The sequence below is a fragment of the Rhipicephalus sanguineus genome, chromosome 10 (genome assembly GCF_013339695.2).
Source record: "Rhipicephalus sanguineus isolate Rsan-2018 chromosome 10, BIME_Rsan_1.4, whole genome shotgun sequence".
Classification (NCBI taxonomy): Eukaryota; Metazoa; Arthropoda; class Arachnida; order Ixodida; family Ixodidae; genus Rhipicephalus; species Rhipicephalus sanguineus.
This window is the reverse complement of record NC_051185.1, coordinates 118,509,707-118,581,795: the sequence shown is the minus strand read 5'-3', so window position 1 is coordinate 118,581,795 and position 72,089 is coordinate 118,509,707. Positions and strand designations below refer to the sequence as shown.

Genomic DNA, 72,089 nt, shown 5'->3' with positions numbered 1-72,089 from the left:
TAATGTTTCCAAGTAATATTTCACGGGTACTTCGATGCACAGTTCTCATGTTCACGCATACCGCAGCGATCAGAAGCCTCAAGCATTGTAGGCAAATTAATTCGAGATTACTTATATTAAAACACTTTAAAACAAGGTGATATCTTTATCATGCTCTGGTGGAGAAGAACATCCTGATTAGAAATGTTCTCGAAGAATTCTTCCTTGATCTTGTACACATGCCTTGACGAGAAGGGTAGGAAATATATGAAACTCAATGAAAGTTTTTTTTTAAGCTCGTCATTTCTGACAGTGCATTTTATGGCCTTCGTAACGTACTAACCTCAGGAGTGTGTTGGCACAGTATAAAAATTTTGTGACGTAAATGGAATAGGTTGAAAAAGCACTTGCTATTTCAAAAGCCAAAGATAAAAAAGGGCACTAAGCCACTTCTGTTTATGCAGCACGTTTCAGTGCTGTCGCAAATGCGCTTCCATTTCATTGGTTCTTCATTCTTTGATTACTAACCTAACGTGCAGCGCCCTGCCCAGTTTTTGTCACTTTGTTAGAGTCAGGCCCGTAGCCAGGAATTTTTTTCGTGGGGGGGGGGGGGGTACTTGCTGAAAGCCTTGATTATTAGAGAAAAACGCCTATTTTCATGATTTATTTTCGATAAAACACCGTGTGTCATCAAACTTTCCGTGGGAGGGGGGGGCGGGCCTCCTGCCCCCCCCCCCCCCCCTCCCCCCTGACTACGCGCAGATTAGAGTAGTAGCAGTTCCTTCTAGAAGTAGTGCTTCTTCATTTTTTAAAGACGATAGTCTTTCTTGGGGAACTTAAACGCAGAAATTTTGGTCTGTCTTTCTGTCTGTCTGTCTTTCTGTTTGTCGGCACGTCCCTCTATTCAGCCACTCGGCCAAAGTTGAACCACTTGCCCAAGGGCCAGCCGTCTTGAACTGGTACGGCTGTTCATACTTGTGAACGTTGTCGATCAAAAAGTAAATATCATGCATATCTGAGGTGCAACATCACTAGGTAAGTATTAGGTGGCGTGTTCCTTTAATAGAAATTGCATACATACGTAATTTTAAGGACCCCAGTTTCTTAAGCTGCGCTGAAAATGCATCAGAATGGAAGCTTGAGCGAGTTGGTATGCGTTCATCTTTGTTGAAACAGCGCTCACTAGACGACGACGAAGTAAAAGAAGGCACAGGACAGGCAGCGCGCTGCCTGTCCTGTGCCTTCTTTTACTTCGTCGTCGTCTAGTGAGCGCTGTTTCAACAAAGCTGAAAATGCGACTGCGCTGTAATTTGCCTTCCTTCGTGCCCTTCGCACGAGCTCATGGTTGTGTTTCGGTTCTGTATTGCACTGTACGAATGCCATGGGTTGGTGTTGAAAAACTTTAGTTTTGAGAAGGCCAAGAAGGTGAAAAAAATGTTTAAAAAATGAAAAAGCAGCGTTGTGGGCGGCCTTCAGGCTGCCGGTTGTGGGCGCCGCTCTGGCGTTCCTGTTTTACCCAGGCGACGTGTAAATAAAAGAGTGTGTGGAGAGTACTCGTTGAGTGCGGACGTTTCTCTGCTTCAGCGCTTCGCGCCAAACCGCGTTTTCGGGCTGGCTGGCGTCCCCGCCGGTTGCGTTGGTCACCGCCGGTCTTCGCCTGCTGCTGCGCCGGGACTACCAGCACGCAACACAGCACTCATGTTTCCCGACGTATTGCCAGATGGCGTCCATATCTCACACAGCGCCTCTTTTATCGTCTTTACACGACATTTGCAGCGAAGCACGCAGATACGCGGCCAATTTTTTCGAGACAAGACTTCTTTTTTGCTTCGCATCAACACTCCAAGGTACGTATACAACGCGTTCCTTCTGTTATTTCAGTTCTATTTGCGTTTAAAGAACAAGTACTTTGATCCCTCATTATTCACGGACCAAACTACTCTCTTACCGACTCATAATCTAGCGCGCGATCTATCTGCGCTGGCGTGGCCGCAGCTGCAGAGGTCCACAAACGTGTCTAGCACGCTGGAACGGCACGCTCCGGCGCCGTGTATAGACGTCAGACCCTGCCCAGGCGGCGCTGCGAAAAACACCTCCACCAGCGCCCTCGTCGTAGCCCTGGCACTAACTGGGTAGTGCAACGAGAGCCGCCCGCAAGCGAATGTGCATAGGCCGCAATATAATCTTCCTCTTTCGTTGGTGTCGAGGCGCGGTTTCCTGAAAATCGAGGACCTGGAAAGCTTCTTCCGCCAATCCACGCTTCAGAAACAAAGGAAGCTGATCAAAGCGAACTGCGAGTACAATGCAAAATAAGTTTTAGTTATTCCCGCGCGCTACAACTCGCAAGTACAAGCGAGCATCACACGACACCGAGTTCGAGGCAAGCCCCCCGACATCCGTTCTCTAGAGCCTAAATGCGTTAAAATCGGGTATATACGTATGCCACAGCGATAAAGTACCTACATACACGATCAATTTACTTAGCTATGCATCTTACGATCAGTGGTACAAAACTCGGTTCATCAGGGGCGAATGGCTCCGGCGATTTTCGCCTTTTCAGTTGCATTCTCCCTTAATTCATCTCTCGCTTCCTGTGCATTGGAGTGTTTTATAACGCATCCTCAAATGGTCTCTTGATGGTCGTCTTCCGTTTGTATGTACTGCAAATGGGGATACGTGCGTGTCCACTTTCGCGGGGTACAACCAAAGGCAAAACCGTGGCCTCCGAGATAGCTACGGCAACCGCGGAGGACACGGGCGAAACAAAGCTGAAGGGGGTCACGACCAACATTCTGCGACTTACTTGTATGACGCACGTGGTGTCAGCTAGTTAGAACCAGAACTCTGAGCCTTCAAAACGTACATACGTCCGCGATGCTGTGTTGTGACGACCAACTCGTCGCGGTGTGCGTATCACGCGTCTTCAGTCTGCCTCTAGCTGCTCACTTCGTGATACACAACAAGCACCGCGGTAAGAGCCTCTGCTGAGCTTCATAGTCAAGGTTACCACGGTTTTGCATCAGGGCTACGCAAAACAACAGCAGAGCCACACATTCATGCCACCGGCTGTGGAGAACGCGGGTACTTCGCTTACCCAACACACTCGCAACGGCCCGTATCCAGCGCTCTCGCCTTTCTCCTTCGTACGACAACTATGGAAATCGGTAAAACTGAACGTTGTTATTCAGTCTTTTACGTCCGTGGCAATTCACAACGCAACAGTGCGTCTTTTGCGGAGTTTCTTCGTAGCGTGCGGAGGCCTCTCGTCTGCTGCTGTTTTCGCCGTCGTTCAAGCGAGTGATCCAGCAAGCACTTCACGACGGCTCGGTGGCGCGTCCGACTAGCGGAGAGCAATTCACAGCTCTCGTTCTGAGTGCTAAATGCGCAAACACGCGCGATATTAAGCTCAATCGTTGTTTCGCACTCGCTGGTTGCACCTGATCCCATAGCAAACTGTGCGAGAGAGCCGGTCTATGCACTACTCAATACTTCTCCGACAGGTGGCGCCACACATCTTGGAAACTCCAGAGTCTGACGTCTATAGCCCATACTTGAGCATTCATACTAAGCGATCATCCATGTTGTCATTCGGGCTCATTAAAACTAGGTGTGATCGGCAAACGTCTTCACTGAAGTCCGGAGCGCACCATCCAGTGTTCTAGAGAGTGTCTTGACCATTGCACGCTTGTCGCTCTCGCCAGCACATGCATAACTGGTCGCTTGCTATCCGCCTCGTGCATCGCTATGTTGGCGCCACCGCTCGGCTCAGGCGGTTGCACCCTCTCCCAACCCCCATAGGATCCCATGCATTTTGAATGACGTTTGCGATTTCGTTGCGCAAAAACAAACTAGCGCCATCTCTCGACAATACGCCACACCGACGACGCAACACTTCCTTTTGCTTCCACGGATATGCCATGCTCCAAGGTCACCCCTCTCTCCACTCCCTTTTATGTCTTTTGGTGGTCGTGAGAGCGCGCGCTCTGCACTGTGCAGTAGCGCACCCGACAAGACCGGCTGGGCTCGTCGCTTTCGTCGCGTCTTCCTTGAACGCTGCAACGTTAATATTGTGTTCAGGCGGTGGCCACACGTCGGACGATGAGCCCTGATTTTGTTCAGCTGCCATCTCATCAACGGCAATGTTTCAGACGCCTCAGTTGTGGACTTTTGTCCGTTGGTTGCGGGACAAGATGGCCTCCTGCAGGACCATGTTTTTCCAAGTCAGCTGTGTGTGTAGTTCTCGGCGTCGTAGCAGTTTGATGACGCGAGGACGCCAACTGGTGCTACATCGTGGGAACCGCTGAAGTGACTGCAAGCTTGACGACATTGTACCAGAATATTCTAGCGTACTGTACGAGCACCATTCTGCTATAATTAAAATACCGCGCTTGGCCTCGCGCGTCCACCTGGTACGCCTGTGTGCAACAAGTGCGTTGTTATCGTTGTTGCGTCGGTTAATATTGAATTGCAATTGGAATACCGTTTTTGCACAGGTAAGTGAAGCTGTAAGTAGTTGCCCTTCTATGTGCTCGCTACTCCACGAACATTACTTCTAGAATCGCATTTTACGTTGAGCTGCACGTACCAAAGGAGAATCTAGCATACGAGATACAATACACGCGTGCGCATTTCCTATATAAATCTGAGCAATGCCACGCGTGCGCATTTCCTATTCGCAATGCCCACGAACTATAGGTGGCGCACCGTGCTTTTCAAGATGGCGCCAGGAGGAGGGTCAAACCGTTTGTTAGCATAGGAACAGAGAGTACGTGCGGACGTACGGCCCGTGCCGCTTTTACCGGATGAAGTCATGAGCTGTGCTGAATTGGATATGAGACTAAACTACTTTCCCAAACCATGGAAAGTGCTAAGTACTCGCCACCTAATTATTTGCTCTGGTGTGAAATGTTATATTTCAGCTCCGTTACCGTGCATAACGATGCCTTGCGAAATCGTGTGCGTGCTACATAAAACTGCATGAACTAAAATAGACGTACGAGCAGAACGGCACTCCGAGGTAGTACGTACCGAGCCAACGTTTATAGATACGTTGTACCAAGCCTGCCTTACGGATTTGCCGCAGTAGTAGGCCGCTAGCGAGTAGCGCCATCGCTGCTGCACGGGACCGCACGTTTAACGTGGTGATGGTGTGCAAACATAATACGCCGTCGTCATTACTTATGCAGTCGGGAACGCGGAGTTTCGTCTTCAACGGAACACAAGCATTTAACTTCCCATTCAGTAGCGCTTGTGCCACAGCCGTGCTGAAACTCCAGCCGTGTGCAATTCACTTCACTCGCATGTTGCAGGCTCGATCAGCACGATCGAAACACGAATATCGAAAAGAATGCACACGTATCCTTTTCGCAACGTCGAAGAAGTTAGCCGAGAGGCGTGGATTGTGGCTGTGACTGCACGTTCCAGCGCTCTAACCATTTCGCTTCGCTGGTCGAGCTCGAGCGTGTTGCCGGCATGCGGCGCTCCATAATACCCACAATAATTGATACATGCAATGCACAAGAGGAACTATGCTTTTATTTTGATCTCGCTCAAGGATATTATACATTAAATACAATCAAAGTGACTTACAAGCGTGAAAGAACAATAACGCACGAGGGGACGTGAAGTGCAACTCGTTCCTCGTGGGTTAGCAGCTGATCGTTCACCGTCGCTGTCACTCTCGGTGCCTTCACAGTCTTCTATGTCCAGTGGAAAATCCTCGTCGTCAGGATGGTTTATTTCAACATCACTGCTGAAAGCAATCTGAAAAATTTCCCAGAATTTCCTCCGCCGAACAACCTCGACCACTCCGCGTCACCACGTTTACGTCTGGGCTTGGGCGCGGAGAACAGTTCGCTCTCAGATCGGTCAACGAGCAAATCGCTTGCAGTGTGCTGCCACCTATCAACGAACGTACAAAAACAAGCGGCGCAGCGCTGGCTATGAAACCAACACACCAACACACTGGCGAAGGACGGCGTGGAAAGCGTTCGCTCCACGAAAGGCGTGGATATGGTGGCTGCAGACGTCGCTCGCCCGATTAGTAACAGAAGGGTCGGTTTCTTCGTATACCTCCCATAGGACGCGAAATTCAAACGCTCCGCCGACGCAAGCGCCGACAGCGCCGAGAGCGCTATTGAGTTACGCCCCTTGCAGAAGGCCGCCAAGCTCAAAGGGCGATGACGTAGTGATTACGTTGCTTACGTCGTCAGGGCAACAGTAACAACAGCCGCTCGCCTCCACCCCCTCTTCCTCCCTCTCCGCGCGCCGTTTTCTTTCTATTTTTTTTTGTGCGCTTGCTTTTCCTCCTCTCCCATGCCGCGCACCGTTTTTTATTTTGTACGCTTGCTTTTTCTCCTCTCCTATGCCCCGCGCCGGGACTTTTTTTTTTGTTCGCGTGCGCTCGCGCGCGTGCTGTGCTTGGCCGCGCATTCGCTTGCCCGCAGCCAGCATGTGCTAGAGCATAAAGGATGAATCCACCTACAACATTTCTGTTACCTCTTTTTATTGTTCTGTTTCCGAAACTCAAGATTTGCATGTAATGGGGCACGATGCAAGTTCAGGAGAAGAACAGAACGGAAGAATTCACAGTGTGTGCATGACTAAACACAAAAGTTCATTGTAAAATTTAGAAATTAAAAACTCGAACACATTGGAAAGTGTAGGCCCTTTGACGTACACACATATAAGAAACACGATTTTCATTTGGTGCAATACCGAGCAAAGTGCAGAGGAGCCTCTGAGGAGAGGTAATCATGTAGTTTAAAGAAATGTCAGTGCATGACAAAACATAACGAAGCGCAAGATATGTAAATATGAAATAATAATGCAATGATTTACTTATTAACCGTTGAAATGATACGAAACACAAAACAACCACTTACATATTTGCTCAGATTTTGCACAAATATACATGAAATGCTGGACACCTTCACCAGATAAACAAAATGAAAAAGATAAGATTTAGCACAGTAAGTAGTACATTGCGCTAAAAAGAGCAAGACACAATATATGGTACTTGAACACTACTTGAAAGTTACTTGGTGGCAACGGGATGCAGGCCATGGTCAGTTTATGCAGCAGCACATGACATTCGAAGAAAAGCGTATTACTCAACGACCAGGTGAAATAAGCCTATACGCAGCTGTTCTTTCACCGCGAATACAATGCCTAGCTGAATATAACGCCACTGAAGGGAGGACGTCATGTTGGGTACACTGAGCACTTCATTGTGATAAACACAAACAGTAAAATTCTGCATATAGGACATGTCTCATGCCTACACATGAATCCTTAGAGCGGTTTTTCCATAGGCAATAACAGAGACAATATATAAACACACAAACTACTTCTTCAGCCGTAAGTACATAGCATATTCACGCACCGAGAAGAAGCACTGGGGGCAGGGTAGAAAGCTGGTCCACTTGAGTTGCGGATCGAGACTTCGCAGAGCGCTGCATGATTCTACAGCTGTTAACCCCCCCTTGAGCAAACGCATCAGTTCTTGCCTTCTCGAATACTCCGAAAACGTTTCCGTCCTGAAATAAAGCAATTGAAAACTATTAATTCCAACGATACAAATTACGCAGTCGCATGAGGCAAACGTAGTTTCGTCGTCTCGGCTCAGTGCAAGCTGCGGTACATTAGGCAGTTTTAGAATAGCGTATGCTATTTTAGCGTTTGCGGCTCGCTATTTCCGTCACTACGGGAGCCCGCAAGCGGTTAGCGTACGACGCATGACAGTTGCGCGAAAAGCCAACGCAAAGCTTTTCGTACGCTATTCTAAAACTGCCTATTGAGTCTCAGGAACGCGTATTTAAACGATGGCGAGTGATAAACAGGCAAAAAAAGCAAAACGCACTTCCATCACGCAGTTCTGTCATAGACGCAAAAGTTAAACTATGAGTCTCAAGTTCTTTAATTTCATTCCTTCTAGGAACAGCGATATTAACTGCAACATCGTGCTTTTCACGATTCAGCCGTAATTAAAAAAACAATAACTGTGTTGTCCAACTGCAATTCGTAAATGTGTGGCTGCGAACGCAAGCCGCATGCTCACCTTTAGTTTTTCGGAACCTCGAAGAATCTTGCGGAACTCGGCCGGTCTTGAAGTATCCGTGCACCGTTCCATGATGCACGAATGGTGCGTGCCGTTAACCACCACGGCGGCAAGAGCGCACAACACGCAAACACCACGAAAACTCCACACGCCGGCCAAAGCTCGCTTCATGTAACGGAACATCACGAAACTTCATGTCAAGGCCGGCGACTAGGACGGGCTCCTGTATGGCGGCGACGGAGCACGGCTGACATAACGACCACTCCGATAAGTCTCAAGAGCGAACAATGACCCGCTAACCACAACGGAAGACTTGCAGGTGTCCGCCAAGCATAGCCTCCCTGCACGACCAGCCTGGTGCCCACTCTCAGCACTCGCTCCATGCTACAACGGAACTTTCGAGGAATTCAAAACTAGCGTCGCGGCGCGCGCGCGGCCTCCGCGGCCGGCGCGGGGTGCACGGCTTTGCCGGCACGGCGGCAGGCTGCCATTGGCTGCTTTAATTTTGAATCTCCATGAACACTAGCGCCAATTTAACCTTCAGTTACGGCCCCTTTTAAAAGGCCGCCGAACTAGCAAATTATTCAAGATGGTGTCCGTGACGTCATCATGACGTATTTCTTTGGGACGCCGGAGCGGCAGTGTTTCCGGGTATGTAACAGCGCTTTGCTCACGAAGGATAGAGGCATATTTTAATGTATCGACAACTTGAGATCGCTCAGTGTTACAAGAGCACATCGCCAGCCGGAGCGACCTCCCGCGTACAGTGTTATGGGATTCATGCACTACAAGAAACACTGACCAATGCTATATACAAGCAAAAGAGGGTGAGCTTCAACTGAATATGTCAGACGATAACATTTAACTAACCTACGTGGCTACAGAAAACCTCGCGAAGCTGATAGTATGCGTACGCTGCGGGCTAGCATTGAAAGCGCGAGTCGCCACGTATTTTCACGAAAGCTTCGCGCCTCGCAAGAACGAATCAGATTTCTCGTGTCACGGAGGGCCCGGTTTGTTCACTGATGCAGGGAACATGCCAAGTCGTAGTGTTCCTTCCTTGCCAACGCGTTAACACTGAGGTTAGCACAGCCGAACAAGGGAGCGACTGCGTAGTGCTGCCATTTTGTCGTCTACCAACCCTCCTCGAGAGGACGCTCCTGAATTCCGCTTGGCGGCGCGACAGTCTATGGTCATTGCGAATATACGTCTGAGTAATGCCATGCTCAATTTAAAGCGCATGTGTTAGAGGATTGTGGCTTCAATGGTGAAAGTGATAAGATATTCCGAAATATGTGATTGCAATGCAGTAGAACTTTCTCAAATGTTAACACGGTCTGTGAACAAAAAAAAAACGCTGTGTGAATGTTTGTTGGTCATTTGCTAAAGTACTTTCACGCATTATTATGCAGCTGTGTGACGGCTGTTAAAACGTTCAGCAAGTTAGATTTCGGTTTTTTGGCCTAGTTGAGTGCTACGAGTGTTGGGCGAAGATAAAATCGTGTGTCTTTTGTGCGTTTCTTAAGCAGGCATACAGCCGTAATAGTCATTGTTATCGTACTGTTTGAGGTGTTCAATGAAACAAGAATGCTGTTTTGTACTGCAACAGTTTTTATTTCATCTGTGTTAACAGATCACGCAAACAACTTGGACACATGCACGTAAGAAACGTACGCATTGCATCGCGCGCACGCATAAAAAGACGGGCCTGTCATTTTAAAACAAATAATATAGAACAATCGACGTAACAGACGGCATGGTTGTCTAGTAAGCCGCGTCGGCAGTACAAATATCAAACCAGAATGAAAAATGAATAGAAAAACGACGAGTAACGGGCGCTTTGCCCACGGCTTCTATGAGCCGCGCGCATCCACCTTTCGCCACCGTTCGCCGTTGGTGGCGCCACCAGTACAACTCAAAGCAGCAGCGCACGAGGCAGATAAGCATTCATTCATATATACTTGCTGGTAATGCTTCGTGATTGTTTTTACACGTGGTATCGCTTATATTTAGGCCTCCGTGTTTTCGGAGTTTATATTTCTTGAAATTCGGAGTGCGTTATCCGCAGTTTATTCTTTTGGAGGAAATTCGGCGTTTTTCGGAGTTTATTTCTCGCAAATCCCCGATTCTCCGAAATTCAGAGTTTAATTTTGCATTATAAGTTACAGCAATGTGTTCTTATTAATCTTATTTCTCATGAAAATGCGTTCCATTGTTGCTGATAATCCTGTTTCTCTATCCTTCCATTTTATTTTCACTTGCTGTTTATTTACCAGGTTCATAAGGCTGTTGATGTTCACTGCTGTAAGCTCGCCAAAGCGTACCTTTGGAGGGCAGGAGCTAGTCAAGCTGCTTGACAGCTTTTAAAGACGATAGTCTTTCTTGGGGAACTTAAACGCAGAAATTTTGGTCTGTCTGTCTTTCTGTCTGTCTTTCTGTTTGTCGGCACGTCCCTCGATTCAGCCACTCGGCCAAAGTTGAACCACTTGCCCAAGGGCCAGCCGTCTTGAACTGGTACGGCTGTTCATACTTGTGAACGTTGTCGATCAAAAAGTAAATATCATGCATATCTGAGGTGCAACATCACTAGGTAAGTATTAGGTGGCGTGTTCCTTTAATAGGAAATGCATACATACGTAATTTTAAGGACCCTAGTTTCTTAAGCTGCGCTGAAAATGCATAAGAATGGAAGCTTGAGCGAGTTGGTAAGCGTTCATCTTTGTTGAAACAGCGCTCACTAGACGACGACGAAGTAAAAGAAGGCACAGGACTAGGGTGCCTTGATGCGCGTTTTGTTGCGCGTTTTAGGGGGGCGCACACATCGAGGCACACTAGCACAGGACAGGCAGCGCCTGTCCTGTGCCTTCTTTTACTTCGTCGTCATCTAGTGAGCGCTGTTTCAACAAAGCTGAAAATGCGACTGCGCTGAAATTTGCCTTCCTCCGTGCCCTTCGCACGAGCTCATTGTTGTGTTTCGGTTTCGGTTCTGTTGCACTGTACGAATGCCATGGGTTGGTGTTGAAAAACTTTAGTTTTGAGAAGGCCAAGAAGGTGAAAAAAAATATTTAAAAAATGAAAAAGCAGCGTTGTGGGCGGCCTTCAGGCTGCCGGTTGTGGGCGCCGCTCTGGCGTTCCTGTTTTACCCAGGCGACGTGTAAATAAAAGAGTGTGTGGAGAGTACTCGTTGAGAGCGGACGTTTCTCTGCTTCAGCGCTTCGCGCCAAACCGCGTTTTCGGGCTGGCTGGCGTCCCCGCCGGTCGCGTTGGTCACCGCCGGTCTTCGCCTGCTGCTGCGCCGGGACTACCAGCACGCAACACAGCACTCATGTTTCCCGACGTATTGCCAGATGGCGTCCATATCTCACACAGCGCCTCTTCTATCGTCTTTACACGACATTTGCAGCGAAGCACGCAGATACGCGGCCAATTTTTTCTCTCAGCCACGCTCATCTTCTTGATGAAAAATAAAGGACCTACTATATTTTAATATTCTCAGTACTCCGAGATTTCTACATCCAATTTTTGGTGCCCTAGAACCAAACCGTTCAAGGCCTAAACATTTCCTCTTAAATCACTGGCCACTGCAACCTAAAGCGATGCTTAAAGACCGACAACTGATTTTTCTCGACCCAGCTTTTTAAGGCGCGACAGGAAGCTTACCCCTTCCTAGCGTTTGTAGCTGCAGTGGCTTATCCTAAAAGCACGTAGTTATTTTATAAGCAGTATTTTTCGATTAGAAAGGCTCCAAACACGCATGAAGGCTTGCTCGAGCAACGCTGAGAATTGATAGCAATGCCGCTAGCCCTTGTGAAAGCTGTCGTTGTTCTGCTTTCGCAGGAGTTACTGTAGCTATGCTTAACCACCTTTATTTTGAGCTTTCCAGCCATTTTTAAAAATAGCAAGCTGTTACAGTGAGATGATATGGCTTTATACACCTTCTCGGTATTTGTACAGCGTTGTGCGCGCCTGCGACCAAGGTTGCCTGCGCCTGTGTCATGGATGGCTTTTCGCGGCATGGGATCATTACGCCAAGCGAAAGCAGCGCCACTTTGTTGCATACAACTAAAGCAGGCCTATATGTACATTTTTATGGAGTAATATCTTTTAATATAAAGAAATGAACAATATTTCAGTACTAACAGAGAAGTCACCGAACGGATACACCAATCAATGGTCACGTGACCGGCTTCATCGGACCGTGTATGATTTTGCCGCCAGAGACGCCGAAGGTCATTTTTCGCGACTTTCAATGAAGAATTAAAAAATATAAATCCGCTTCTCACGAGATAAATAGGGTTGGTTTGAGCCAATGCGACGGACAATCTTTCCATCAGTGCAGTCATCTCATTTCATGTTCTTGGCAGTTGTCGGTCCCTTTAAGAGAAGGGAGCATCGATGGCGGGGTGCGGGCCTAAGGAGTTTCGCTCCTAAAAAACAAAACTGACGTGTCGGCCCCACTACGGGGGCTTTGTTCACCTGAGCAAGGACCCCGTAGTGGGGTCGAAACGTAAATTTTTGTCTTTGTTTTAACGATTGGTCGGCGCTTGCTACTTCCCGCCATGAATTTTGCCGACCAGACGTGTTTCCGTAGAACCCTGGATTTCAAGCTTGTTGTAAAAGACGCAAGCATAGTTTACGAAGTTGCTGCCGCTGATGGAGGTGCGCTCCGTGCGATTGATGATTCTCACCCTTGAAGATGCCCTTTGAACGCCGAAAATGCCCATTTGAAATCGAGGTTTGTCGGATACATCCGAATTGTCAAAGATGTTACCGGTGAGTGTTCATCGGATTTTTTTTCAATTTGTCCGAAAACACAGAGCCCTACTTATGATGTGTCGTGTTGGGGGGGGGGGGACCAAAATGTATAGCAAGGAGTATAGCAACGATGCTTTACCGTTTCAGTATTTATGTTGCATGTAGATTATGCTGCACAGGCATGCAATCAACGTGGTAGGCTTTGAAATCCCGGTGCGCTCAGTCTGTACAACAGGCACTGGATGTTCTATGTCCAGTACTTGCAAGCCATCAGTAGGCACCATGATCGGACTAACACTGTCATTAGTAACGAGGCAAGACATACGACAATCGTGCGTCCAGTATCATCAATTATGTTGTTAAGATACGAACAAACCAATCTTTTTTCGACCGGCATGGAACGTAGTAGTGCTGTTGAACCTCGAGCGGATTTTTTTTGGCAAACTTCTATCTTTTGCTGCCTTAATTTCCTTTCCCCATGGTTCTTGGATGTGGGCGCGAAAAGACAAGGACGAAGGGAAGACACACACACTGGCGCTTCCCTTCGTCCTTGTCTTTTCGCGCCCACATCCAAGAACCATGACAGACCAACAAGCCCGCATCGCTACCCTCGTCAATTTCCTTTCCCAGCGTAGAATAGCAAACTGAACGCGCCTCTGGTTGGCCTTCCTGCCTTTCCTTCCTCAAAAAAGTTTTAAACTGCGCGACGAAGACGCGACGACAGCAGGAACACACACAAACACCCGTGTGCGTTACACGTCTGTGTTTGTATGTGTTCCTGCTGTCGTCCCGTCTTCATCGCGCAGTTTAAATTTTTTTTTTGAAACAATGAACCGACTAGCCCAACAACATGCCTTGCTTTGCTTCCTTTTCCTCCTCCGAGCTGTCAGCATCTGCTCAAACGTATGGTATGAAATAGCAGCTGCCTACTCTACTTTCAAAGAGACAGCACATTAAACTTATGAGCTTGGCGATGAACACGCGAAAAATTTTGTTGTAGGAACGTTGACGCGAAGTGGGTCTAACAATGGTTGAAGCTCTGTGATGTCTTGTTTAGACAGCTGCCTAGTCGGAGGTTCAGAGTTAAATGTTGCCGATGTGTACTGTGAATATGCATGTATCTGCGACTTCGGCAACGAAAGCCAGACTGCGTCAGTTGTGCCCATGCCTGCTTTGGTGTTCTGGTTTGCACCGGCCGCCGCCGATCCGTGTATAGTTGTGGCTTCGGCAATGCAGGCCAAGGGAAAGCCACAGCAACCGTGCTTTTGAATGCATTCTGCTTCGTGCCGGCCGCCAAGGGTCTGGTTGACGAGGGAGGTGGGGAAGCAGGGCGTTCAAGGGGTTTTGCTGATTGAGAGGCATTGGCTTTCTTTGATGAACCTCGGTGCCGATAGCACCGTTTGCTCAAGGTCTCGGCATCCTCGCGATGCATTGAATCGTCTCTGGCCATTTGTTTGAAATACAGCTATTTTCCTTTTATTTTCTTGGACACTTTCTTGAGGAATCTTAGTGGCAGCCCTCCAGTACGGCGTCCCTTGTAATCATATCGTGGGTTTGGTCGGAAAGCCCCAACTATTATTAATAATATTATCCGCGGTTTAATGTCTCAAAAACAAGACGTGATTATGAGAGACGCCGTAGTGGAGGGCTCCGGAAATTTCGACCACCTGGGGTTCTATAAAGGGGCCCTGCAACACCTTTCTTAGTTATATTGGAATAGTCTCATTATTGACGTATAACTCTTCACGAATCATATGCCGCAAAAATTTTTCAAATCCGTCAAGTCTAAGTGGTGTTACCAAATTATAGAGATCACGTTACACAGCTTTCTCCCTCAACTCAACGCCGCGAGCGCGCGGAAAGCCGCGCGGGGCGTGAAGGGAGGGAGGGCGGAGGTGCGAGGAGGCGCCGAAGAGTTACGTCAGCGCCGGCGGCATTTTTTTTCTTCATTTTTTTCTCTCTGGCGTCTCGGCGCAACCACGTGGTCTGTGGCGCCACTTCCGGTCGGCTTGCGCGCTCGTCGTCGAGTGGAGGCCATCGCACCGTGTATCGCGCGTGCATGAAAACTGCGAGTCGGTTTGGTAATCTTGGGTGTGCACCTCGAACTGCCGTAGTGTTTTCATCGCTCTGCCAACCATGGACGCAAACCTGCGTGCGCGTTTGTAATGAATGACAGCTGAGATGGGTTTCGACCCACTCTCCGATACACCGCCTCGTCGCATTGCTCGCGCTTGAATCGTATTCAACACGGCAAAGCTGCGTGCACCCTTCTCCCAGTGGCGGTACTTCGATGCTATTTGCTCTTCGAATGCGGGCGCACAGCGAGTGCGGGCTGACAACAAGGAACTAAAGACTAGAAGAAAGGATCGTGGGGCATCGGGCCGGCGCGGACCCATCCCCCGGCTGTCTGCAGCTACCGTGAAAATGCGAGTCTGCTTGGTTGCTGTGTCGCGGTTTCTCGGGAACCTGAGACTACGGGGAGGATACGCCGAGGTACGGCTCGATGACATACTGAACAGACAGCGAACGGGACTCTCGCCATACAGGGAACACAGGTATCATAAGCTAGCCGGCGCCAGCATTGTTATCGGAGAAATGCTGCACCGCTGCCTCGGTCGGTCGTGAGAACATGCCGACGATGCAGTTTCCAGCTGACGATGCAACACTCGAACGGCTGCCACTCTCAACGGCAACCGGCGATGGTCAAAAGCACAGAAATATTCACGATTTTGGCATTGCGCATGAAGAAAACGCAACCACGCAACTACGAGCAGACGAGCTGTCGGTGAGACCGGAAGTGCTAATATTAATGTTTGTTCGGTGTTTTAACGGCAGACCACAATATAAACATACATATTATCTACTTATTGAACTCAAAATTAACAACGAAGGTAATAATGAGGGTGTTATCGTGATTATAACATCAGCCAATGCTGGAACTGCCGACAATCGCGTCATATTTTGCGGACTAACACATCATTTGTCGAGAGAAGAGGAAGCGATTTTCAGCTGACTTTGAGACTTTATTGTAAATTCCAGGCCGCTCGCTTCGCTATTATATTTGGCTCGCGTCTTCTCGGGAGCCTCGACTACCGATTGGCAGCGCTTTTTGACCCTGCTCAAAAAGTGTTGCAGGGCCCCTTTAACGTGCACCTAAATCTAATTATTATTATTATTATTATTATTATTATTATTATTATTATTATTATTATTATTATTATTATTATTATTTGCAATAAAGCTAACAATTAATATCGATACTTCATTATATACCCTATATACATGTCATCCATAACAGACTTCCATTTCCAGCAGAATAAAACTTGGTGCCGTTGCTATTTTCCTAAGGGATACGGAAAAATTTACGAATATTCCGACTACCGTCTCTACGTTAACCACAAACAAGGCAATAACAATATTATTGCGCTCAATTTACCAACGCACTCTAATTTGCCTACGCACCGCCCCTACAACAATGGCTCCTCTCCTTTGTCTTTTCCGTGTCACTATGCAGCGATACGTGAAATAAACTAATAGAGGTTGACATATGTGGCCTGAACTGTTTGTTTACTTTATTTATTTATTTATTTATTTATTTATTTATTTATTTATTTATTTATTTATTTATTTATTTCCTCACCATCGACTGGCAATGCAGACAGATGAAAGAGTAACTTATTAGCGTGAAGGCTTGGACTATTTGGTACGCCATTGCACAAGATATCGACAGCGCGGAACACGAACGAAGGACAAGAGAGGGCACACAGACAAGCGCTTGTCTATATTTCCTCGCTTCTCCTTCGCTCATTTTTTCGCGCTGTAAATAACTTGTGAGATGGGAATAGTGCCAAAAAAAGGTAATATTTTCAAGACATACCACAATGTTTCTACCTATGCTATAATACTTATGAATAGGCAGAATACAGCAAGATGTTACGAGAAAAATATACATATCACTATGAATACAAACCGTCAGTGAACGGTGCACATCTCTGTCCTCAATTATTCATCTACGCTTTCGCTACAACTGTGTAACGGAAAAACGAAAACACGGGGCATAAAAACACGTCTAGAAAAAAGATTCGCTTTCCGGTTGACTTGTTTGATGGGCTGCATTGAATATGTAGTTCAAATGATGGCATTATCTCCACCAGCTGTACCGGAACACGTAAACAATCCAGGCAAGCTGCTGAGCAACAATGTCGCAATGAAATGCCTCGCTGCACCATTGGGAGCACATGTTTTGCCGAGAACGTAAAACCAGTTCTGCGTGACATTCGCGCTGGCTGAACTGGGGAGCTGCTGTGTTAATCAAACAGAGTAAGGCCTAATTTCTCGTGTTTATAATGTGCAACTTAATGTACTGCCTTCCTTAACCATGTATTTAAAAAAAATAAACTAAAGCACATGTAAGAAGCTAACTTACATTTTTGCATATCCAAATGTGCCATATGCGACAGAAAGAGTGATAATTAAACAACGTGGTGCGCAATGCGCAATAGAAACGTGGACAAGAAGAAAACGAGGTGCTGCGCCCGTCCTCGTTCTGTTCTTGTCCACGGTTCTATTGCGGAGCCCCTTGTTTAATTATGCAAGACCGACTCGCCCAGCAACATGTAATATTAGAAGACTGATAACTATCGTTCCGCTAAGGATCCAGTGAATTCATTTCAGCTGCGTCTAAAGATGTTCCTTACTTTGATCGTTAATATCACCAATAAGATCAAAACCACTAAAATAATTGTAGATAATTGATGACAACCAGCAGTGAAGCCCATATTTGTCGATGTGCCCCACAGATGGCTACTATAGTGAAGAGCCCATTTGATGATTGTGAACTTGATTTTCGCAAGAACTTCGGCGGCTACATCCTGGAGCACCTGCGCCTTAACCCTAATTCTAAATTGGTGAGTAATATTCTTTATATAAGCTACACCGAGTTACTAAAGCAAAAGGTAAATTTTAGATATTTCCAGCTTCTAGCTGTGTGCAATAGCAAGTACTGTCGCCCAAGGCCGCACTCGGGAATTTTTTTCGGGGGGGTGTTTGTGTGTAGAACGGCTAACTTTGCCAACTACTGGTCGCTGTGAAGGCGTGAAAGGATTTTAGTGCCACCCGAAAAGTTGAAGCATGAAAAAATTTTGGGGGTGTCAGAACCCCTTCCAGTAGTTACGGTCCTCCTGACACCACACCAAGTCGCTGCTTCGTCTCTAGAAACGATAAAATACACATACGAGAAAAAGAGCTGAAACCACCGACTTTAATGGTCAACACGGAATAGCTGGCCACTCTCAGAAAGCCATTGGCTTTATAACAGGTCGATGCGCTTGAAGGTGTATATTTGTTGCATTGAGGACATAGAAGTGTTCTTTGCTGTCGCAGCGAGGGAACCCTTTCTTATCAGTTCACCATAGCATATAAACCTCCATACGCTAATCACCAACCAACTAAGCGGTTTAAAAAACAATGAAAGTAACCTATTTGCTTTAATAAGTGTGATGCAAGGAGCTATTTTAACGCCACAAAAATGGCGAATGTTGCACAAAGTCGCGCAAGGCTTGAAAAAGCGAGGCTGGACGATTGGGAAGTCTATAGTCTGATTGCTTACTTAAAGCTTACGCAAATTCATGCCTTTGTTCTAGCTTCACAAAACGATACAGCGACCCGCCATGTTAGCTTAGCGGCTAATGTGTCGCGCTAGCAAGCTTGAGGACGCGGGTTCTGTTTTCGGCCACAGCGGCCGAATTTCTACGAGAGCGAAATGCCAGAATCCCAGTATAGTTAGCTTCAGGTGCACGTAAAAGAGCCCCCGGATGGTGGAAACTAACGCGAAGCCCCCCAATATGGCGTATCTAGTAACCATATAGTGGTTTTTGCCCGTAAAACTGCGGAATTTCTTTTTCCTAGGCTTCACCTAGGGGACGGTAAACTGTTTCTAATAATAATATCTCGGGTTTAACGTCCCAAAACCACGATATGATTATGAGGGACGCCGAAGGGGAGGGCTCCGGAAATTTCGACCATCTGGGGTTCATTAACATGCATCTAAATCTAAGTACACGGGCCTCAAACATTTTCGCCTCCATTGAAAATGCAGCCGCCGCGGCCGGGATTCGATCCCGCGACCTTCCGCACAGCACTCGAGCGCCATACCACTATAGACCACCGTGGCGGGGCTAGATTGTTGCTAGGTTGCTTCTAGCTTGTTGATAGGCTTTAGCTATGTGATGCTAGGTTGCTTCCAGGTTGCTTCTAAGCTCAGAGAGGTTCGACTTAAACCACAGGCAGCCACAGACACGCCACGTATGTCCAAACTCGAAAGACAGAAACTTGAGCGGAAACCGAGCATTCGCATCTCTCATAGATCTACGGGCATGTCGTCTTTGGTTCTCGTAGCCGCTGTTGCCTTTCCCGTTCCCCAGTATTCTCTCGTTGTACGTACTCGGGGTCTTGGGCTCGCCGCCATCGCTTCGCAGCCACTTGTTGGGCTAATTGTTGCCTTCTTCATTTTTAGTAGACCAGTGGTGAGTAGTGGGATTTACCTAATTTCTGTGGCACATACCCGTTTATGATGAACGTTTTCTCGAAGTCCGAACAATACGCATTAAGATGATGATAGTTTTCTGTCACAAGGGACGATTTGCTAAACAACTTCGCTGTTACAAAATATAGCTACCAGTGTTGTTACTGCTCAGCACATGTCGGGTGATTCGGTATTGCGAAAACGGTAATACGCTTACGGACAAGGTAACACTACGCAGCGGTATTTACGCAATCGCTGGAGTCTTCTTATTTGACGTTCTTGTCCGTAGATGGCAACCCGCTAGCTGGTCGGCAAGTAGATCAGCGACGCCCATCAATTACAATAGTCTCAAGCAAAAAACACTGATCGCGCAGCGTATAAAAATCTGTCATGGTAAGCAGCCAAACAAATCCCAATATGTTGTTTCGGAATTAAAGTAATATAGCTTGAGCAAGAAAGACACACATCATGGGGTACAGATATTGCGTTAAAATTAAACAAATTTGGTCGCAGTTAACAAATTTTCGAGTAAACATTTTTGTACATAAGCGTTTGCTGCTTCATTATATCGATCTACAGCAGCAAATTTGCAAATGTATCCAAGCATGCTAAGATACAGCTGGGAAGTATCGTATCGGATACAATTATTCCGGAAGTATCTTGCATCTGTATGTCTAATCCTTCTTGTCCGAGTATCTTCTATCATATCGCGATAAAATTTCAAAGCATGTTTCCCAGCCCTGCTCACAGCATAGGACAGCCCGGGTGCCTAACGTGCTCTGCACTTAAAATCTTTGAACATATGAAGGGGGGGGGGGGTGTCGTCTCTGGAGGCAACGTTGCGGCAGGTGGACTGTATTTGTTTGCCCCCTTACTCACCCCATCTGACTGGCCAACCTATCTCCATATGTCCCCCTATTGTCCTTTCTTTCCCTCTTCCCACTTTTCACTTTTTCTCTTCTCCTCCTTCACTTCGTGTTTGGCGGAAAGCGAGTTAAGCGTACAGGTGCACGCCGCCAAAGAAGGCATTTGCTGCCTTCACGAAGACAAGTCCACTTGTCGCAACGTTGGCTCCAGTGGCACCCACTGTTCAAGTATTTTTAACAGCGAAGTTGTTCAAGCTCGTCGTTCTGCCGTTTCGCCTAAACAAATACTATCACCATCATGAACGGTCTAGCTGCGCCTAGCGCGTGCGACGCAATAAATCGGCCGGCGTGCGCTTTCTTCGTCCTCTTCTTCATGTTAGGATTGTCTGTAAGTAAAGACAGTTTTGCTCTTCGCGACGTACGTTCGAGAAATGGGGATAGTTGTAGCACATTTTTTTTTTGTAGCGCCTAGTAATTCGGCGGATATTAAGGCCTATGGCCAACACACCCATTGAGGTTGGCAAGATGGATGTGGAATGTAGGCGTTGTACAATGCGTGTGCCTTCTGAAGAAAACAAAACAGAACCACGGAATAAGGGAAAGAGAAATAAACGATAGAGAGAGAAGGAGATGGGAAGAAAGCAGAAAAATAGGATACTTAAGAAACAGTGACAAGAAATCGATAGGAAAAACAGAGAAAAAGCGAAAAGTAAAAAAAGAAAACAAGCAAGGCTGTCCAGTTCTACTGTTCCTTTAGGCTTGGCACTAGTAGTGTGTAGCTCCCTCAAATTTTTAAAATTTTGTTCGTTAATTATGAGTTTCACGTGCCAAAAGCACGACGCGATATAGAGGCACTGCCGTACGTAGTTGGCGACTGCGGAATAATTTTGAACAACTGTGATGTAACCTGTACCTAAATATAAGTACATGGATGCTCTTTCGTATCGCCCTTAACTAAATGCGGGCGCCGTGGCCGGAAGTTGAAACCGCCTCCTTGAGTTTAGCAACACGACACCTTATGTAAAACTGATGCTTGGGCGAGTTGGCAAATAGCTAAGATGATAAACAGCGCACGAAGGAGACAACACGAGGCTGTATCCACTGCGCTGTATCTGTGCGTTTTCATTCTTATGGTTCCCTTTCTTTCGTTCATTCATAGCGAGGGTCTCGTTCTCGCAGACTTGATGCCTTGTGTTAGTGTGCGAGGGATTATTGGTGAGCTGTTAGATTGTACAATGATCACGTGCTACGTATCGCCCGCAGGCAAAGAAGCGTCTTCCACACTCGCCGCCGTGGCTACGAGCGGCGCTGACTAACACACCCATTCTAAAAAGACAGGGCGTGCAAACACGGACATAGGTCAGGACACCACAAACGCCGACTAGCAACTGAAGAGACCCACAACGGCGGGAAAGAACGAAGGCACCAAAACTTATCTGCGCATACCCATGCAACAGGCGAACCTATCAATCCGGCACGCGTGGCGGTCTACGTGGAAGATAACTGTTAAGGCATTTGATTTTATCTTTATGCAAGTTAATCGACGGTTGGCTCACGCATGCGCTACCAAACACCTGGGAAGTCGCTGTACCTAGTTATTTGCAGATCTGGTTAACTTCTGAGTTTTTCAGACCCTTTTCGTATGCGTAATTCTCAGGCACTAGTTCAGTTCCTCTCAGAGGAGAACTCCAGCTGTTGTAAAGCTTTTAGTATGGATATTGAAGGCCTTTATTACTATTTGCCTCATGAGGACTTGTTAAAACGTGTTAATGAATGTATTTACGAACAAGGGCACGAAACGGTTTTCACCGATAAATATGGTGTTTCTACCGGGGCTTTTCTAGAAATTCTTTCCATGTATTTAAAGTCGGCGCTGGTAGGTTGGAAGGAAGGCGTTTATGTGCAGAAATCAGGGATATGTATTGGTTCTAAGGTTGCTCCTGTTCTTAGTGATTTATACCTTAGAAAGATTGACAAACTTTTGGAAGGCGCCTTAAAGGGACTGACAACCAATTTTTAGGGCACCTATTTTCTTTAACGCAACGGAAAGCTAACTGGTCAGAGCCTCTAGTCACGGAATGGTAACGTGCAAAACACCGTGAAACATTTTTAATCAGAATTTTTCTATCTGCGGCGAATATGAAGTCTTATACACACTTGACAACACATGCCGCAAACAGTGATCGCGAAAGCGGTTCGTGCGCATGCGTGCACTCCGCGCGCATGCACCGTGGCTCGACATGGGCCACTAGCGGCCGCTAAGGCAGCGCCGCTTCTCAACGTGCAGCTCCTTTTACCTCGTAGGCAGCACAGAACAGAGCGGGGATAGATAATAATATACATACCCTAACTTTAAGGACCAATTATTACGCGCATGACAGCATCAGACTGGGTGACTATGTACAGAAAAGTGACCGACTTCATAATCCAGCTTCAAGGCACTTCCTCTAGGCTACGCGACATACCGGTTTTTGTTACATTTAGGCACGATTTAAAAATATAAATCCTACTCGCAACGCGAGAAGGATGTTGGAATCTGTCGCTATATTTCACGTTCTTTTCATTTCTACCATGATCTAACCACACGTTCTGCGCAGTTGTTGGTCCCTTTAAGTAATTTGGTTATCAAGGTTTTTCGTTATGTGGACGATTACTTGATTTTTTGTGGTGGTGAGAAATTTGAAAAGGTGTTAACCTCAGTGAGTGAAATTTTCGAATTAAATGGAGAAGGGCTGAGGTTTACCAAAGAATAATGAAATGCAATTTCTAGACATTTCCTTAACGTTTCAGAAGAACCACGTGTGCTGGCAGTATCCTCCTAGATCTTCGAAACCGATGTTAAATTTTTCGTCGAAGCACTCGAAGGTTGTAAAACACGGCATCGCCATGTCTTGCCTTACGTCAGCCCTAACTAAGTCGTGTGAGCACAAAATGAGTGATAGTTTTAACGCACAGGTTACGCGTCTTTTAGATGTAGGGTATCCTGGTGAATAGGAAGTACATACGCCGTTAATGTTGTTTCCACGGCTGCCAATAAGCTAGGTAAGATTTGTGCCGCTGTGCAGCGGAAGAATGAGCGAGTAAAAGACAATACGCGGACCGATATTTGTTTCGTAAAACACACCAATATATTCACTGATTGCGTACAAGTGTGGTGTTTAAGGTCCCTTTCAGCTGCGGCCGTTTCTACGTAGGACAGACGGGCCGATGCATTAACCAGATATTGTTGGAACATAAGAGATCGCTAACAGGAACAGGAGACTCACCTTCTAATCTACCTTTACGTTGTCGAGATTGTAAGTGCACGCCAAAATTCGATGGATGCGCAGTTTTGTACCGGCATTGAAATGAAGAAACGCGCCTGATGATTGAAGCATGGCATATCGAGAATAGTGGTAGCCATGCGTGAGCCAACCGTCGATTAACTTGCATAAAGATGAAATCAAATGTCTCAACGGTTATCTTTCGCATAGGCCCCCACGCGTGTCGGATTGATAGGTTCGCCTGTTGCATGGGCATGCGCAGATAAGTTTTCGTGCCTTCGTTCTTTTCCGCCGTTGTGCGTCTCTTCAGTTGTTAGTCGGCGTTTGTGGTATCCTGACTTCTTTCTTGTGCACGCCCTGTCTTTTTAGAATGACTACTTGCCAACTAGCTCAGCTCTCTGTTATTCTAACACACCCAGTTTAAATGCATAGATATACCCGATAAAGTGTACGGGAGGACGACCGCCGTCGTAGCTCAATTGGTAGAGCATCGGATGCGCTATTCGAAGTTTGCAGGTTTGGTCCCTGCCGGCTGTAAGTTGACTTTTCTTCCACTTTAATTTTTTCACATTTATATCTTAATTACTACAAATAACGCCCCGTATACTTTCCTTGGCTTGATTATCTGTTGGCTCTCACTGACGTTGTGTCTAACAAAGAAAACCAGTGTTGTAGGCGTTACTGAAAAAAAGTAACAAAATGCGTTACTCGTTGCACTATAAAAAAAGGAACGCGTTACCGCCCTACGCTACCTACAAAAAAAAATGTAACGCGTTACCGTTACCGAAAAAAAAGTAACGGACGTTACCTCTGCCGTTACTCCGCAATCATAAATTTTAATCGATGCGTGTTTGCTGCAGGAACCCAAAATAAGAATAATTTAGATCTGAAATTTATGTTTCACATAAAACTTCTAACCAAATAACGAATATACCCAAAATGCTGATTTAACGAGTATAACTTGCACAAATGTACCGGACGTTAGCAATGGTATAGTGGCTTAAGGTTGCCTTTAGAGTTACGTGTGATGGCTTCTGACTCTGACACATGGTGAAGCCATTTTTCTCAATGTGACATTATACAGAATATGTGATTCAATCATCAACGCTATTCGCAAAGAAAGCATCAATGAAAGCTCAAGAAATTTACAATAATTCTGATGGTGTGCTTCTGCTAGCAAAATAGATGCGCGAATTTTGTAGAAATGCTTAAATGGGCTAGTCACGTAAAAAAATCTGTGCATAAACATTGTTTTGTTCACTTTAACCTTTATGTACGGCAAAAATTGCGAGCGTTTATGTGAGGGTGTTCAAGATCAGCCCCACTCGCTCAGGAGTTCAATAACCAGAAACTTCACTGCAGTTGCAGATAGAAAAAGCAAAGTTTATTTTTAAAACAAAGTTGATAAGCCTTATGAACTTTGTAGCTACTATAAAATGTCGCATATTTAGACATCTTTCAAAAACAGTTTCTTAGCTCTACACGTTTCAACGTTTTACTCTTTGTTGGGCATACATTTTCTACACAAAATATCTTCTTCGTAACGATAATATTTGTGTTTTACAACGTCGTGAACTTTCGAGAACGACAGGTAATGAAATTGGTCCCTCCAGATTGAATATGTTTGATATTTTTTCCCTTGTAAATTATGCAATTAATAAGAAAATTAAGTTCCTTATCGGGCTACTGGCATAAGACATGCATAAAATATAAAATACTCAGTCAAATCTAAAATATTTATTTTCGGATCCGTGTCGATCTCTCGTGGAATCACCCATTTGCAATAATCACGATTAGTACACTAACTGTGGTAATGTCTGCCGTGTAGCTACCTGTAACCGTGGTTAGCCAAAACCGTAGTTAGCTTAACCGCGGTTAAGGTTGTTCGTGTGACAGCGGTATTAAGGTAGTGAGTAAAAAAAAAAAGATTTTTTTTTTTTGCGTTACAAGAAAAAATTCTACGTTTCGGGTCCCGCTCGCATTCTTTTTCAGGGTTTTCTTCCAGCCGGGTGTCAAGCCTATTTTCCACAATAAGGCAGACTCTCGATCGGCAGCGCACCTGTAGACCGGTTGACGTTACCGGCTGTCGCCTGGATGGGCCAGAATTCCACAGAAAGCCGCTTAAGTCGACGACGCGGGAGTAGTCGAATTCCATGCGCTGGTCGTTTACCACGCTATGCTCAGCGAGTGTACTCCTTTGTCACGTGAACTTGCGAACATCGTTTTTATGTTGTCGCAGCCTCTCAGGGGAGTTCTTCGTTTCCCCCACGTAAAAAATTTCACGATGAGTACGTGGTATGGAAAAAACCAGCCTTTGTGCTTTCTGTTCGGACGGCCTGTCTTTTGGGTACGAAAAGGCGCAGGTGCCAACAATCCATCTGCTACATCCACTTCCACGAGAAGCATGTCCGTATAGTTCCTCATGGCGAATTATGCGGCTTACATGAAGCTTTGTGTGGCGATGGCCCAAACCTCCACACAAGGAGTCGGTGCGTCTTAAGAAATTGGTCCCCACAGTTTCCACAAAAAGAAAGCGATTCCGCCGCGCTTTCGTGCCCAATGCCTGGCAGGCCGACGGCAGTCCGACGCTGCGACAAAAGAATTGGTCAGAGTGAGCTCTGTGAAAACGGCACCTTCAGGATAAAAAAGTAACGAGTAACGTGACACCACACGTTACCGAAAAATGTTAACGTAAGTACGTTACCCGTTACAGTTTCTAAATTGTAACGAGTACGTTAATAAGTTATCGAAGAAAGTAACGCGTTACCGGTAACGCCGTTACTTGTAACGCGTTACCGCCTACACTGAAGAAAACTAGCCATTAGATTCTCTTTCTTTCGTGCTTTCTCGTGGTGTGTCCTTTGTGCGCTGTTTATCGTTTTTAGCATTGACACCTAATCTGCTGAGCTACCACGGCGATTGCTGGCTGGCATTTTTAGGATTACACATTCATAAATAGCCAACGAACAGTGTACACGGGAACTACCGTCGCAGTAGAACAAAAGGGTAGTGCATCGCACGCGTAATGCGAGCTTGTGGGTGCAAACCGGACGTTCTCTGGTTAATCCCTGCCTTTCTTCTTCCTGCTCTTTCTCTCTGTGGGTTCGTCCCCACCAAAGCTGAGTTATTTTTTCGTGTAATCTAATTCAGTGTCCCTTTGCCTCATAACTACGCATCAGTTAAAGACTGCAAATAACGTCACTTTTGCGTTCATTGGTTTCGTTATATGTTGGCTTCATGTGACTGCGTGTCTAATTACGAGGGACGGTCACATGGCCCCTATCGCGTTACCTGCCTCCCAGATAAATGCCACATCGTATGACGAGCGAACATACGGCGACATAGCCAATCAGGCAGAAGCTGTCCATGGTGCCTTGGAGAGCCTGGGTGTCTGCGCCGGTGACACACTGTGCCTCATGGTCGACAATCGCCTCGAGCTGCTGCCCATGCTCGTGGGAGCAGCTTGTGCGAATGTGGGTGTCGTCTACGAGATCCCGGGCTACGCTGTCGGTACGGCTCACTCTCCGATCAGCAGTTCACCAAATCCGGAAATGAGTATTAGGTACCTTGCTTTCTAAGGCGAAAGCTTTAGATGCCTCATCAAACGCGAAAACTGAACGGCGCGCCGCTTCGGCGTCTCACGTCGGCGTCGTCAACACCAGTGATGCAAAAAATCGTCATCAAGGTATGACGTCACCGTATGGCGGCATCGTGACGTCACTGTGACGTCGCATGACGACATTAGCGCATGACCTCATTGCTTTATCAAAGGTCGGCCGACCGCCCGATCCCCGAGGCAGTACCAAACAAGCTGATGTGCAGAAAGTTTACAACGCCACTGATCCTGGAGGTATTGTGAAACCACGTTAGTAGGAGAAAGCTTTCAGAGGGGGGCCCGGGAGGTTCAATACATCGACTTAAAAGAAAATAAAGGAGTAGAATAGTTTGGTCTTCGAGTCCACTGAGGTGGATGCATAAGAGACCCTGTGAGTTTTATCTCGAGGTTCCAATATAAAATACTTAAGCTATGATTATGCTGCAGGTTGCCTGATCACCAAGTGGGACGAAAAGACGATAGCCACAATACCAACACGAATAATTACATACAGAACAGCAAAACGGCTATTGAAAAACTCAGAGTCCGTTATGCATTCGCCGAAGATGACAAAAGCCATCTTCTTCTTCTTTTTCCTCAGTCGAAGTACTGATCTTACCACGGCCCCCTCCGAAAGCTTTTTGCACCTAAGGTGGTTTTGCACTGCCTCCATGTTCGGAGGCTTTGAAAGCTTTGTGCACCTCACCTGGTTTTGCACTGCCTCCGTGATCGGCCAACCCATCACAGAGGCAACGCAAAGCGACGATGCCATGTGAAGACGTCATCACGTGACGTCATGGCGACGTCACGTTTTGGCAATCTGAGGTATGTGGTGATGTCATCGCGTACCCATGACTTTTTTCATCACTCGTGCTGACACCGCCGGCACCGCCGGTCAATTTTTGCGTTCGATGAGGGATCTAAGGCTTTTGCCTTAATATATGTGGTCCTTCCGGAACACCAGATTCGAAAGCCTTTTGAAAACTTCATGTGTTCATCGAGCACAGTTGTATATTTATTACGTCGAGGTATATCGATGTGTCTTGAGCGCCACAATTATCCTCGTGTAATCACCTAACTCGTTTTGGAAATTTTATACAGTGCATACTTCCGGCTAATGGGTAATATATGATTGCATGTTTCTAAAGTATAGAGAAAAACAAGTGACATTTTTGTTAACCTACGAGGCGTGTGGGTTTATCAAGTGATGATTCTTGCACTTATATCTTGGTGTCCACAGAGGTCCTCATTGAATGGATGAAAAACATTGATTTCACTGCCATCTGCTGTGAACTAAGCAATGTTGACTCAGCACTTGAACTGAAGGCAAGACTGCCAACTATAAAAGTGAGTGACAGCCCCTGCTTTCGTAGCTCTGATATTTTGTTCTCATCAGCTTACCATTTTACAAAGCCCGGTATGGTGTGTGAGGACTAAAGCTCGGGCGAGTTGGTCAAGATCCTCTTAGAAAATGTTCAGAGCGCATACGTGTTTAGTAGGCTTGTGTGAATATTCGATCACTTTAAATATTCTAATGAATATTGCAGTATTGGAATTCACTTCGAAACGAATTTAAATTATTGTAAATTTTGAAGTATCCGAAATCAAAGAACAGACATATATAAACCGCATTAACCCTTTGTGAAGTTGGTTTCACTGCAGCACAGGGCACCACGCCGTGAACGCACTTATCCAAAGAAAATACGCCCTGCCGCGAAGCCACACTTCAAGGTTAAATGAACATATTACCCTCTGCAGTGTTTGGCGCAGATTTATCAAGACGGGACAAGACGAAGGTATAACACGTACACACGCGCTAACTTTCAACAAATGATTTATTTGAATCCGGATCACACATATTTCTTTAATTGATTTGTCGAAAGTTAGCGCGTGTGTACGTGTTATCCCTTCGTCTTGTCCCGTCTTGATAAATGTGCCCTAAACACTTCAGATATGTCGTACAACAAAGCCAGAAGTCAGCCCTTGCTAAAGATATTACCCTCACATCCATTCATAATATTTTTTAAGTTTAAAAGCTTGTTATACTGGCTTATATGCTCTAATTATGCTAAATTTTAAAACGTAACGTAATTTACAGGTGATCACTTGCATTCTACCGAAAGTCATATCCTGCTACTGCTCAAAGTTGCTTCCACTTCCCTTTGAACCAAAAATAGTGATATTTGCACATGCCTTGCTTCAACTTAAAAAAAAAAAACATTGTGCAGTTTAGCTGTTCTGCTAAAGTACAGTTTAGTTGGGTCATGACAAATATGCTCATTTTTCTTTGTAATATGTGATATATACCACTCGAACTCGCTTCGAAATTATTAAACCGAATCGATATTCGCTTCGAACCTAAGATTTACTATTCGCACAAACATAGTGCTTAGGCATAGGGCAATCCGAGACGCACGCGCTGTTTGTTTCTGCCTGTTCCTTTTCCACGCCATTGTGTGTTCTTTAAACAACTAATCTCGATAGGTACTATCGATACAAGCGTGAACAAGTGACAATGAAAATACTCCTTTATTACAGCACGTCATTGTATTAGGCGAAGGTAAGAACCTACCAAGTGGCACAGAAGCCGCCGTGATTTTGTGGAGCCAGCTGATCAAGATGGGCACCAAGGCGCGTCGTCTTTCAGCGCTCGCCGTCGAGTACCAAGCGAACCGAATCTGCTACGTAGCCCCGACAAGCGGCACCGTGGGGAAGCCCAGGATGGTCGTGCACTGCCACGATTCCCTTGTTGCCAGTGTGCAGTCTATCAGGTGACCGGCTAATGTCGTGGGCCGCTCTTGCTCTGTTTTATCGGGCGCACTTCGCTTCCTCGGTGGTATACTATAGCTCACACTCCTTTGATGATAGCACCGCCACGGTGGTCTATAGTGGTTATGGCGCTCGACTGCTGATTCGAAGGTCGCGGGATCGAATCCTGGCCGCAGCGGCTGCATTTTCGATGGAGGCGAAAATGTTTGAGGCCCGTGAACTTACATTTAGGTGCGCCTTAAAGAACCCCAGGTGGCCGGAATATCCGGAGCCCTCCACTAACTATATCGTGGTTTTGGGACGTTAAACCCCAGATATTATTATTATCCTTTGATGATACGTATCTCTGAGCTTTATATTATCATTGCCAGATTTTCAGCGTTCCGCTCGGGAAAAGCTGAATCGTAGCTGGCTGACGGACTAAAATTCACACTACTGCGGTGAGACCTAGCTGGCATTTGCGTTATCATTGGCGGAATGAGGGTGAGATGCGATGAAGACGCATTCGTCGTTTCCGCAGCCACCAGCAGCATATGGGTCTGACGGTGGAAGACGTGCTTCTGTGCACCAGCCCACTTGGTCATGTGTACGCTTTGTTCGCCTGCGTGTGCAAAGCCATCGTCCACGGAGCCACGTGCGCCTTCCTGAAGAAGGCAGAGACAGATGCACTTCTGGAAGCAATTCAAAGGCTCAAGGCAAGCCCTTACTTACGTATTAAGGACGACATGTGGCCTCCCTAGACACACGTAGACAGTGCTCTACGAAACACATACTCTAGAAGAAAAATAGCTGGAAAGCACAGCTTGTTGTACTGCCATTAGGGTTTATAAAGTCTTTCTTTCAGATTGTCAGTCGAATGCAGAGCCGTTTTGTTATACCACGTTTTCTGCAATGTTTTCCATGTGCGACCTGAGCTTCCTGTACTGCTTAAATTGACTGCGAGCATTGATTGTAGATGTATCATGCAAAGGGTGACGTTATCAGTAATGTACTCATTGTGTGGGCTAAGCAGGTTAGGTCAATAACGTCGCAAATCGGGCTGCCTTAACATAACAGCATGTTTGCTACTGCTGAATCATCATAGGTTTCAAAAACCGATCAACAAAATGTATGATCATACATTTTATGAACAGGTATCCACGCTAAACACGGTGCCATATCTAGCCCGCTGCCTTCTAGAACACCCGCAGCGCAGCCACTACGATCTCAGCCATTTACGGTACTTGGCAACTGCAACAACCTACATCAGCGAAGATGTCGCAAGGACACTTTTCCGCGAGCTAAATCTCAAGAGCTACGTTCAGAGTGAGTTTCTCTGGCATGTCCTTACTGTGGAGGTGCAATCGGCTCTGCGATGTTTCCGGATTGATTGATTGATTGATCGATCGATCGATCGATCGAATAATTGATTGATTGATTGATTGATTGATTGATTGATTGATTGGCCGAATATCTGTTGAGAGAATGGCTGACCGCGCTCTTGTAAACCAGCATGAACAGCATCCTTACACGTATGACGGCTGCTTGAGTGGTTTGCCTTATTTTCGCACACTCACTAACATAACAAGAGATGCAAGCGAATGTAATAAATAGTGCTCTAGCGAAGGTGCATCGGCCAAAATCTTGGTCGCCGTCAACACGAGACTAGCATTTGCCAGTCGTTTATAGAGTGACGAAGCAATTGGTACTGCTTAACGGTTACGCTCTCCAGCCGCTCCTAGTGGGTCGTCCTTGTCTAAACGCCGCTCGCGCTCGGAGCCCGTGCTTTTGCCTTGACTGTCGCCATAGTGCATTGTCGCCGAGTGCCGTCCAATAAACAGCTTAACAAATTGGTGGAGGTGCTGTGCTCCCATTCAATGCCCCTGGAGCTTCGTTCCCGTACTCTGCGATCTACCATGCCTCAAGACGCCGTTCAGCAAACGCCGCCTCCCACACCGACCACATGTCCCGGTGTCCCACGCATCCGCGATCCACCTATCTTCACTGGCGCCGATGGCACGGACGTGGAGGACTGGCTCGCAATTTACGAGCGCGTGAGCGTACCCAACAAATGGGACGAAGCAGGCAAGTTGAGCAACTTGGTCTTCTACCTCGCGGGAGTAGCAAGTTTGTGGTACAACAACCACGCGTCCGATTTTGCTACTTGGTCGGATTTCAAGACCGCCGTCATCAACGTTTTTGGCCGCCCTGCAGTTCGTAAGCTGCAAGCAGAACAGCGCTTACGCGAACGGGCTCAGCAGGCCGGTGAATCTTTCACCAGTTATATCGAAGACGTCCTGGACTTGTGTAAGAAAGCCAACGGCACCATGTCCGAGTCTGACAAGATCCGGAACATTATGAAGGGCATTGACGACGATGCCTTCACCATGTTGCTCGCTAAAAACGCTTCCACCGTGGCCGAGGTCATAACACTGTGCCAGAGCTACGAGGAGCTCCGCCGGTAACGTTCGATGATCCGTCGCTCTCCATCACGCGACGACGAGCTTGCTGGCTTGGCGGCCATACCTGACCAGGCCACGCTGCTGGCAGAAATGAAGGCATTCGTGCGCGAGGAAATCGCACGCCAGTTCTCTCTCCTGGCCTTCGCCCACCCGCCGCACGTTCAACAGTCGTCGACGACCCTACTTCCTCCCATCCGCCGAGCGATTGAGCAGGAAATCGCGGAGGTGATGCCTGAGTACCACCAGCAACCTCCTGCTGCTGCGCCAGAGAGTTACGCTCAGGTTGTCGCCAGGACGCACCAGGCAATCCCTGCGGCTGCACCGTTGAGTTACGCCGAAGCCGCCGCTAGACCTCCGTCCTTCGAAGCGGGCGTGCCGGCTACGTATGCTGCCGTCATCCCTAGGCCCCGACTGCAACCCACCTTGCAGTCATTTCAGCAGCCGCCCCGTCAATCGCATCCTGCGACGTGGGCGGGACCTGCCCCGGCGAACCGATGGCGCACACCCGACAATCGGCCCATCTGCTTTGCATGCGGTTATGCCGGTCACGTGGCCCGTTACTGCCATCGCGTGCAGCCGCCTCGAGTCGCGTCAACCACCACCAGCCAGTCCAACCGTGCATTCTACGACCCGCCTATGTCGCCGACGTCACGCCCAGCTCCATCCACTCGCCGCTCACCGTCTCCACGCCGTCGCTCACTGTCACCAATGCGGCCACGTTCTGTCGCACGAGAGCAGGAAAACTAGTCGTCGCAGTCCACGAGGCAAGTGCTGCGACGCTATCGAACTGTAAAAGCCCTCAGCGAAGTCCATCGAATGTCATAGACGTTTTTGTGGACGGTGTTCGCGCATCTGCCCTTGTCGACACTGGAGCCGCCGTATCCGTTATGGACGCAAAACTTAGCCGCTTACTTCGAAAAGTGACGACGCCACTTTCTGGGATGTCCCTCCGTACCGCCAGCTCCCAGAGTATTAGGCCTACAGCAGTATGCACTTCTCGCGTCGTCATTCAGGACGTTCTGTACGACGTCGAGTTCATCATAATTGCTGCATGCTCCCACGACGTCATCCTGGGATGGGATTTTCTCTCCCGCCACGACGCCATAATTCACTGCGCACCAGCCGCCCTCGAACTCTCACCGTTCTCACATTTGACGCCGGCAGACAATCCATCGGCATTCACCAAGACCGTGCTTTTGCCTTGACTGTCGCCATAGTGCACTGTCGCCGAGTGCCGTCCAATAAACAGCTTAACAATAGCTTTTTTAGGATTCGAGGACCTCAGAATATCAAGGGACGTCACAGCTGACTCGGGCCAAGCTAACTAAAGAAAAGACGAGAAATGGACTCATGGAACCGCTGGCGTTTCATTATCCACTGCCTTGCACAAACTAATGAATTTTTCTGTTGCCATTGTTTCCCTTTAGCGAAAGATATTTATTAATATTACTAATTACTTGAAGAATGGCTTGAGTTCGCATGTGAAAATATTCATACATACAAAAACATCATGTATAGCTACTTTCTGGCCCGCTACATCTTTTCTAGTTATTTTTTTTTTTCAGTGTTCCAAAGTTGCGGCGTGAGAGCAGTGCTGACAGAAGAGATTTCAAAGCATTTCTTGCCGTCATTCGAACTGTGGTGCAGAACCCTGACATGCAGCGTCATCCGGCTGCTTGATAGAAGCACCAACCAATGCCTACTCCACCCCATGTTAGTTTTTCGTGCTCACAAGTTAGTTCATTTATTAAAAACTTTATTTAAAGTTATAGCCCTTAGCATAAGCGGAGGCGAGGGGTAGAATATTAAGCGGAGGGAGGCATGACAAACCGGTCGTCCGCCTGTTTTTTTTTTTTGTTTTTTGGGGGTGTCACCCTGCGGGGCAACCCGGACCCAACCGAGGCAACCCAACCACGAGGCAACCCAGCCAAGTGGCTTGCCTGGCGAGCTTTCATCTCTCAAAACCGCAAAGTAAGCGACACAGTATACTTTTCCAAACCATTTTATGAAGCGCTGCTGTCGCTCGCGGGCAAGTCGTGGACGTGTTTTCCTGTTATGCACGTTTCGCGCCGCAAATTTGAAACACAGCAAAGATAACTAGGAAAGATGCAGGGAGTTCAAAACAATTGGGTATGCGTCACAAACGAGCGCGTTATAAAGCGCGCGCGCGGCCGCTTTTAAAAGCAGCGGGGTGGAGCGGCGCGAGCCGCTCGCCCAAGAAGCGCGAATGACGAATAAACAAGTATCAAAAAACGCCGACGCGCCACACCCTCCTCACCCACTCGAGCCAGACGCAGACAACGCGATCAAACGCCCGGCAAAGCCTGGAAACATGTGGAAGAGAAGCGTGATGCAGTGCCAAGCGACGCCGCCGCGATTCGAACCTACGAGAAAGCTCACCCCCTTTCCCTAGCTTTGGCTGTGCTACACGCCGGAGAGCGCTCCTGACGCTTCTAGAACCCTGGGGAGAGGAGATAAAAGCGTGCGACGACGACCAGTCACAGTGAAGGAGTAAGTGAGTCAGTCGGCCCGGATATGGTGAAGTAAGCTGAGTCGTGTTTATGATGGTGTGCGGTCAGTCGATCGTCGATCTGGAAGAATTCGAGGACTACGCCGTGTGAGCTGTGGCATGTTACGACGACGGTTGAACTACGACGATCAACGCTAGAGCTGGCGTCAGTGTTTCCTAGAAGAGAAACATTCAAGTACCGTCGAAGAATCGTGGACTGTATACGCCATTTCATATTCAGGACTTTAACTGTCCTTGAATAGTTGTAATGCATGAGATTGCATTTGTATCGTGTGATCTGTTTGTTTAGTTCCCGTTGTGTTAGCACCGTCTGAGTTATATTGAGAAGTTGTAACTGGTACCAGCCGAGTGTGCATGTGTTTGTGATATTTGTATTGCCTTAACTGAGAATATATTTCGTTTTCGTTTCTGTTATCGACTCTCGGCTCTGACTCGGTCATCGGACCACAACCGGCGTTCGCTGGCGCACCAAAAGGACCGACTCTAAATTGCCCGCGCTTTCGTGGTGCGCTTTTGGAGGGCCGAGACGCCAGCCCTTGGAATCCGCCCGGCGATTGCCAACCCGATTAGCGGGATCAGTGACAATTATTCTGGCGTCCGCGACACAGGACCTTCTTGGTGCAAAGTGTGTCCAAAGTAGGGAGAAAGAGCCTTGAGACGTTGATAGTGCTGGCGAACAATTTTTGAGTGTTGCACCGCGTTCTCGCTAACCTGTGTGCAGAGAGTGTTTTGAAATTCGAAGTTAGGCAGATATTTTGTGCACGCGGCTCGGTTCTGTTTGACGGGCATTATAGATCTTGAGAAGTTAGTTGCGCTTAGTGAGAAGATGGGTCTTTCTGGGGCCGAACTACGAAAGTGGGTTAGCCAAAAGGAAAAAGAAGAATGACAAAGAGCTAAGGAAGAAAGAGAGATGAAGGAACAACAGCTAAAAGCCGAGCTTGAACGAGAGAGGTTGGCAGCTCAGAGGGTCGAGGAAGAGAGAGCAGCAGAGCTGGAGAGAGAGAGGCTAGCGGCTGAGAGGGAGAAAGAAGAGCGATAGGCGAAGGAGCGACAGTTGAAGGAAGAAAGAGAGGCGCAAGAGAGACAGATGCAAGCTGAGATGGCCGAGGGAGAAAGGCAACGGTAGCACGAGTTGGAACTCGAACGCCTCCGTTTGCAGCAGCGCGCAGAAACTCCCGTCCAGGCTAGAGTCGAGAGCAGTGAAAGGGAAGATCATAGCTTCCGTTTGAACCCAAGCAAACTGCTTGTGGCGTTTGATGAGAGGAAGGATGACCTTTATGCATACCTGCACAGGTTCGAGACGATAGCTAGAAGCCAAAATTGGCGGGAGCAGCAATGGGCAACGGCTTTGAGCACTTGTTTGAGTGGCGAAACGCTCAGTGTGTACGGTAGGCTGACACCTACCGATGCAGCTAATTACACGAAAGTGAAAGCTGCTTTACTGAAGTGATTTAGATTCACCGTAGAAGGCTTTCGAGATCGCTTCCGTACGGGAAAGCCAGCTGATGGCGAGACCGCAACGCAGTATGCCGCGCGGCTCAGCCATTTTTTTTGAAGGGTGGATCGAACTTTCAGAGACGGCGCAGGAGTACGGTGAGCTTAGAGAGCTTTTAATCAGAGAGCAATTTCTCACCAGTTGCCACCCGAGCCTGTCGCTGTATCTGAAAGAGAGAAGAGCTAAATCGCTCGAGGACATGCTTGAATGGGCCGATCAATTCTTGGAAGCGCAAGGTGGCACGAATCTGGCCAAAGTAAAAAAGGAGGTTCACGAGGAGTCGAAGAAATCGGCACCTGGAGAAAACAAGCGTGCACTGGAGAGTGTTCCGCGATGTTTTCTTTGTACCCGAGTGGGCCATCGCGCGAACAGATGTCGGACCAACTTCTCACGCCCCAGTGTGATGAAGTGATTTAAATGTGGACAAAGTCGGCACAAAGCAGATGCATTTCGAAACAATGCGAATAAAGCCCACCAAACGGCTTGTGCGTATGCCCCGCCAAAAGTGCAAACAGAAGCGATCAATGATGAATTGACCAGCTGAAGAGCGGGAAGAAGATGCATTTCATCGTTGCTGCAATGACAACAGACACAACGAAAGGAATGCCGACACTTAAGGGGAAGGTTGGTGGAAAGGAAGTCACAGTACTAAGAGATAGTGGATGCACCGCTGTTATTGTGCGAAAGAATTGGTCCGAGACAGTGAGTTCACAGGCAATACCAACCCTGTTCGCCTGCTTGATAGTTCCATTCGAATGCTTCCTGAAGCTAAGACTGAGGTTGAGACCCCTTACTTCAGCGGGAGAGTTACTGCCCTGTGCATAAATAACCCCCTAATCGACCTAATCATTGGAAAAAAACTCCGGAGCGCGAGGGCAGGACGATCCAGTACGTCTGGGAGAAGACCCGAAAATGGAGCCCTCGTCAGCTCGGACACCGCGAAGAGAAGGATCCGCGGAAGAGAATCCCAAGAAAGATGTCGCCCGAGCTCAAATTGAAGTCGAGGTGTCAGAGAATGTCAAGAGTGAGAGACCAACGGTCACTGTACCGGCTGTGAAGACGCGCCGAGCAGATGGCATTGCAACTGAGCGGCCGCCATTATCTTTGGCTAAAAAGATGACAAGGTTGGTCGTCCAGGCAAAACACCAAGACGCGTAGATGTTGACGAAGCACCGAGAATGTTCTAAGGAACACGACGACGCCTTGCTAGTGTCGAACGTGTCGACGGCTGCAGAGACACCTCCTCGGACACCGTCAGAGGGGACGGCTCGCAAGAAGAGGAGGAGAAACAAAAAGAGAGCGAGCGAGCACCGAAAGAAGGGGCGCAAGCGCGACACGATTTAAACAGGACAGGGTGTTGGAGTTGAAAGTGTTTGAAGTGTTTTGAGTTGAATGTGTTGTGGTATTATATCCTGTGTCAAGTGTGTATGGCTAGTGAGCCCAAGTGTTGTTTGCGTAGCATTATGTGTACAGTGCTATTGATATAACTGTATAAGCGTTGTAAATGAAGAACTTTGTTTTGTGCGTTCGCATTGTTTATATGAAATGTATGTTGGTGTGTTGTACTTATGTACTTGAGTTTATATTTCATATGTCGTCACATTGAAATTCTCTGTGAATTGTATTAAGAATTCTATTATGAATGTGACGCGCATTGTGTGGTGGACTGAGTTATGGACTTTGTATATGGGACATTTTTGGTTTGTATGCACGCGCTCATTTGTGTTGTTTGAATACTGTGATAATATTCTTGAAGTGGGGGGCAGTGTCACAAACGAGCGCGTTATAAAGCGCGCGTAAAGCCCCTAAAACTTCTCAAAGTAGCGACACTTTCCTCCTCCGCTCGCGTTCCTCCTCGTTCTCTTCTCCTTCGCACTCTCTTTTCGAGCATGGCGCCACCTACCTTGCTCTTGCGTAGCAGACGACGCTTCCCATAGAGAGCGCTTGCTTGCCAGGCGGCACGCTTTAAAGGGGTGGTGCCATCAAATTTCGAGGCTATAACAAGCCTGTTGTGGGTTTCCTCTGTAGGCAAGGACATTCCACACGAAGGGTCGTACACTGCAAACGTTTAGAATATATTTTAATTCACTTCCAAAGAGTACTAAATGCCCATTCTCCCGATCGAAACCCATCGCTAGCGCGCCAACACTGACGTAGATCTGTAGGATGGTCAACGAAAGTTGTAGTGACGTCACAGCAAATCTGCTGTAGTAAAGTGAGTGACCTCCGGACCTCCGCCACTTCCGCAACGTACGTACCGGCTGTAATGAACTAGAATATATTCTAATTCACTATAGTACCGGCAAAGCATCGGTTGCTGCAGCACTCGCCGAGTTTCGATCGCTCCCTGGCTAAGTGCGTCACAGCCTTGTGTGGTCACGTGGCCACGCCTCCTACACTTCTACGTCACTGCCCAACCTCGGCGCCCAGAAACCGAAACCGAAAGTTGTCCACATCAAAAGGCGATATTACATTATTCAGCGAGAATACAACAATCTTGATGCGTGCATCATGCTTCCTGGAGCTATAGGAAACGCTTACAGCAAAGAATGCGCAAGCCACAGATTTGGTGGCACCACACCTTTAAGCATTCGCACTAGTGTGCCTCGATGTGTGCGCCCCCCTGCGGACAAAACGCGCATCAAGGCACCCTAATTCGCACTATACTCGCCGACAACTTTTCTTGGCACTGAAGGGAAAGCTACGGGGGCGGAGCGTCTGCACATGTACTGCTACGCGAAGTAGTCCGGTTTGGCGCGCGTCTCGTAACGCCGTGGAGTGTGATGGCTAGCGTTGCACTTCGACGCAAACGCTGCTTAGCGTCTAAGGTACGGGTAAAAGGCGCGACTTTTTCACGCACGTAAAAACGCAAAGTGACAACGTATAAAGTAAAAGAAATGCAGATATCTGGCTTGTGTGCGCTGCTTTCCGTCACAAAAAGCTACATTTAGAAAATGAAAGAGCATTTTATATATCTCACGCAGAAAATACGGACGCAATTGTGGGACTACATTCATTAGCGGTAGGATACGTGCATTGTGGCTCTGTAGCCTTCGCTTCAATGCCAAGAAAAGTTGTCCGCGAGTATAGCCGTCTAGCTTTTGGTATCCTTCTTTTTAATTATATGTTGTTTAGGAGATGTTAGGACATGCTTGTAAAGGGCATGTGTGATGTTGAATGTTAATGTCCCGCTCTACATGAAGCCTTCTGAAACCTATACATTGTACACGTCGTCCTCGCGAGGCGAATTCGCCGCGCATGGCAGTGGCGCAATGAGGCTGCCAGGACGCACTAGAGGTAGCCGTTCCGAAGTACCGGTAAATGTAGTTAACGCGGCTATACGTGCCTGTATTATGTAGCACTGTACACTGCAATGCAAAAGGGCGTATTTGAGGCATCTTTTTCCCACAAAACAATATCCAGCATCTGGCGGACTTGTTTTTTTTTTTTTCTTTTTCACCAAATCTCTGCGCTCGCTATTTCCTGTTAACTGTTTAGAAACCTCACAAAAAGGGCGTGCTATGGGGCGTATTCCTGTCCCGAAACAATAACCACCAACCTCGCGCGTCTTTCCTTGCATTATCGCCTGGCGCACGGTACTTCCAGGTCACGAATGGCATGCGTGTTATCAAAAAGCATCATTGATAGGAAAGTGGCCAGCGCCGAGTTTTCAAGAAAGGAAGCGCAAACTAGCCAGAGGACGGTTATTGGTGAGGGACAAGTAGACTCCACAAAGGATGCAGACAGTTTTTGGAGGGCAGAAAACACATGGGCAATGGGTGTTGGCGGTATTTTGCTAGTGAAAGAGTGGCGACTGTTATTTATTTAGAAAATGACTGTCAGTCTAAGCAGCAGCTCGGAGCTATATTGAAAGAAGAATGCGCCAGAAGGTGTACATCATTTCCAGTCGATACATTTAGACAGCGATGGTTGATTCGTTAAGAGATTTAAGAGATCAGACGCACCAACCATGGTGCGCAAGTGCGCCTCGTAGACGTACATGACATAGGAACTATACTGGCTGCTCAATGAACGAGCAAGCGAACGAATAAACTAGCCCGCCACCGTAAACGTTTCCTTCGCGAGAGCTCCACTCGCAGATATAATATCATCTGGGGTTTTACGTCCCAATACCACGATATGATTATGAGACGCCGTAGTGGAGGGCTATGCAAATTTTGACCATCTGATGTTCTTTAACGAGCATTGACATCCGCACGGCACACTGGCTTCAAGCTATTCGCCTCTATCGAAATGTGACCGCCGCGGTCAGTCGCGACCTTCGGGTCAGCAGCCGAGCACCATAACCTCTGCTCCACCGCGGCGGAAAGCCACTCGCGGATATGAACCTCCACACGAAATGGCACGTAAACCTTCGCGCTAAATAACACGTACACGTGAGGTTCGTTGCACGATGAACGCACCCTGCGAATCGGTTGGGCACGAACGCTTTGCCTACGTACCTTCTATCGCAAGTCCACCGGCGGATCTGTCGACGTAAAAGATCCAGAGCAAGCTATTTGGTCCAGGAAAAAAAAGCCGAGCACGCAACAAAAACAAACAGATAGTACCACTCCTAATGTGAGCTTTCGCACTGCAGCTTTGTTTCTTCAAAATAACTGCGCCGAATCTCTGAAGTTTCGCAATCGGTCGATTCCACGAAAGATCGAAAAAGGGTGTATATTTGATGTTTCCGATTTTCTTGATAATTTTGTATGTTGTGCACATATGATTGCACAGCACGAAATCGCAGTTTGTTTTCAAATAAAAATTTTTTTCAACACAGCAGAATTCGACAAGTGTCGCCGGTTGACGACGACCATTTTACGAAGAATGCGTTTTCGTAAATTCGGAACCATGCTGACAGCTACTCAAGCTATATATTAAAAATATCTTTCTTTTTAGCGGAAGTAGAAGTAAAGAGGAAATAGCTCTTATCATTTCATATACTTCTGAGCAAATTATGTATTTTTAAAAATTCACGAAAAACGCTGCGTTTTTGAAAATTAGTCAAATTTCGGACGCTATGGCTACTTATGTGAACATCTTAGCTTGCTCATATTTGCAGTATGAATAGGCCTTTATGTGAATAATGAACCTCTGCATTTGTATCTCTCTAATAATTTTCAAAGTAGTAAATTTTCATGCTCGAAACACCAAAAAGAGAAAAGTGCTCCTCCATTCAAAAATCAATAATAAAAAAAACCCAATCTCAATTTTGTTCAAAGTCCCCCAAAATGTTCTCAAAGGACTGCAGAATGATATTATGAAAAAACATGTTGCATCATTTTTATTAGAACAAAAGCAGAAAATGTCAAACATTGTGTTTCCAGAGCGTAGTGGCCACTGCGTAAAGGACATCTCTAGTAACAAGAATATACAGTAACACGTCTTTTTTCCTCTCTGAACTTCGCTAAACAGCAGTAATGATCTATTGTTGTAAAGTGGGAACTGTTTTGTAAAGAAAAAAAAAGATCGTTCCAATTAAATGCATTTGCGACACCACTTACATTCCTCGTCGACGGGCAGCACGGACATTTTCATTCCTCTGGATAATTTTTTTTTAGTAAATGCGCTTATATAAAACTTACGAAGCTAAACGCGAAATATGTGTAGCTGAGTCGATCATGCATTGTAACAATGTGAGAAATCGCAAATGGCGGCAGTGGTGAACGGCGAGTACCGCAGTGCAACCTAAGCACAGCAGCCACACATTGTTTGCCAGGCTTTGTCGCTATGCACGAGAAAAAGCTGGGGTGTCGATTGCGTTGGTTACACGATACATTTTTCACCGCTCGTCGCTCTCCCGCCCGGTCTCTGGATCCGCACCGTGCGGATCGTGTGGCGGATCGAGTGGCCCGCGCTACAAGCACTCGTGTAAACGGAGTAGCATGCGTTAGGCGGACAGGTGCAAAGGGCGGCGCGATGGACGCCCGCCTGAGCAGACGACAGCAAAGAGTACGGCTGTGCCAGTCAGCCAAACACCACCTGGAATAGAAGTTAAGCATCCAAATTGTGCTTCACTTTGATGCGATCACTATCCTACGCTCTGAAGGTGGCTATGGGTAGGCGTTATAGCCATGGCCGAGATTTTGTACGGACTGCCTCATGGTGCACAAAAAGAAAATTCCGCTGCAGCGGAATTTTCGTTACGTAGAAGATATCGGATCGAGACTCTTTTGCGGAGGGTCATGAGGAAGGATACGCGCTCAATTCAAGAGGGAAACCAGATCTGCCAGCACTGCTTCAAGAGAAAGAAGGATGTGCAAAACAAAGCAGATGCAATGCAAACAAAACGTGTTTTGTCCGTGGCCAGAACTGCTGCCACCAATCTTCACGTAATCGATTCTTTTTAAACTCTGCATTGATCCCATAAGGTTTGACAACGTACAGTGGTCAACTCTCATATCTATAACGACGGAGCGTCGTACTCCGAACTGCACGAGCGACATCTACAGTTGAAAACGGGGCACCTCTGAGCATGCGCAGCCCCACTGATGCGCCTACCTTGCATTTTCCATCGTTGGTGATCACCGCGAATGCAAGAACTGCTTTGGCCGTTGGAAGCGCTGTCAACAGTTTATCACAAAAACAAAAAAGAAAAAAGAAAAAAAGGAAACGAAGCGGACCGTTGTCAGCGCGCGATGAAAGCTATGCTGCGCGTTGATTTGCCGTTCGCGGTCACATTGTCCCAGCAGCAGATTTGCGTCCACTTATAAGTTTATCCATTGTCCGGCGCATTGTCGGTATGATATGATACTGCGAACCTAGAATAAGTGCGAAGTATAAAACACGCCGATCCGGTGATTGCACTCTCTTTTTTTTGGGCGCTATACGGTTGACAGCGCTTCTGACGGCGAAATCAGTTGTCGCGGCCGCGGCGATAACAAGGACGGAAATTACATGGCGAGCGCATCAGTGACACTGCGCATGCTCTGATATGGCCCGTTTCAAGCTGTAGATGTCGCTCATGCAGTTACGAGCACGACGCTCCGGCGTTATAGACATGAGAGTTGACCACTGTACATATTTGGGCCAACAAAAACCACACCTCTTGGCGACCGCTCTCCGGAAATTCATTTCCATTCATGAAGATACCTTGGCTTTTATAACAATCTCTCAATTCTGGCCCAGCACGTCATCATAAGAGACGCATGGAGGGAATGCGTTCTTTAGCACTCAAGATATGAATTATACTTAACTGAAATAGATGAAAGAAAAGGAGGCTACAACTGAAAGTGCATACTGTGGACTGAGGGATGTCTAACACTGGCGTGAAGTCGCAAACCACGCGAATGCATTTAATTGGAACGATTTTTTTTCTTTACAAAACAGTTCCCACTTTACAACAATAGATCATTACTGCTGTTTAGCGAAGCTCAGAGAAGAAAAAAGACGTGTTACTGTATTTTCTTGTTACTAGAGATGTCCTTTACGCAGTGGCCACTACGCTCTGGAAACACAATGTTTGACATTTTCTGCTTTTGTTCTAATAAAAATGATGCAACATGTTTTTTCATAATATCATTCTGCAGTTCTTTGAGAACATTTTGGGGGACTTTGAACAAAATTGAGATTGGGCTTTTTTATTATAGATTTTCGAATTGAGGAGCACTTTTCTCTTTTTCGTGTTTCGAGCATGAAAATTTATTACTTTGAAAATTATTAGAGAAATGCAAATGCAGAGGTTCATTATTCACATAAAGGCCTATTCATACTGCAAATATGAACAAGCTAAGATGTTCACAGAAGTAGCCATAGCGTCCCAAATTTGACTGATTTTCAAAAACGCAGCGTTTTCGTGAATTTTTAAAAATACATAATTTACTCAGAATTCCATGAAATGATAAGAGCTATTTCCTCTTTACTTCTACTTCCGCCAAAAAGAAAGATATTTGTAATATATAGCTTTAGTGGCTGCCAGCATGATTGCGAATTTACGAAAACGCACTCTTCGTAAAATGGTCGTCGTCAACCGGCGACACTTGTCGAATTTTCCTGTGTTGAAAAAATTTTTTATTTGAAAACGAACTGCGATTTCGTGCTGTGCAGTCATATGTGCACAACATACAAAATTATCAGGAAAATCGGAAACATCAAATATACACCCTTTTTCGATCTTTCGTGGTATCGACCAATCACATTTTCGATCGTCAGTCGGCGTGCCTCCGTAGTCGGCGTGCCATGCTAGGCGCACAAACCAATACCGCAAACTCAGACCAGTAGGCACAATACGTCAAGCAGAAAACGTAACCACATATTCTTGAAAAAAAAAAAAAACATTTAGTACAGACCCCGCAGAAGCAGCAATAAAACGCGTGAGGAATAGCGACGTACTGCACAATTAACTGAGACGTGTCTACGGCGTTACAGCGCGCAGCGATTTGCGCGAACCTCTACGAGTACTTATAGCGAGAGGACAGCAGCTTACCTCGCAAAGTTGCGTTGAAAACGTCGGCCAAAAGTTCCGATTCGGTGTAACCAAGCTTTCCTTCGCAACTCGTTGCGCTTCCCGGACGGTATCATGAACAGCTTTCTGCCTTTACTTGTTTTGTTTCGGCATCCGAAAGCGCAGCAGAAGCCCATGGCAACCAAACGTGACGTCGGTCTTGTGTGCAAGGTATCTCAGAGCACAACGCACGCGGAATGGAAAGTGCGTATTCATAAAACGCATGCGCTGAGAACCAGCGAGCCCGCGCTTCGGGAGCAAAGATGGCAGTCGCGAGCGACTGTTAGCAAATGAACGCTCCGAGCGGTCCCACGTGACGGCAGTTGGCCAATACCGACGCGGCGTCAGCCTCGGAGAGGGCGGAGGAGGGGGAAAAGAGAGGAGGCGGGCTTTTATGCACGTATGCCGCTACTTCACGAAGTTTCAGGGAATTTAAGCGCGCGCGCGGCCGCTTTCAAACAGCAGCGGGGTAGAGCGGCGCGAGCCACTCGCCCATGAAGCACGAACGACAAAAAAACAAGTATAAAAAGACGCCCGCATCCTCCTCACCCACTCGAGCCAGACGCAGACAACGCGATCATTGAGAGGCAGTTGTCGTACAAATCGTACACTTCTCCCCCTCTTTCCTAGCGTCTTCCTCCTTTCCATTTAAAGAAATAAAGAATCCCTTACGCCCGGCAAAGCCTGGAAACATCTGGAAGAGAAGCGTGATGCAATGCCTAGCGACGCCGCCGCCATTCGAACCTATGAGAAAGCTCTCGCCCTTTCCCTAGCTTTGGCTGTGCTACACGCCGGAGAACGCTCCCGACGCTTCTAGAACCCTCGGGAGAGGAGATAGAAGCGTGCGACGACAACGAGTCAGACAGTGAAGGAGTGAGTGAGTCAGTCGGCCCGGATATGGTGAAGTAAGCTGAGTGTGGCTCCGTCAGCCAAAGAAGACGTGTTTATGATAGTGTGCGGTCAGTCGATCGTCGATCTTGAAGAATTGGAGGACTACGCCGTGTGATCCGTGGCAAGTTACGACGACGGTTGAACTACGGCGATCAACGCTAGAGCTGGCGTGAGTGTTTCCCAGAAGAGAAGCATTCAAGTACCGTCCAAGGATTGTGGACTGGATACGCCATTGCATATTCAGGACTTTAGCTGTCCTTGAATAGTTGTAATGCATGAGATTGGATTTGTAGCGTGTGATCTGTTTGCTTAGTTCCCGGTGTGTTAGTACCGTCTGAGTTATATTGAGAAGTTGTAACTGGTACCAGCCGAGTGCGCATGTGTTCATTCTATTAGGGGCGAAGCTCCTTAAGGCGGCACCCGTTCGTCCCTCGTAGTCGTAGTCGTAGTCCGTAACCAGTCTTGCGCTTTGACCTCCAAGGTGGTGCCGGTGGGAGATTTTTCCTGTGCGTTGTTGAACAATAAAAAATTCGCAGCGGTAGCTAAAAGCCGACTTCTTCTGTCTCTCATTCCCATTAGCAGCCATTCTTTACCTCCAAGGTAGTGCCTGGTGAGATTTCTCCTGTGCGTGATTAATCAATAACAATTTTGTTCAAAACGCTGTTGATTGATGAAATAAACCAACGAAAGACGCCAGATGTTTTGTAAAAGCAAAACGGAAGAACGCCAGATGTTTCTAAAGCAAGAGGAAAAGACGCCAGCTGCTTAACGAAAGACGCCAGATGTTTTCTAAAGCAATGGTTTTCTAAACAATGAAAATTCACAGCGTACATGTAAAATTAAAGTGAGCTGCAAGTCGTCATAACTCATCGAACCTTTAGTATAAACGCGCCCTATCTCACGTCGGTGATGATGTACTGGGCAGAATTCACGGAAGATTCACGGTTTACCGATGAACCTCCGCAGCTTCGCCCACTCATCATCATTCACTCCGTGGAAATGCTGCGATTTTTGTATTACCTTTTGAACTTTTTGAGCTTGATTTGAAATTGAAATAAAAGTGATAAATTGCATGTGTTATATAAAAATACAGAAGGAGGTCTCAAAGTCGCGAGACTGTGAGTGAGACCTCCTATAAAATCATTCATCAGAGATACAACGCAATAGTAAACAGTGGTAAGGATAGAAAAATTAAGATATACAAAATATATGGAGAAGTGCGAATTAGCGAATATATGTTATACAAAATGTGTAGATAACACAAAAAGCTAACACAAAAATGCCATAACATTCACTCAGTATAATATCAAGCATTATGACGGTAAGGAAAGAAAAATTGAGATATACAAAATATACAGATAAGAACGAGGTAGCGACTATAAGTTATACAAGATATGCAGATAAGCCCAAAAGAACACAAAAATGGAATAACATACTCTGTATAATATGAAGCACTATGAATTTAATATTTGCGAGCGCAAGCCTTTTTTAAAAATTTCGAGGATCTATTTTTAATCTCCAAAGGAAAAGAATTCCACAAGGATATAGACGAAAATTTTATGGTAAACTTGCCATAATTAGTCCTGGGTTTGGGTAAAAGGAAGTTATTAGCCTTTGCAAAACGAGTAGATGACGCCTGAGAAAACGGACTTGAGTTTAGTAAAGGAATAGGAAGTTTTCCATTCACATATTTGTAGATAAGAATACCGAGAAAATATTTGACCAGCTTCTGAACCGATAAAATTCCATGTGAACAGAGTAAGGATTATGCATTGGACATAAAGCTACTGAACGTTATTATTCTCAATGCTTGGTTTTGAAGATGTTGGATGGCTGATAAATGAGTGGCATACGTATTTCCCCATGACGGAATGCAATATATTATGTTGCTGTGAAAGGAAGCGTAGTAAAGTGACAACAATATTTCAAAACGAAAGAAAGGGCGAACTTTTAGCAAGATTCGAATGGCATATGCGGCTTTCCGCGTAAGCTCTTATACATGCGACTTAAATTTTAAATGTTCATCAAGTTCGACCCAGAGAAACATTGTACTAGAGGTAGAGTGAATTTGAGTATCGCTTACGTAGACAGAGGGGTTCCTAGGTATATTTCTATTAGGTGACGAAAATACAACGAAGTTTGACTTTTTAGCACTTATATTTAATTTATTCTTATTGAACCATTTAACGATATTTATCAGGTCGGTATTTAGTTTAAACAACATCGAGTCAACCTTTTTATCTGTAGTTATTATAGTGGTATCGTCCGCATAGAGTATGCAGGACGATTGTGCCAGACAATGAGAACGATCGTTAATGTAAATTAAAAATAAAAGCGGGCCCAAAATTGAACCCTGCGGAACACCGATGTTGATGAATTTAGGGTTGGAAAAGGTACCGGACACATATACCAACTGTTCTCGATCACGCAGATAGCTACGAATTAGTTCTAGTGGGATGCCAGATACACCAATTGACTCTAGTTTCAGAAATAAAATGACGTGTGAAATAGAATCAAATGCTTTTGAAAGGTCAAGAAAAAGGCCTCCAACAACACAACCGCTGTCCATAGCAGATTTAATTTCGTCAGTTAGGGATATCATGGCTAGTTCAGTTGAGTAACCGGGCATTAAACCAAACTGCTTATAGAAAAAATATGAAACTTATCTAAATAACACCTTAAGCGTCCCACAAAAGGCTTTTAGATGCGAAGTATCTTAAGGCCGAGCTCAATCCGGTGGTGGTGGTGTGCGGCGTGACCACCCTTACTGCGCATGCGCATACCCTCTCCACACACCTCCTCTCCACTCACCCTCTCCCCTTTCCACTTTCCCTCTCTCCTTCCACTCTCCACTTTCCCTCTTTCCACTTTTCCTTTCCCCTCCCCCTCTCTCATACCCCTCTCCTCTCCCCCTTTCCACTCTTCCTCTGAAACGCGGGCTCCTGCGCAACGCGCGATGAGCTCGAGCGCATGCGTGTCCCCTCCCCTTCTCTCTCCTCTCCTACGCTGCCCCCCTCTCGCCCGCCTGTCGACCGCGTTCCCCGCTCGCCCTGTGAGAATTAACGGCCAGGCTAGATGGAAGATACGACGCGCGTAGCGTCCCTCTTCGCGTTCCACGACGCGAGGTCGGTAGCATGCCCAACGAACGCCAACGGAACGCGATCGTGCAGGTGCTCCGGCTTCGCATCGCCTCATGGTCCCCTTTAGTGGGAGATGGTGTAATTTTCTATGATTTTACTGAAGAATGAGATAATTGCTATAGGCCAGTAATTGGAGATTAAACGGTTGTCGCCTTTTTTAAAGACGGGAATAATTTTTGCTTTTTTCAGGGCTGTCGGGAAAAACCCAGTTTCAAATACAAGATATATAATGTAATATAATGCATCACAGATTAAATGAGCGAGAATATATTTCGTTTTCGTTTGTGTTATCGACTCTCGGCTCTGACTCGGTCTTTGGACCACAACCGGCGTTCGCTGGCGCACCAAAAAGACCAACTCTAAATTGTCCGCGCTTTCGTGGTGCGCGTTCGGAGGGCCGAGACGCGATCCCTTCGAATCCGCCCGGTGATTGCCATCCCCATTAACGGGATTAGTGACAGTATGATACGTCCGCATATAGTGCGCGACGTTACATGTGAGAATAGGCGATTATATAAATAAGTTATAGTTGTTAGGATAGTTAATGAGGTATGAGGTATTCAGTGCTAACCGAAATATTTATCAGTTTACGCAAGGCGGTGACTAACACGCCGCAGTAGGCTCCATAGTAATGTCATTTTTCCCTCCCGTTTTTCTATGTTAGCTTAGCTCGAGTCCACTGAAACACCCTGTACGCTGTCATGCAGCATGGAAGAGCGAAAGATGGAGTTCGAAAGTGCGCGAGACCCGGACGCGGGCTGCTGCCCGCAGGACTTTGCTTACCACTTAGCTACGCCGACTACCCACCACCTTAACAATTAAATATATTGTATCGATTCCACTATCGCTTCAAGCCTACTTCGTGGAAAGATATTGTACACAAAAGAAATTGGGCCCGCTCGGTAATTGCTCGCGGATGTCCATTTTATATTTTTCAGTCTATGGAAAAACCGAGATCGTCTTCATATCGGGAGGTCTCTACGATTCACCGCCCAGGTTCACATCAGTTGGGCGTCTAGGAGCGGGCCTGGAAGCCATGGTACGTTAATTGCGCGCTCGATAATACGTGACGCCCACTTACACATTGCTTACGCTTAAGTTTGCACTTTGAACTTTTAACCGTAAATGAAATGAAAACAGTGATGGCGTATCGCACCCTGTTAACCCCCCCACACCCTAACTACCTCCAAAAAAATAATATTTATTATGTAGCAACAATTTTGGCGACTAGTGAAAATACGCGCACACGCTATCATTTTGTCTAACGCGGACTATTCTAGCTGTTTGTCATTTCAGTATGAGTCAGGCACGTAGTCAAGGGGGGGAGGGCAGGGTGGCCCGGGCCCCCCCCCCCTCCCCCCCAAAATTCATCCAGCCTTCTATATTGCCTGACCTTTTTTTTACCTTCGCATGGAAAGACTTTCGAACAAGTAGGCCTTGGGCGCCCCCAAACAAAAATCGTGGCTACGTGCCTGATGTGAGTTATTTCATCTTGGCTTCTGTGCACATTTCTGACCTTACCAGAAGCTCATATTTCTTTGTAACTCTACTGATTCTTACACTTAAGTATTTATGATGCTTCTTTCTTGAGTGGAAGTATTAGTATTTCGTAGCTCCAACGAGAAAAGTATCTGGCACCAGCGTACAGGGGCTAAGCTCGTTCACTGTTTTACAACCAATAAAGAAATGCATGCGATACAATACAATTACACCGCAAAGCGACAACTGCATAGAACGCTCTTTCAGCGTATTTTCAGCAGTGGTCCGCGCCGTCTGTGTTCACTGCACGCGATGGTGGCGCTCAAATAATGGCTGAATGACCTTGCCCAAGTCGATAAGACAAGGTGTTGCAGAAGAAAACGCTGTCATTTTAGCGATGTTTTGCATTGTTGGCGCTTCACGAGTGAGACGGACGCGGAGGCTCAGAGCGAGACACATTTACGCTTTTCATTCACTAACTAAAAACGCACCACAAATGCATATGCAAAACAGAACACGTTTTAAATGCTTGGTGTATAATTTGGTACTCAGAGGGGCCCGACACTGGATATTTTCTGGGAAACGATAGAAGCCCGTGCAATGACCGGTAACCAAGAAAATTATCCGCAGACAATTTTACGACATATTTTAAGTCACCTTGTATAATCTATTGTGTTTTATATCTTTTCTTGTTTTGTACATTGCGTCTAGCTTGTCTTGTTTCTAATCTGCGCCATTACAGAGATGAACACTTACTGTTATGTCAACCCCGAACAATAGATGCAGTGATTATGGATTTAAATTTCTGCTACACCTCGGAAGCCTTCACGTTTCAAGAAATCGTGAATCCTTTTACTGCTTATGACTCAATCTTACTATCCTCACGTTCAACGGTGCAGGTGATAGACACTGAAACGAAGAAACCACTCGGTCCAATGCAGCATGGTGAGCTCGTGATTCGAGGACCCGGTCTTATGCGAGGCTATTTGGGAATGGAAGACGAGCCATGCACGGATCCCGAAGGCTGGTACAGAACAGGTGAAGTATAGCGCCTTGGAAAGTAGCTGTTTTCCAGGAAAAATGCAAACAGCAAGGGTAATTGCCATACACAAGGGGGGCGAAAAAATGATTTGGGAAATTTTAGACCAATTTCTATACTCCCAATCTTATCAAAAGGCCTGGAAAAGATTATTCACGCACGACTTGTTCGCTTCTTGAATAAACTCTCTCTCATTTCATTGGCCCAGTACGGGTTCTTGAAAGGAAAATCCACACAACAAGCACTACTTGCTCAAAAAGAATGTATAATAGATGCCTTTGAAGACAAAAAATATAGTACTAGCTTTTGATTGTGTGCAACATAACCTACTACTGTATAAGCTAGAACACTATGGCGTGCGTGGGAGGTCCAATGACCTTCTGCGTTCATACCTTCGCCATAAAAGTCAATTTGTCACAAATGACACTTTCAATTCAAAGACTAAACGCCTGAAGTCCGGGGTGCCCCAGGGCAGTATACTCGGCCCGCTCTTATTCATCGTCTACATAAACGACATTTTTTCCTCTTTTTTTAATTGTAAGTGGGTAGGTTACGCTGATGATACAGCCCTTTTTTTTCAGCGGAGTAAAGCCGGATGGGTTGGTATCTTTAGCTAATGATGCGCTTGCAGAAGTATCAGCGTGGTCAAAAAGAAATTCCTTGAAAATTAACACAAAAAAAACTCAAGCCATAATTTTCCGCACTAGAAAGAGTTATTGAACTGACAAAAAAGTTGTATCTTGATAATGACGTAATTAGTGTTGTTGGAGAGATCAAAGCTTTGGGTGTCACTTTCACAGAAACATTGTCGTGGAATAAGCATGTGCAAAATGTTTGCAAGAAGTTAAATTCCGTCACTGCGTTAATTAATAAAAACTGTCAAATATTACCAGAAAACGTCTGATATACAATGGATTATTTTTATCGACATTAAATTATTGTCATCTTGTATGGGGTACTACATCCTCTGACAACTTGAAAAAACTCGGTATATGCCAAAAGCGCGCAATTCGTGCAATAGCCAACGTTTCGTATGCTACTCATACTAGAGCTGTGCACGGGCCGTATTTCCGAGCCCGAGCCCGGCCCGGGCCGGGCCGGCTGACTTTGTCGAAGGCCCGCCCGAGCCCGACGGCAAAGGGCTGCGAGCCCGCCCGGCCCGGCCCGACGTACGAAAACACAATTTCGGGCCCGGCCCGGCCCGGCTTTTCGAAGTTTCACTGCGAAAACAAAACATCGTTTTCCGGTAATTTGGCATTTTATTGAGCATATCAAATATGATCAAGCGACACACTACGAGCAGTCTCTATTGCACAGATTACAAATTACAAGTAGACGGCCTCATGCCAGCAACAATGGAGTTCGCTCGCCAAAGCCGTCACGTGTATGGGATGTGCCCATGCAAGCGTCAGCTTGCACGAAGGCGATCTACGTCGGGTCGCTGTCGCGTGCATTTTCACTCATATCTAACGCGAACAGTCCCGTGGCGCCGTCACTAGCTCAGGTGGTGTTACTTCTCTGTCTGTCTGTCGGAGTGCAACAGAGGCAGTGCTTTACGTGCTTTACCTGCCCGAGGTGAAAATACGTCGGCACGCCCGAGCCCGGCCCGCGGGCCGGGTCGGGCTCGGGCTTTCGGGCTACCCGGAGCCCGTGCACACCTCTAACTCATACTGCCCCTTATTTTGAAGCATATATTATACTCAAAGTTAAATTCGTCTACGCATTCCGTCTTTCCTGTACATACCGTCTCGCCATGAGGACTAATAACACCGAATTCATCAGTTCGTTTCGCCTAGCAAGACGTCACTATACATACGACACAAGAAGTCAGGATGATTGGATCCAGCCAATATGCCGCACGAACTATGGCAATCAGTCTGTATCGTATCAACTAGCTGTAATCTTAAACAAATATGCAAAACATGGCATAGCCGCTCAGTCGGCCTCAGCACGCACCTTTCGCTCATTCTTATCGGGTGAAGATTAGACTTCGTTTCACACTAACATCTAGTCGTATTCATCAGTCGCAGAATGAATGATACGTACGGTTCATCTGTTTTCAAATGGCGTTTTTTTTTCTCTCTTTGACTGTGTGCATTTGGCTTGCTCATTCTCTTTCGGAAATTGTTTAGTATTTTTTTGTTTTTTTTTTCATATGAATTTTTTTGTACGGTGCGTTGAAATTGTAATCTTTTTTTTTTTCACCAATAGGACTTATTATCATGGTCCACATAATAAACCGAGGCTATAACATTTCGCATACTAGAGAAATGTCCTCAGTGTTGGTAACTACTATGTGTTTTAGATTTCGTTCAAATGAATGTTACGTTCATGTCGTTTACCAATGACTACGGCATGTTTTTAACGTTTTTTATGTTCTCAATGTAATACTGATTTATTGCCTTTGCAGTTTTTTGTTCGAATATTTATCAACTTCTGTTGTACACGTAACATTACCTACAACTGTTCCTGTTTTTCTTTTTTGTCCTTTTTTTCATTAGTCTTATGAATGTGTATTACTATGTATAATGATGTATAAAGACCAGATCCTCTCATGTTTTTCCTAGTAATCGCTACATTTGCCTCTTCCTGTCAATGTGCATTCAAATCAAATGTTTTATTTCCAGCAAAATCAATTTTTGTGTTGTTGATCATTTTTACTGCTGGACTTTGTAGGGGGCCGGAGCTTTGTCAAGCCGCAGTACTGCGGCTTTTTTTCCGTCACCCCCCTATTTCTCTATGAGAAATAAAAGTTGATTGATTGATTGATTGATTTATTGATTGATTGATTGATTGATTCATTGATTAATAAAATGCGGAATATGAGCGATAATCCACTCCTGGTACTATCCGTTAAGAGGCCCACTCTATCGTTTTAACTCAAGCATCGATTATCTCTCTCGTCACACCTTCGTCCGTCTGCTTCCTTCCCTGTATTTTTTTCTTTGTGTGTAATGCCCCTCCTCGGAAAATGTAGACCGGGCGGGATCCTTGATACCACGTGACCTTCTGCGTACGTGCGCGTTGTTGCTTACAGTGGTTCTACAGCCAGCATTCACCATAAGTTGTGGCTCGATTCACGGAGGAAGCGGGTGGGCTACTCTAAAAACGGAGAAGTCAGGAACGGATCAAATAGGCAGCTGCAAGCGTCGGCTCGTAGTCAACAAGTTCCCTAAGCCACTGCCTCTCACGATGGTGGCCAGCGGTTATAAATTTCAAATGAAGATGCAGGTACGATCCTTGGTAACAACGAGTGCTTTTCGGCAAAGTTTATTTGGAGAACGCCCGTGTGCTTGGATTAAAACGCTCATAGATTAAATAGCCGCCAGGTACGTATCATTGTACAGTTTAGTTAATTTAAGTCAGAATTTTCAGCCCTGCATATAGAAGGCCGGCATAATACTTTTTAGTCAATCTGTCTAAAAAATTATCTGAGGACTTACATCTCTGCCATCCACAAATATTCCTACTAGAATGAACTTTTGTTCACATAGCAGGCTATCTGGGCCCTTATTGACAGGTATACCTCATAAATAGGGCTCCGTGTTTTCGCTTTTATTCGAAAAAATCCGTTAAACATTCGCCGGTAAATTTTTTGACAATTCCGATTTGTCCGATAAACTCCGATTTCAAGGGCGAATACGACCTGGTTCCATTCTTTATCGAAATGGCAACTTCTAAGCGCTTATTGATACATCTTCTGGTTTGACCGATTTAAAGTTTACAGCGCGTAGCTGTATTAAGTGATGTAGCTGCATTGTTCTCCGACTCAGCTTCCTACATGCAGAAGCTTCACAAGGATTTGCAACTCGCCAACCCCGAATTCAAGGCGCTTCACTTCAAGGATCCGTGCCACCTACGCAATAACTCTCTTGAGGATGGAATGAGGACGAGCTCGTTTAACGTAGTTCACGATATAGTTGTGCACTTTCCTGCTTTGTTGAAGTCGTCGCGGGAGCTGCGCCGTAAGTTTGGTCTTGCGTGCTTGGCCATGAGCATGTCCTTGAAATCGCTGAAAACCCTATGTCCGTCGTGGTGGTTCTTTCTTTATGTAGCTTGAAGGTATTTTAGACAACTGGGGCGCAATTCTGTCTTTCTTGAAAAGCGACGAAGCTAAGGGACGAAGTGTGAGAAGCTCAAGTGTTTTATTTCATCACCTGAAGCTGTGCGCGACTTGCTCGTTAAGATGAGGTGTCTGAAGACCAATTCGTGTGCCGTGCTCTGAATCATCAAGGAACTTGAAGCAGAGAGTACCCTGGTACACCAAGTTTATCCCATGCTGGGGGTTCGTTTCTACGCACTCATCAGTCAATGACGTGATCCAACCGAGGTCTTCGCATCAGATGTCAAAAGTCTGTTGGACCTCCTTCATGATACTGACCAGTTAACGACTGTCGCAGACTTTCACGGATATTACTATGCTGTCGCCGTAAAGTGGAGGCAGACATCCGAGAGGAAGCTGTGCGATCAACTACAGTACACCAGGAATCGTTTTGGTACTGTGTTCAAATTCTGAATCCAAATGTGAAGCATGAGCAGCCCTGCGCGTTCAAAACCTATGCGCCCAGTTTTCAATTAATGCTTCTTGAAACTCATGGCATGAGCCAGCTCCTGAGTGATTTTGCGAACTATCAGTGCTATGAAATATCTAACATTGTTGAACCCCTGTCGTTTTCGAGACTTCACAATTTCCAGTGGCCAGTGCTGAGCGCTGCGTCTTCTGGCGCTTCCTCTTTCTAGCGCTAACGTTGGAAGGGTATTTTGAAAGCTCAGAGTCGTCAATCGAAAGAAGCGCGCTTCGATCACTGACAGCAACCTCGCGAAATATTTTAAGCACACGGGTTTACACGCACAAATACAGGTGTTATGTGTTAAAGTATTTCGCTTGTACGTATTTGTTTTTATTCATTGAAACATTCTAGAAAAAAATGTCCTTCGTGTGTTTTGATGTTTTAGTATTCAGATACAAATGGATCTTAGATTTTGGGGTTTCGAGAATAATGCAAAACTCTGAATTTCCGAGAATTGGGGATTTACGAGAAATAATCTCCGATAAACGCCAAATTTCCGCCAAAAATATACACTCCGATAAACAACCGCCGATTTTCAAGAAAAAAAATCACAGCATATCCACGGGGTGAATGATGATGAGTGGGGCGAATCTCCGGAGGAAATCATGGGTAAGCCGTGAAACTTCCGTGAAATTCGCCCAGTGCATCATATAAAGAGTGTGAAACACCGTGTATATATTAAGCATCAAACTTTTATTGTACTGTTGCTTTACGTGGTCCGTTCATTATCACCGCTTTGTGATCGGTGAAATGCAGAGAAAGTGGTTCTTGTATGGGTGATATGCTGCCGTGCCGCTTCGGCCTCCCGTTCTAGCACTGCGGTGTTTTCGCGGCGTCGCCGAGCAGCCTGACGACACGCTTCGGCCCCTCGTTCTCACACGGCCGGATTCTGTCTGCGAGCGCGCACTGACGCCGCCTTGCGCGCTCATCGCTCCGCCGCCTTGACTTCCATCCGGCGACTCCGAGCTAAAGAGAAAGCGCACCAAGAGCGAGCGCCTTTTCTTATTATAACAGCGCCATCGATCATCTTTAATCATCAACGTACACGAAACACCTATAACACCACCTAGTGATATTATTACAAGGATTGATGGATGGATGCTATGAGCGTCCTCTTTATAACGGGGCGGTGACATGTCTGCCACCAGGCTCGAAAAAAAAACTTCCTTGTTTCAAGTTGGCTTAATACCGTATCTACATTGATTAAATCTATGTTATTATACGAAAAAAATATAAATTCACGTTAAAGCAGAATGTCCTTATTTTTCCCCAGTATTTATTTTTGTACTTTATCTCTACTTTTATGCCACCAATACTCTAACCGGCTCTTACTTATTTCTATCGCGGACGTGTTCAGCTTTTCATTGTTGTCCCTAAAACCCAAGGCTTCCTGTAGACTCGTGCCCACGCGTATACCTGGGTGAATATCGCCACATTTAATCAGTAAATGTTCCATCATTTCCTTATTTCCCCCGCAGCATGTACATTGTTCTTCTTCGTTGCTGAATCTCGCTTTATAACTACGCGTTTTAAGGCAGCCCGACCTTGCTTCAAACAGCAAAGCGCCTCCCCTTGAATTATCATATAACCTTTCCCTCCTTATTTCGTTTTCTCCCTTGCGGTAGTTACTCAGAGCCGGCTTCTTTTCCATCGCTGCCATCCAATAAGTCCTCTCCGCCTCTCTGACCTTCCGCTTAATGCTCCTTGTTGCCATATCACCCGCACTGCTAGCCGTATATTTACTGGTGAGCCACCTAGTTCTCTTTCTCCACTGCGTGTCAACGCTTTTTCTATACAAATACCTGAAAACCTTCTCTGCCCATCTACTCTCCTTCATTTTCCTCAGCCTCTCTTCGAATCTCATTTTGCTCTGAGCTTCCCTCACTTCAAAGCCTGTCCATCCCATATCACCCTTTACAGCCTCATTTGTCGTCTTCCCGTGAGCGCCCAACGCGAGGCGGCCCACCGTCCTTTGATTTACATTCATTCCTGATTGTACCTCGGATTTCATGCACACCACTGAGTTCCCAAATGTAAGCCCCGGGACCATCACACCCTTCCACAGCCCTCGAAGCACCTCGTACCTATTGTATCCCCATAAAGCTCTGTGCTTCATAACTGCAGCATTCCTCCTTCCCTTTGCTACCGATGCTTTCTCTTGTACCTCCATATATCTATCCCCCTCATTTACCCATACTCCGAGGTACCTGTACTCGCTTACCCTCGGTATTTTTTGGCCCTGTATAAAGACCGCATGGTCTTCGTGATCATTGAATACCATCAATCCACATTTTGTTGCAGTAAATCCTAGTCCCAGAGCCCCACATTCCCTTCCGCATATATCTGCCAGTCGCTGTATATCATCTTGGCTGTCCGCAAATAAGACAATATCATCAGCATAAAATAGACCTGGAAGCTTCTACTCAACCATCGTATCGACCTGTTTGTGTGACAAATTAAATCCAATGTTGCTACTTTCTAGCGCTTTTTCCATCCTCACCATGTACAGCATGAATAACAGCGGGGACAAAGGACATCCCTGTCTCAGCCCCTTGCTAATTTCAACGCTGTCCTTGCTACTTATTCCTTCCCATTCTGTACAAACTGCATTTTCTGGGTGTATTTCCCTCGAAAGCTGTATACAGTCGTCCCCTATGCCCACTTCTTTCAATATATCCCACAAAATTTCCTGATTAACGTTGTCATACGCCCCGGTGATATCTAGATAAGCTACGTACAAGGGCCTGTTTTCTATTTTCGATATTTCTATACACTGGGTAAGAACAAACAGATTATCGTCTAACCGCCTGTCGATTCCAAATCCATTCTGAAGTTCTCCCAAAATATCATTTTGTTCTACCCACGCTTCTATTTTTAATTTTACTGCCTGCATCGCCAACCTGTATAGCACCGATGTAATGGTTAACGGTCTATACGAGCGGGTGTTATACTTTTCTCCCCTGCCTTTATAGATTAAGTTCATTCTACTTTTTCGCCAACTGTCTGGTATTTCCCCCTCCTGTAAGCACTTTTCTACGGCTTTCAGCAGTGCTTCTTTAGTTTTATGTCCGAGTTCGTTAATGAGGCTGACGGGAACCCCATCTAAGCCCGGAGCAGTGCGCTTAGGAATTTTCACTTCGGCCTTCTTCCAATTGATATTCTCTAATACTACATCTTTGTCGGTTGCCCTGCTTTGCGTACTTTTACTCACCGGGGGAATCCCCTGGGCGACCTTTTTAAACGAATCGGCTGTTATCTTTCGGATGTAACCTAGCTCTTCATACCCTTCCAAGTGATTTCCTCCTTCATCTACCAAACGTTGTTGCATTTAGACAGACTTCCTACCCAGCGCTTTCAGGTGGCTCCAAAACATACTAGGTGCGGCTTTACTCTTTTCGCGAAGCTCTGTCATCCAGCGTTCACTTTCACCTTTTAGATGCGAAGTATCTTAAGGCGGACCTCAATCCGGTGGTGGCGTGCGGCGTGACCGCCCTTACTGCGCATGCGCATACCCTCTCCACACACCTCCTCTCCACTCACCATCTCCCCTACCCCTCTCCACATACTCTCTCCCTTCCCCCTCTACCATACCCCTCTCCACTTCCCCTCTCCCCCCTTTCCACTCTTCCTCTGAAACGCGGGCTAGACATGCCGAAATTCTCTCCTGCGCAACGCCGCGATGAGCTCGAGCGCATGCGCGTCCCCTCCCCTTCTCTCTCCTCTCCTACGACGCCCCCCTCTCGCCCGCCTGTCGACTGCGTTCCCCGCTCGCCCTGTGAGAATTAACGGCCAGGCTAGATGGAAGATACGACGCGCGTAGCGTCCCTCTTCGCGTTCCACGACGCGAGGTCGGTAGCATGCCCAATGAACGCCAACGGAACGTGATCGTGCAAGTGCTCCGGCTTCGCATCGCCTCATAGTCCCCTTTAGCGGGAGATGGTGTAATTTTTAATTTTTGCCTCCACTAATTTCTGCACAATGCATTTTTGCTCTAAATATATTTTTCATATTTGGTTGACTTCGTCCTGTGGCCGCTTCTCCTTTTTTGCCTGTCTGCCGTCGCTTCTCGATCGTTTCGCGGATTTCTTTGTTCCACCAACTTTTTGGCTTACTCTTCCCTTTCCAACGAATAGTTTTCTTCTCTTTTTCCATTTCTTTCGTGATTACATGTAGCAGCTCACTATACTTCCAGTCTTTGCGTGGTAGTTCGCCTACTTTTTCCTCGACTATTGCGGCTATATTTGTTATTTGTTTGTCATTTAGATACGAGCTGCCAAACTTTGATTCTTTGTTCTTATTTTCAGTTTTATATCACATTTGTAATATTATGCGTTTATGATCACTACCCAAGCTGTTAATCCCTTCCTCGTCTATTCTCATCTCTCTAAGTTTGTCATATATTCCTTCTGTCATGATACAACAATCAGTGCTCGATTGCCAGTTTCCGACTTCCCACGTGATCTGCCCCTCACACTTAGGCCCCACGTTAACTATCTCAAGACTATGACTCAAGACGTGAGATTATCGAAGCTGAGATGATTCATAGGTTGGGTGATAAATGTGTTAGTCCATCGTCAGTCATGTTATCAAATAAAGAGTTAGCATTTCCTCGATCGGATTTTCCAAGATGATAGGGAGCGTATCTGTTTTGACATGCGCATTGGTGTGGCTGTTTTCTGTATATATGCTAAGAAAATTTATCTAATAAACTGTTATAAATGAAAGCTCGTGTTTGAAGCCTTTTACGCTTTTAGGTTCGTGTTCGTGGAGCTCGAAGGTGTTCTCATTGCACCCTAGTGTCCCGTCCCCTTTAAGTCCGACAGTATTTCGTTTACTGATAAAAAACGCAGTTTTTATCAATATCTTAAGTGGATCATTGACAGTACGTCCGCTCGTAGAGGTGACGACTGCATATTTCCTTCCCACAGAGTAGGGTAGCAAACCAGATGTGCGTCTGGTTAACCTCCATGCCTTTTCTTCCTTTCCTCCTCCTCCTCCTCATCCGAGCAGGTGACGAGTGTTACGTCGACCACGAAGGCTGGTTCTACCTCGTACAACGACTGAGTGAGTTTATTTACTGTCGGAACGCAAAGATGGCGCCTGCAGAATTTGAAGCAGTCCTACTAAAGTGCGCCCATGTGAAGGACTGCGCTGTCGTGGGCCTGCCGCACCTGCAGGCTGGACAGCTGCCTCACGCCGTGATCGTGCCAAAGAGTGACAGTAGACACCTTGGCCCAGAGCACTACGTCAGATTTGTTGCTGGTTGGTGCGAGAGCATTTTATGTGTTATTCCGAAGCGATGACCCATGTGCTTTCATTCGTGTTTGCCGCGCAGCTAGCGCATGTATGAAAGACGCTTGCTGGTCCTCTGTCCAAAATCGGTGACTGAGCACCTTGCGAAGTTGTATGCGCAGAGACCTTGGTCGGGTTGCGAATACAGTTTCGGAGCCGTTTGTACGGTACCTGCTTTCCTGCACACAACGTGACGGAGTATGAGTAGCGGCTCTCGCTTATCTAATTCAAAAATAAATTTGACATCCAAGCGTCTGTAACGCTTTTTCCCCATCTCAGCCTCACCTCCTCCACAAGGCTACGAGAAAATCTATACATATTTCTCAGAAACAAAAGCCTCCACGTTGACGAAGAACTTGTCCTAGTACGGGACTCTAACCCGGGACTAACGCCTTTCAGTGGCATTCACTTTACCAGGGTAGAGCAGCTGCCCCGGAAAGGCGTTGGTCCCGAGAAAGCGCGTGACGAAGAGCACTGCGCCTAGTCTCGTTGTTTATCTACCTGCCCTGTATACATTGTATGAATCATCAATGCCCCTTCCGTCACCTTGTTGTTTGTTTATGACTTATACTATATTGGAATCCTTACGTTAATGTGCGCGCTTACACAGGCAGGACTAATCCTGCAAGGATGCACAACTACCAATTGAATTTGGCGGAAGTTAATTTTCTTTGTTTTTTAAACACGAAAGTGTTTTATGCCGGGGTCCACCAAGTACTTCCGTTACCGTATATGACGTTCATAAAATGGACGCCAACGGGTGAGAAAGAAAAAGATCCGCCGCTAGGAATCGAACCCACGACGCTGCGGCCGCGACGGCAAGCGTCCGACGCTAAACCAGCTTGGCAAATACTGGACACCTCACGACGCGCCTTATATTTTTCACACATTCTCTCTCGCACGCTGCTCTCTGTTGGATGTGTAGATAGGCGGGGCGGAGCGGGGGATGGTGCCGCCGTCTGTGAGAGGTGAAAAGAAGTAATGCCTCACTATCGACACTTATTAGTGCTTACTCCGAGATTGCGTGCGATATTGGAGGTCACGGTTAAAGCATCTCGATACCAGCGAGGGACACTGCCCGCGGTAGCGCCGCCGAGGCAATCTAGACGCAGTTACGTTCTTTGCCTTTCGCTTCGTGTGAGCGTGCCCCGGCCCATGGGAGTAGTGGAGCTTCCACATGTCGCAACGGGATTTCTCCACCGCCGACTACTTTGATTGCGAGAGCACAGACTAACAAAAGTGCTGCAATACGTGTTGCGGAAAGGACATTATTTCGACGGGGGCGAATGTCGTATCTTGGTGGAGCGAGACAGAGGCCAGCGGGACGCACGCGTTTTCGGCTCGAGCTAAGAACCTCTACGAACTAGGCGTCAACATGGGTGCATCCACGCCAATCGGTGCTATAGCTGCCAAACACGAATAGACATTGTACAAGCTCTCATATATCATTACAGAATAAGCACTACTTGTGTGTAGATACGTTTTACTTTCGTCTTCTACCGATTCCTATGATGGAGGGATCAGCCATGTTTTTTTAGATGCGAAGCATCTCTTGCTCGGGGGTGCCTCGCGGCATGGGCCTCGTCGTCCGCACTCACACTACGCATGCGCAACTCTCCTCCTTCCCTCTCTCCAACAGCTCTCGTTACACTCTCCACTTCATTCCCAGCACCTGCTTGCGCTTCTCCTGCGTTCTCGCTTCTGCTCTCGCGGCGCATGCGCTACTAACCTCCTCTAGTTTCCTATCCTTCAAGCGGGTAGAGCTCTGCGCGCGTTGTCCAGCGCTTGCTTCGGTTTACTGCTCTGAAATGCGGGCTCGACATGCCGCGGGCTCTGAATGCGGGCTCGACAACGCCGCGATGAGCGCCAGCGCATGCGCGTCCCCTCCCCCTCTCTCTTCTCCTACGCTGCCCCCCCCCCTCGCGCGCCTGTCGACCGCATTCCGCGCTTGCCCTGTGAGAATTATCGGCCAGGCTAGAGGGAAGACACGTTCCACGACGCGAGGTCGGTAGCATGCCCGAGGTCGGTAGCATGCCCAACGAACGCCAACGGAACGCGATCGTGCAAATGCTCCGGCTTCGCATCGCCTCATGGTCCCCTTTGGCGGGAGATGGTGTAATTTGTTTTTTCATCCACTTCCGTTTCTCTTTTCCGTATCATTTTAATTTTGTAATTATTCATACCAATTACTTCAACACTAATTGCGTTTTCTGGTTTTGTATGGTTGTGACTAAAAAACCATTTAGCCCTTTCATCCCTCCCTCACTTTCTTTCTGCGTTTAATTAAACCTTAGCCGCAAGTGCAATGATACACTGTCGTCATGTTTCTATCTGTCATTCGCCTTCCGTGCGCTGCTCAAGTGAACCAACCTAGAGCTGCAGCGCAAAGCTATTAGCCCTAGTCACCAATGAGCGCCGCAACAAAATAGCGAAAGGCGGCACTTATGTTTTCAAACAAGGCGCTACCGAGTGTCGGGCCACTGACCCCCTGAATACAGCGTTTCGGATGCTAGTGGCCATTTCGCCGCTCCTGTAAGCAGCCATTTGTGTAGTCACTGTTGAACCTTCACTACACTCATTTTTTGATAGGTTTACATCATGTCCTCATGTCCAAAGTGTCTTCTTCGAAACCTTTTTTTTCTGTTACAGAGAACGCGCCGAAAGAACTTCAGCTCGAAGGCGGTGTCACGCTCGTTGACTCGATACCGCGCAACACGCTTGGGAAGTTGGTGAGGCGCGAGCTGCTGAATTGGGTGCTCCAGATCCATCACCAACGCAAACTTTAGCGATGCTCCGGATTACCACATGGCACATGCTAGGGTGCATACTACAGCGGTTACTCAAATTACCATAAGATTATAGAATGGGATTCACGAAGTATCATTGAAATAAATTCCACGCTCTAAAGCCACTGAAACGGTAGAATCGGTGCACATGTTATCTTTCTTTCCTTCTTCAAATTAGGATGAAAACAAAGTGATGCTAGTTGAGTACTTCCTTACGATCCTGGATTTCAGAAGTTCCAACTAAAAAATAACAGGCTTCACATTTACATATGTATAATAAAGGTTCTGATGCGGCACTATGCCAAGAACGTCACTGAAGCGCCAATTTAAAGAAACCTTTAAAACGAGTTGGGCGGCCGCCTCAATAAATACCACACTTCTTATTTATTAAAACGGAAAGGCAAGTATTACGAGGATCATGGAAACTGATACGCAGGAAAAAAAAAGCTAACGGAAATGCTTGTGTTCGTCCTTTCATTCTCTTTTTCACATCCGTAGCGCTTACAGATCATGGACGCTATTTGCGCAAGATATAAGGAGAGTTAGTACGTAGACGAATTAAAATTTGCATAATATTCGCGGTTGCACAAATAAAACTGATTCCTGCGTAATATCCGACATGATGCTCGGTTTTCATTCAGAATATTGTCACGTGGTAGTGACGTCGAAGAAGACGGGAGTCAGCACGTCCGAGATGAAACTGTTTATTTGGCCGAACTTGTGGCCGGGAGACTGAGAGTCAAACTACAGCAATACGCTGATAGCGGCGAACAGAGCGTCGACCGTCGATCAACTAACAAGCGGTCAAGCGCGTCGGCTTTTATACAGGCGCTATGGAACTTTCCAGCAATATCGCTGGTGGCGGTGTTATCTCTCGACAAAGCTGGAACGTTTGCGTGCGGCGCGCAATCTTAACAAAACGATCTACTAAAATCGTGAAGCTTCTCGAACACTGCTTCGCGGCCAGCATCGAGCGTTGATAACCGTCCTTGCTGGTCAAACTCGAACACATCAAAATAAAAGAAGAAGCGGGCGTGGCATTGCCCCCCTCTGAAAAAGCATCGTCCCGATGCTTGCAACAGAACATGGAAAGGAAAAAAACAAGTGCATACACAAATAAATTACAATAACAAAGAAAAAAGTACAGTCCCCAGGTTCGCTAACGCGCAAAAAACGGCTTAAGGCGCCCGACATGGACGACTTCAGGTCGTGCGCGGCGTCGCTGGGAGTTCGTAATGCCATCCGGGACGACCTCGCAGTCAAGAGCGCCGTGCCGTCGAAGCACCTTGTATGGGCCGAAGTATCGCCGAAGAAGTTTTTCACTGAGCCCACGTCGACGTATCGGCGTCCAGACCCACACACGGTCACCTGGTTGGTACTCCATGTGGCGTCGTCGAAGATTATAGTGACGGCTGTCGACCCTCTGCTGGTTCTTGATATGCAGGCGGGCGAGCTGTCGAGCTTCTTCGGCGCGTTGCAAATAGGCGGCAACGTCGAGATCGTCTTCGTCGGTGGCGGTTGGTAGCATTGCGTCGAGCGTCGTTGCCGGGCTCCTTCCGTAGACCAGCTTGTACGGCGTCATTTGCGTCGTTTCTTGCATGGCCGTGTTGTATGCGAAGGTCACATACGGAAGGATGGCATCCCACGTCTTGTGTTCGACGTCGACATACATGGCCAGCATGTCGGCGATGGTCTTGTTTAGCACTTCAGGTCGCACTTTAGGAAACACCACGCTATCGGCAGCAGCTGCACTGCCGTGTAATTATCAAGATTCACGAGCCTCGCAGTTTCGAGCGAGCTGTTCCGCAGCGCCGTCAGCAGCACATTAATCGAACAAATCTCGTTGAAGACGTTCGCTATGTTCTCTCGTTGCGAGGAGGACGCCTCACCGATACACGTCATGCCCTTGAATATGGCGTCGCAAGAAAAACCGCTGTAGTGTCAGTTCCCCAGTTGCTACCGTCGTCTGTGCACCGAGAACGGCGTATTTTACCGCCGCTGGAAGCTGCTCGTGGTACACCGGAAGTGCAAATACAAAAGGCGGGGGCACGACGTCTTGTCTCCTACTTCCTTGAGCGTGCACGTTGATGATGTCGATGACCGTCCTGCCAAGCCCGCGGTGTCTGTGAACTCCCCTGCACCGTCAGCCAGGTTTGAACAAACGATGATGATGATGATATGTGGTGTTTAATGGTGCAAGGGCCAATTGATGGCCAAAGAGCGCCAGTTCATGAGACAAATGATGTGAACAATGGTTGCGGTAAGTAGCTGTATAGGGGCCTTAAAAGTCCTCGCGCTAAAGGCGGGTAAAACATATATATATTAAAATCATGAGAGTGACGTGAAATATGTGTAGTGGAATGAATGACAAGTGGTCGCAAGAATAAAACTATGAAGATATGACATCAGCATCATTGCCTCGTCAATGCTCTTGAGTCCAAGGGCCACGAGGCAAGTGCTGTCTTTAATGTATTCCCCGCAGCAGCGACCTCTGCTTAGAGGCCGTGCTACGGTTCACCTTGATATATGACATGAAAACTCTGTACATCGTTTAAAAAAGCAGACAGTGACTGATATGTAAAAAGCGGGTCCCTACCAATGAACATTGAAGGATGAAGTGGAAATTGCTGTCGGTAGGGTAATGAAAAGTGCTTTTTTCTAATAGCGTCGAGTTCCTTGCACTGGATAAGGATGTGAAGGACAGTGAGTGGCTGGCCACATCTATCACACAAAGGTGACTCGCCACCGGACAGAAGGTGTGTGTGTGTACTGTATGCGTGACCAATCCTAAGTCTGCAGAGTAACTTCTGTGTGGCGTGATTTCGATACTGGCGGCCAATCACCCATATGCGGTTTGACAACGTGTAGCTTATTTCGTGTATGCATATCCCATGTAGTCTGCCAAAAGGCTCTGAGCTTTCTTTTCAGGAAGTGTTTTAGGTCTAATGGGGGAATAGCTAAGGATGTATTGTTGATGATGATTAGTGGGGTTTTGTGGCGCAAGGGCCATGGGTGGCCAAAGAGCGCCATGTCTATTATGTGGCGTTAGCGATGACCAATGATTACGATGACCGAGTGTATTGTGGCTGTATAGAGGCCTAAAATCACGTGCTTTAAAGAAGCGTAAAAGATGTGTATACAGTATAAAATTATGGCAGTGATAAATGGTGTGATCTATGGGTGTGGGATAAATGACCAGTGATCATGGTATTTACAAGTGAGAGGCGGGATAACAGCACGAGTGCTTCCTCAAGGCCTTTGCGCCCAAAGGCCGCGAGGCAGGTGCTTCCTTTGATAGAGTTACCGCAGCAGGAGCCTCAGTCATGAGGCCGCGCTACGGAGCGCCTGGAAAAATAACGTTGAAGTTATGGACATCTTTGAGAAATTCGAAGAGAGACTGATATTTAAAAAGTGGTTCTCTGCCAATGAACATACCGGGATGAAGTGGTAGGGTGTGGAGTACAGTTAGTGGATCACCACAGTGATCACACAGAGGTGGATCGCCTCCGGACAAAAGATATGAATGTGTACTACGTGTGTGGCCTATCCTCAGTCTGCAAAGTGTAACTTCTGTGTAGCGTGACTTCGATACCGGCGGCCAATTGCCCAGATGCGGTTTGACAAGGTGTAGCTTATTTCTTGTCTGCGTATCCCATGTGATCTGCCAAAAGGCCCTGAGCTTTCTTTTGAGGAAGGGTTTTAAGTCTAGTGGGGGAATAGCTACGAGTGTATTGGGACTGTTTTCGTGGGCGGATACTGCTAGGTGATCCGCCAACACGTTGCCTGGAATCTCGCGGTGCCCTGGCACCCAGAACACTACAACATGTTGTTCGAGTGTGTATATAGTGCATAAAAGAGAGTATAGCGAGACAAGGACAGGGTTCTTGAGTTTTTTCAGTTTTTAAAGCTTTTACCACGCTTAGGGAATCCGTGTAAATAACTGCCTTTTGTAATAATAATAATATCTGTTGTTTAATGGCGCAAGGGCCATTGATGGCCAAAGAGCGCCAAGACATTATAGGGAAAATGAACAATGGTTATGTTAAGTGGCTGTATAGGAGCCTAAAATTCCTCGCGCTAAAGGCGGGTAAAAACATAAGTAATAAAATCATGGGAGTGACGTGAAACATGTGCACAGAGAATGAATAACAAGAGGTCGTGATGATAAAATAATGAGGGTACGTCGTGAGCACGAATACCTCCTCAAGGCCTTTGAGGCCAAAGGCAGGGAGGCCAGTGCTTTTTTTTTAAAATAACTACCGCAGCAGCGGCCTCTGTGGAGAAGCCGTGCTGTGGTTGCCAGGGTAAATAACATTGAAACTATGTATATCTTTGAAATAATGAAAGAGCGAGTCTTGTTTAAAAATAGGTTCCCTGCCTAAGAACATTGAAGGGTGAAGTGGGAGATGTTGGCGGTATGATGGGAAATGTTTTTCTCTAATATCTTCTAGATGCGCGCATTGAAACAGGATGTGCAGGACAGTAAGTGGCGCGCCGCATTTTTCACACATGGGTGGGTCACCACCGGACAGAAGGTGTGCGTCTGTACTGTGTGTATGTCCTATTCTAATTCTGCAAAGTGTGACTTCTGTGTGACGTGACTTTGATACCGGTGACCAAATGCCAGGACGCGTCTTGATGACGTGTAGCTTATTTTGTTTGTGCCTATCCCATGTATTCTGCCAAAAGGCCCTGAGCTTTCTTTTGAGGAGGGGTTTTAGATCTAGTGCAGGGACGGCTATCGATGTATTAGGACTGTTTTCGTGGGCGGATGCAGCTAGCTGGTCCGCCAACACGTTATCTTGGATCTCGCGGTGCCCTGGCACCCAGCACACTACGACACGCTGTTTGAGAGCGTAGACCGTGCATAGGAGTGTGTAGAGGGAGATGAGGACTGGGTTTTTTGTGTTTTTTGAGAGTTTTGAGGGCTGTTACCACGCTTAGGGAATCGGTGTATATAACTGCCTTTTGTAGTTTTAATTGTTCAATGTGTTTAACGGCCGCAAGTATCGCGTAAGCTTCTGCCGTGAAGATACTTGAATCAGGGTGCAGAATACCGGAATCCGAAAAGGATGGACCAACGGCTGCATAAGACACAGAACTATTGGTCTTTGAGGCGTCTGTAAAAAATTCTGGACAAGTGTATTTGTGTTGTAGTTCGAGGAAGTATGCACGGATATGTGTAATAGGCGCGTGTTTTGTAACTTCCACGAAAGATATATCGCAGTCAATACGCTGCCACTGCCACGGCGGGAGTTGTGCAGCGGGAGCCATTAGACAGTGTTCAAGAAGTGGCACACCCGTTTCCTGAGCTAGGCCCCTCACACGAAGTGAATAGGGCTGTCTCACTGACGGACGATTGTCAAAAAGTGTAGAGCTAGACAAATCATTGACAGTAGAGTGTGAGGGGTGTTCGTTGTTTGCGTGCGCCTTGAGAAAATATGTGAACGATATGTAGGATCTCTGCAGGTGGAGCGACCACTCATTGGATTCAACGTAGAGGCTCTCTACGGGGCTCGTTCGAAAAGCGCCCGTAGCGAGACGGATGCCCAAATGGTGGATAGGGTCAAAGAATTTCAAGGCGCTCTGTGTTGCAGACTGATAAACAACGGCCCCGTAGTCTAGGCGCGTTCGAATGAGGCTTTTATACAGATTCATTAGGCATTTCCTGTCACTGCCCCATGAAGTGCGCGACAACACTTTTAGGATATTCATAGTCTTCATGCACTTATTTTTTATGTATTTGATGTGTGCTATAAAGGTGAGTTTAGAGTCCAGAATGACGCCTAGAAACTTATGCTCCACCTCTACAGGTAACCGCTAACCATGCAGGTCAATTTCGGGATTTGGGTGGAGGCCTCTCTTTCTAGAAAAGAGAACACAGGTGCTCTTTTGTGGATTTAAGCGGAACCCATTATTATCTGCCCATTGGGACACCTGGTTCAGGCCGAGCTGGACCTGCCGCTCACAAATGGCGAGACTGCAAGATTTAAACGCTATTTGGATGTCGTCAACATACGTGCAATAAAACATAGTTCGTGGGATACAAAGATGCAACGAGTTCATTTTTATGATGAAAAGTGTACAGCTGAGCACACCACCCTGTGGAACGCCGGTTTCCTGCACGAACGGTCGTGACAAAGCATTTCCAACCCGAACACGGAATGTGCGGTTTGACAGGTAACTTTCAATTATATTTAACATCCGGCCACGTATGCCTAAGTGTGACAGGTGTCTCAGTATGCCAAACCGCCACGTCGTATCATAAGCCTTCTCCATATCAAGGAACACAGAGAGGAAGAATTGTCTGTGGACAAAAGCCTCGCGGATTTGTGCCTCAATACGTACGAGGTGGTCAGTGGTGGATCGACCTTCTCGGAAGCCGCACCGATATGGATCAAGCAGCTTGTTTGATTCTAGGAAATGTGTTAGGCGACAGTTAATCATCTTCTCAAATACTTTACAAAGGCAGCTTGTTAATGCTATGGGCCTGTAGCTGGAAACACTAGATTGATCCTTTCCCTGTTTCAGAACAGGGATTACAATGGCCTCTTTCCAGGCAGAGGGAATCTCGCCGGAAGTCCATACAGCGTTATAGAGGCAGAGGAGAGTTTTCTGTGTTTCGTAGGGTAAGTGTTTAAGCATTTGGTATATAACACGATCAGATCCTGGGGCAGATTCATTACAGCAGTTAAGCGCTGCTTGCAGTTCAGCTAAGTTGAATGGTTCGTTGCAGGATTCGTTTTTTGCACATTTTCTTTCTAACTTTTGCCTTTCTATAGTTGTTTTGTGTCGTTTGAACGTGTCGGAGTAGTGCGTAGAGCTGGACACACGTTCAAAATGTGCACCAAGAGAGTCTGCTTGGTCTTCCAGACTGTTGCCATCTGTGTTTACTAAAGGAAGTGAATGTGTTTGTTTGCCTCTTACCCTATTTACCCTGTTCCACGTCTTAGCCTCGTCTGTGTATGAGTTAATACCTGATAAATACTTCTGCCAGCTCTCTCTTCTTGCTTGTCGGCGTGTTCGCCTGCCTTGGGACTTGATCTGTTTAAAATTGATAAGATTCTCAGCAGTAGGGGAGTCGCGGAGTATCCCCCACGCTTTGTTTTGCTTTCTTCGAGCGTTCCGGCAATCGTCGTTCCACCATGGGACACGACGTTTGGAGACAATGCCACTTGATTGAGGAATGGATTTCGAAGCGGCGTCAATAATAAAAGCGGTAAAAAACTGAACAGCAGCACCAATTTCCAAGGACGACATCTCAGCCCAGGAGACACGGGTAAGAGTTCCAAATTTCTCCCAATCTGCTGCATCAGCTTTCCACTGGGGAGCCTGTGGTGGAGATTCGTTTTCTTTTGGAGTGCTTAAGAGTATGGGAAAATGGTGGCTACCGTAGGGATTTTTAATGACGTCCCAGTTAAAATCAAGTAAAAGGGTGGGTGAAACAATACTAAGATCGATAGATGAGTAACTCCTGTTTGCAAGGCTAAAAAATGTAGGCTCCTTCTTATTGAGCAGGCATGCACCAGCGGAGAACAGAAACTGCTCAATGAGACGGCCTCGCGCATTGCTGCGAGGGCCCCCACAAGCTATTGTGTGCATTGAAATCGCCAAGGACGAGGTATGGTTCTGGCAATTCATCAATAAAGGCCTGAAATTCGTGTTTGTGTAACTGGTAGTGTGGGGGTATATAGAGTGAGCAAATAGTTATGAGCTTGTTGAAAAGAACAGCGCGAACGGCCACTGCCTCCAGGGGCGTTTTCAACTGCAATACCCGACATGCTACATTTCTATCTAATATTATAGCAACGCCGCCAGAGGATGTGAGAGCATCCTGGCGATCTTTGCGGAAGATGATGTACTGTCTGAGAAAGTCAGTATGTATTGGTTTCAAGTGTGTTTCCTGTACACACAGCACTTTTGGTTTGTGTTTGTGGAGAAGTTCTTGAACATCGTCGAGGTTCCTGAGAAGCCCCCTCACGTTCCATTGGATTATTTGCGTGTTTATGATGAAACTAAGGTAGTGCTGTGTGTACGAAACGGGAGTTGTGGTTGTTTAGGTGGGGAGTTGGAACTCAAGTAACAGGGCCGTCCTCTGGCCCCGTTATCGGCTTCTTAGTTTTCTTAGCACGCTCCAGGGAGCTGCGCCGATCTTTCGGCACCAGGG

General features: G+C 46.7%; 1 protein-coding gene across 1 annotated transcript; it reads left to right on the top strand.

Annotated features, from left to right (window-relative positions):
* Positions 1-26,717: 26,717 nt before the first annotated feature.
* Positions 26,718-63,922, top strand: LOC119406692 (uncharacterized). Its single transcript, XM_037673423.1, has 8 exons — positions 26,718-26,955; positions 28,281-28,366; positions 29,579-29,811; positions 30,330-30,504; positions 30,943-31,114; positions 49,694-49,794; positions 51,134-51,272; positions 63,786-63,922. Exons 1-8 carry the CDS (start codon positions 26,718-26,720, stop codon positions 63,920-63,922), a joined length of 1,281 nt encoding a protein of 426 aa, XP_037529351.1.
* Positions 63,923-72,089: the final 8,167 nt, after the last annotated feature.

Coding starts and splice junctions, on each gene's coding strand:
- LOC119406692 (XM_037673423.1), top strand. CDS start 26,718: ATGGCCCCTATCGCGTTACCTGCCTCCCAGATAAATGCCACATCGTAT. Junction 49,795..51,133: donor GAGCGGGCCTGGAAGCCATG/GTACGTTAATTG, acceptor TCAACGGTGCAG/GTGATAGACACTGAAACGAA. Junction 51,273..63,785: donor CGAAGGCTGGTACAGAACAG/GTGAAGTATAGC, acceptor TTTCTGTTACAG/AGAACGCGCCGAAAGAACTT.